The sequence below is a fragment of the Abramis brama genome (genome assembly GCF_963993115.1).
Source record: "Abramis brama genome assembly, chromosome: 6".
NCBI classification, from domain to species: Eukaryota; Metazoa; Chordata; class Actinopteri; order Cypriniformes; family Leuciscidae; genus Abramis; species Abramis brama.
The window spans coordinates 39,434,914-39,500,035 of record NC_139968.1 but is presented as its reverse complement, the minus strand read 5'-3'; the positions used below and the strand labels follow the sequence as shown (position 1 = coordinate 39,500,035).

The 65,122-nt window shown below is 40.7% G+C and overlaps 2 protein-coding genes across 2 annotated transcripts; both read right to left on the bottom strand.

The window, feature by feature from the left end:
* Positions 1-5,585: 5,585 nt before the first annotated feature.
* LOC311084217 (uncharacterized protein) lies at positions 5,586-29,958 on the bottom strand. Its single transcript, XM_084116132.1, has 6 exons — positions 29,833-29,958; positions 29,371-29,703; positions 16,412-16,744; positions 7,098-7,397; positions 6,936-6,996; positions 5,586-6,707 (listed from the first exon to the last, which is right to left on the bottom strand). The coding sequence occupies exons 1-6, from the start codon at positions 29,879-29,881 to the stop codon at positions 6,686-6,688; spliced, it is 1,098 nt and encodes a 365-aa protein (XP_083972258.1). The 5' UTR covers positions 29,882-29,958; the 3' UTR covers positions 5,586-6,685.
* Positions 29,959-34,400: 4,442 nt separating this feature from the next.
* Positions 34,401-55,768, bottom strand: LOC311085931 (CD48 antigen-like; the record flags this gene model as incomplete). Its single annotated transcript, XM_084118549.1, has 5 exons — positions 34,401-34,577; positions 38,618-38,941; positions 52,748-53,080; positions 53,983-54,081; positions 55,699-55,768. The coding sequence occupies 5 exons, from the start codon at positions 55,766-55,768 to the stop codon at positions 34,417-34,419; spliced, it is 987 nt and encodes a 328-aa protein (XP_083974675.1). The 3' UTR covers positions 34,401-34,416.
* Between the last annotated feature and the right edge of the window lie 9,354 nt (positions 55,769-65,122).

Here is a 65,122-nt window from a genome sequence, read left to right as displayed (position 1 = left end):
CTCAATGAGCACCACAACACTCAGTAAGTAAAGCCAGAAATGCAAAAGAAAGACCAAAGCAATAACCACATCAGTATCACCTTCACGCCGGTGCACATCCACAGCACAGCACAAGATAATCCACAAGGCAAGCCCCGCCCCTTTTTCTTTCTTTTTTTTGCTCTTGGACACTCAACCCCTAATGACATCAAACGACAAAACACGTACATAGAATAATTAAATACGAAACACTAATACAAAAAGGAAAATACAAAAGTTAGCTAAACAATTAACATTTGAAAGAAAACAATACAATTACCAAACAAGACACAACACTCTCCTTGTAAGCATACGCGCATACACACACGCACGTGGCCTACACACACACACACACACACACACACATTAAAACTGTTAAAACGGCGATATTCCTCCTGTCAACCTGCATACGCAATTAAAGCACTAACAGTTTCTTGTTCGGCCGCAGCCAGAGTGGAATGAAATTGACGCAAATCCTTTCGTTTTAATATCTAGTTGAGACAGCAGCAAAACAGCAGCGCTCCGTAATCAATGAGCGAACGTCGGGTAACCCCAGCAACGGAATCCTCCCCGCTACTCGGCAGAATACGCTGCACTTCTGAAACGACAACTTTAATTAAAAGACATATCAGAGCATGACGCACACATACAAATAACCTGCATACTTGGGGTGTGAGGAATCCCAGTCACGGCAGTCCAAAGTGACAAATCAACGCGCACGCTTTAACATGAAACACAAGGCATTTCAATTCACCCACTGCCAGGGAAGGATAGACGCTACAAACAACCGTGTTCCCGTGTTGAAGAGGCTGCAGACACATCAACCATGGGAAACAGTACTCGTTCTCCTGCATGCCATGGGACCACACAAACAATTTTCCTGCATTCCTCTTCACAGCTAGCCTGACTACGTCAGACTTCTTACTTCCGCTCAATTTCATTTCGCTCCTGTAGTCAGTCTGATACAGCGTAATAGCTTTCTGCTTGCCTCCGGCCTGAAAACAGCCGGGCCAATCAACGAACAGAGGGCGGGCTGAGAGCCGTGACGACATAGACACTGATTGTACCGTGGATGCGTAGATTTTTACTTCACATAATCTGCAAAAGTCGTTCACAGCCATGTTCACTCCGGTGTTTCGCTCGATGGTTTTGTTTTCGCATCATACATGTGTTTACAGTGGATCATACATGTGTTACAAGTTAGATGCGGCTGAGCATGCGCATAACACACGCCATAACCAAACGTTATGTGATTGGCTTATGGGTAACCAATGATTTTAAACTTCAGACAAGCGCCCCCCCCCCGCGAGAGAGAAAACACTTCTCTATTATGCCATTCCAGACTCTGTCTACAAAGCAAAGCGAAGTAGCAGAGTTTGGTATTACCAGGCTACTTCACAGCATGCGGAACCGGAAAAGCAAGGAAGAAGCTCCGTGACGTGACTCAATACTGGGCAGGTATGCTCCGCCTTTAGCTGTGATTAATAAAAAGACCTGAAGCAACCAATAGTAGCCTGAAGCCAAAAATCTATACTGCCACATCTTGGTTGTTCTTAAATTCGATCAAATAAACCTGTTTCTTTTAAGTATCTCATGAGAGTTGGCCATGCTGATGGTTTTGATGTAGAAAAAGAAAGTAAAACCTCTACTGATAATTGTGTAGGGCAGGCTATAACCTAATTCTTTGACTTGTTCTAACAATATGGTTCTCTCTGTGCTGTATGCTTCACACTCTAGTAATACATGCTCTACAGTTTCTCTCTTGTCACAGTTAATGCATAGTCCTGTTGCGTTTTTCCCTAAATGACTGAGATTATGATTGAGACCTGTATGTCCAATTCTTAGCCTTGTGATCACCGTTTCTCCCCTTCGCTTCCAACCACCCTGCCTCCTTGTTGTCACTTGTTTCTGTACTTTATATAAAAAACGACCTTTGGTCTCCTTTTCCCATTGTCCTTTCCATAACCGATTGATTCCTGTTTTAATGACACTTTTCATTTCCATTTTACTCAATGGAACTGTCCATTGCAGGTCTGACTTAAGAGTCTTTTTAGCCAAACGATACGCTGCTTCATTACCCTCTATTTCAACGTGAGATGGGACCCACATAAAACACTGTAATATTAAGATTTTGTAATCTATATAGACTATGAAAGATTTTATAAATCAAATTAGGGCTTACAAACAGATTTGCAATAAGCTTATTAATGATTGAGTCTGAACAGATGATATATTGATTAGGCCCAACCTCCTCTATCCACGTGAGTGCTAGTAAAATAGCTAAAAGTTTCACAGTGTAAACTGCTAAATGGTCTGAAGTTCTTTTTAAAATTGATATCTGAAAATGTGGTATTTATACTGCTGCTCCCGTCTTTCCTGTATTTGGGTCTTTTGAGCCGTCTGTAAATATTTGAATACTATTATTATACTTGAGACCTAGATATTGTTTTACCAGATCGTTCATCCCACCATATTGCTTGCATTGTTTTAATATCTTTGTGATTTCAAGATCCACAACTGGTAATGGAAATATCCAAGTAGGAATAGCAGGTAACGCCACTGTACAGCTGTTATTTAATTTAACTAGTCCCAGTTTCTCAGCTTGACTGTTTCCCACCCATCCAAAACTGCTAAATTGCTTCCTTCCATGTTCCCAACATGCGTTCAACACTGGTTTGGTTAGATGACCCTGCTTATGCCCCTGCTAATTTACCCAATATACCATGACAAGCTGAAGACGTCTCAGAGATAAAGGCATCTCCCCAACCTCCACCTGGAGAGCTGGGATTGAAGAAGTCTTGAATGCACCACTAAATAGGTGGAGGGCTTGTGTTTGGACCAGGTCAAGCTTTTGCAAATGAGATTTTGCAGCTGAACTAAATGCAATGCATGCATAATCCAATTTTGATCTAATTAAGGCAATATAAATATGTTAAAGAGAGTTCATACTAGCACCCCAACCTCTTCACATTGACTGCCTTCTTACATTTGGTAACATTTTTCTGTATATGATCTCCAAATGTCAGCTTGTGGCCCATCCACATACCTAAAAACCTTATATTTTGAACCTGCTTGACTGATTGCCCATAAAGAGTAACTTGTATTGCAGGATAATTAAGCCTCTTAGAGAAACAACTAACCTGTGTCTTGTCCACAGAAAACCGAAAACCCAACCTGTTTCCCCAGTTCTCGACAGTGCTGACTGCTGCCTGTAGCTTCTTTCCAACAAATGCTGCATTACGACCCCTTACCCGTATTGCCCCATCATCTGCATATAAAGACCTCCCAAGGCTACCATCGACCTCTGAAAAAAACTCATTAATCATGATATTAAATAAAATAGGACTACATACACTTCCTTGTGGTACCCCATTTTCTATAGAGTAAACATTGGAGTAATATATTCTTACCTCTATAGTCCTATCCTTCAGAAAATTCATAATCCAATTGAACATTCTTCCACCAATTCCCATGGATTCTAATTTAATAAGAAGACCCTCTTTCCATAACATATCATAGGCCTTCTCCACATCAAAGAAGACAGCAGCTACCAGTTCCTTTTTAGCCTGAGCCTTCCTAATTTCATCCTCCAAACATATCAGCGGATCCATAGTTGACCTCCCTCTACGGAAACCACTCTGTTGTGATATTATCAAATTCCTACTCTCTAATATGTAAGTTAACCTGTCAGTGACCATACGTTACATTATTTTACATAAATTAGATGTTAGTGCGATAGGTCTATAGCTAGTTGTTTCACCTTTATCTTTCCCTGGTTTCCCAATTGGGATAACAACAGAGTGTTTCAATGCTGACGGCACTACCCCTAACTCCCATACCTTATTATATAGCTTCAGGATCACCATCTGCGCTTGATGGTTTAAGTTTTCAACCATTTTATAACATATTTCATCCTTACCAGGGGACGTTGCTCTGGCTCCTACCAACACTCTTTTCAACTCAAATAAAGAAAACATTTAGTGTTCCATTAAAGTCCTCCTTTTCCATTAGGATGTTAGAGTATTCTCTCATTACTTCATCTCTACCTTTCCTTGCATCAGGTGTCAGATTTGTAGAGCTATGAACTTTTACAAATGTTTTTGCCAGAGCCTCCGCTTTATCTTTATTTGTTATCATAATTTCGTTATTATATTTAATAGCTGGCAATGTAAACTCCCTCCTAATTCCTCCCATCCTTCTTATCATGCCCCACACTCGACTAATATGCGTTTCTCTCCCTATGTTATTGCAACACACGCCCTCTCTCCAAGCCCTGTCTCAAATGTTGTGTTGTGTATGTCTGTGCATCTTTTTTTTTTTTAAATTTAACATTGTCATGAAATTGCATACAAATACATAGACATATAATGAGACAAAGAAAAAAAAAAGATTAATGATAACATCAGATAATATGAAGGATTTTAGTAACATGCTATATGCACAAAAGTAGGATCAGCGGATGAATCTCAACAATGTTGTGGTTCTTCTAGGAACTGGTTTACAACTCTTTGTGATTTTTTTTATGGAGTTTTTATGGAGAAAATGAATGTGAAAAATTGCTCTGTCACTGTTTCACTCTTTTCCCTCAATTAACGTTTTTGTGATATGACCATTCTTTACACTGTCTGTGTGCAAATAAACTGTTTAAATGCTATTAATGATCATTATTTGAGCAAATTATACCCTATCATTCCCCCAGAACACTTGTGATATACAGCATGTGTTTATTCTGTGATACTTGTGCATCTTTAAAAAAAGCTTGATACTTTTGCAAGTGGGACTTTTTTTTTTTTTTTTTGTGGTCCATAAACAGAAAGAAGTGCACACAGCATTAGAAGAACACCAGGGTGAGTAATATATGACTTCATTTTCACTTCAGGGTGATTTTTATTTCGGACAATAGATGGCGCTCTATGCTGTGGTGTGCACAGTTTGTTTAAAGGAACACTCCATCGTTTTTTGAAATAGGGCTTATTCACTGTCTTTCCTACATTTAGATAGGTGGGCAAACGCATTTTTGTCTCAGTGCATGCATTGTTTTAGTTTGGCAGCACCGCCGCTAGCTTAGCTTAGCAAAATGAATGCAATCCTTTGTTGCCAGCTTGCATGTCATGATTAAAAGTGAGAAAAAAATGAGAAAAAAAAATTCTTCTTGTGGCCTGCGTATTCACAACGAGTACAAATAGCTATGCAGATTAAGACGAGGCGATTTCCTAGGCAGATATTGACTTGGAACTATATTGGGGGGAAGCACAGGCGAAGCACTGCTACTTGGGCGCAGAGATAGGCCACAAGCGTTTTTTTTTTTTTTTTTTTTCACTTTTACTCATGACATGCTAGCTGGCAACAAAGGATTCCATTCATTATGCTAAGCTAAGCTAGCGGTGGCGCTTCTTAACTAAAACAGTACATGCACTGAGAAAAAAATGTGTTTGCCCACCTATCTAAATGTAGGAAAGACGGTGAATAAGCCCTATGTCAAGCCCTTTGAAACTGCATTGATTTGGACTTCAACATTTTGGTTGCATTTGAAGTCTATCGTGTGGAGAAAAATCCTGAAATGTTTTCCTCAAAAAACTTTATTTTCCAATGAAGAAAGAAAGACATTTACATCTTGGATGGCATTGGGGTGAGTAAATTATCAGGAAATTTTCATTTTGAGGTGAACTAATCCTTTAATAGTATATTGCTTGTATGTTTCGAAGACACTCAATACATTTGTAATGTACTTGTAACACAAATAAAGTACACTTTAATATCACTATAAGCATGTAATTAGTCCCTACACAGGTATATACTTAAAGTATACTAAGTATACTTAAAGTTATTCCAATTTAGTACACTAAATACACTTAAAGTTATGCTTTACTACAATTTAATTACTATTAAAATATACTTGTGAAAGTGAAAGTGAAGTGAAAGTGAAAGTCTCAAAGCTAAAGACTTACCTTTCAATAAAGCATAAAAATAAACCAGCGATCTTCATTTTGTTGTTTATGTGAGTCAAACACGATTTAATAAAGACTTCTTGCGTTCTTGAATTTGTTAGCTTTCAGCGCTCTGTTTAGCAACAGGTCTACGATCTGACTGCGACACAGTTTTCTTACTATTATTATTTTTTATATCTAACCGACTGAACAACAATTAAGATACTTTATACTAAGTAAGAATCATTAGTTGATTATATTCTCTTTGGGAATCATGTTGACGCCCTGAATCCAGTAGTTCCGCCTTTCGAGTAAAGTAAGACAGTTAAATGATCGGGAGTTGAATTTCCTCCCGTGGGATTTACCAGCTTTCAATCTCATCCACCTAATGGACATGATGAATTGAAATATACTGTAAGGGAAAACCAATGTTTTAATGATTAAATAGCCTAATAATATGATGACTATATTTTTGGTAAGTTTATAATGTAATTTTAATTTTAATGTAACATTTCTCATAAAGTAATAATTGTTATTACATTATGAGCATTTTATTACAATAAATACTTATTACATTATGTGCAGTTATTACATAATGATTGCTACAATGTGCAAACCAACGAAATGTAAAATAAGAAACTGTGTAACTGACAAAGAAATATAAAAATGGATGGAAATTAAATGAAATATTGATGAAAATTCTAGTTGTGTCCACCAATCGCAGCACAGCTTCAACTGAATCACAACAGGGGGCGTGGCCTTCTGGAGAAACAAATTATAAATTAAATTAAGATTTTCAACAAGTTGACTTTAGTCTTTCATGAATTTAAAAATATCTAATTTTATGCTTCACACAAGAAATAAAAATAAAAAAACAGTTTTAAAAACATGAGAAGCTCATTCATCATGTCTGCCATCTTAAGTAATAAGTCTCAATAAAATCCACACATTAGTGAATGAATGTGAATAATATCATCAGCACTGCCATACCTGCACATGTGGCCGAGTTGAGTTGAGTGTGGTTGTGAAGTGATGAACTGACCGTCCAGTGCTGTAATGATAAAGAAAGAAGTGAATGCATCAGTCTGATCTACAACAGAAGACAGAGATCAGGTCAGTAAATACACACATATATCATCAGCGCTGTCGTACCTGCACATGTGTGACAGAGTGTATTGATGTCCAGATGTGTGGTCTGGTTGCTGATGGGATTGTTCAGCACACAGTTGTAGGTGTTTTTATCCTGATATTCCACCTCCAGAGGTAGAGAGAGACTGATGCTGAGATCAGACACACTGATGCTGGACAATACACTGATTCCTTTGTACCAGGAGAGAGTCGCATGCCTCACATTCAACACTGATGAACACACCAATGAACATGATGATGATGATGATGATGAAGAACAGTGTGAAGAATCTCTGATGATGATGACAGGAACAGGCAGACGAGCTGGAAAACATGAGAGTTTCATGCCAAATTTAAACCAGAACAGATTTCACACAGAAGGAAACTGCAGCCTTTAGCTTTAAAGCCCTTGACGTTACTGTGTACTTGACCGTATGCTGAGACGATCCTTGGTATCTGTTTCGTGTGGGTTGTTGTATTGTATATGTGTACAGGGATTGGCTGCCGTCGGAGGAGCCTGATTGGCAGATCTATTGAGGCGCTAACGAAGTGTCACGGGACGAAGAAATCAAAAACGGCAGGCAGAGATGAGGGATCCAAATGCAGGGAGATTTTAATGAAAATAAACAATCGTAACATAATTCAGGAACAAAATAACACTGAGAAAAACAAAGAAAACACGGGGAACTGGAGATACCTGCATGACATCAAACAACGACCGACAGAGAACCAGAGAAAACAAGGCCTATTTAAACAAAGGTAAACAAGCTTAACAAGGGGAAATGACACACCTGTAACAGACTAATGAAAATTGAAAAAAAAAACTACAAAACTACAACCTGGCTACAGGAAACAGGACACAGGGAAGAACACAGAAACTAGACACAGAGAAACTACAACATAAAAGTCCCACAGAGCATAAGACACAGAAGCAGATCTGACATTACCCCCTCTCAAAGGAGCGGCTTCCAGACACAACCTCGGAGGGAGGTGAAGTGGCGGAGGAACAGGGGGAGGGATGGCGGGTCAGGAACGCAGAGTGGAAGCAGGATGGGGACTGGGGCGGGTTGAGGGACCAAGGCGGAGATGGCAGCTTGGGGGAACAGGGCGGAGCCGACTGTGTAGGCGGCCAGGGCGGAAATGTCTGTCCATCGGGTGGCCAGAGTGGAGACGACAGTCCATCTGGCGGCCAGGGCGGAGACTTTCCCTCGGGCGGCCAGGGTGAAAACCTTCCCTCGGGCGGCCAGGTCGGATCAGGTGGTCCATCGGGCGGCCAAGGTGGAGACGACCCCTCGGGCGGCCACGGCAGAGACTTTCCCTCGGGCTGCCAGGGCGGAGACCTTCCCTTGGGTGGCCAGGTCGGATCAGGTGGTCCATCGGGCAGCCAAGGTGGAGACTTTCCCTCGGGCGGCCAGGGCGGATCAGTTGGTCCATCGGGCGGCCACGGCGGAGACAACCCCTCGGGCAGCCACGGCGGAGACGACCCCTCGGACGGCCACGGCACAGTAACCGACACCGGCTCAGGAACAGGAACAGACACCGGCTCAGGAAAAGGAACAGACACCGGCTCAGGAAAAGGAACAGACTCCGGCTTAGGAAAAGGAACACACTCCGGCTCAGGAAAAGGAACAGACACCGGCTCATGAACAGGAACAGACACCAGCTCAGGAACAGCCACAGACTCTGCGGCGGCCATCTTGTCCAGAGACACAGGCTCGGCGGCAGCCATCTTGTCCGGAGACACTGGATCGGCAGACATGACGTGAACAGTCTCTGGATCGGCAGACGTGACACGAAGCGTCTCTGGATCGGCACAGGTGACGTGAAGCGTCTCTGGATCGGCAGACGTGACCAGTCTCTGGATCGGCAGACGTGACGTGAACAGTCTCTGGATTGGCAGACGTGACACGAAGCGTCTCTGGATCGGCAGACGTGACGTGAAGCGTCTCTGGATCGGCAGACGTGACATGAACGGTCTCGGGATCGGCAGACGTGACATGAACAGTCTCTGGATCGGCAGACGTGACGTGAACAGTCTCTGGATCGGCAGACGTGACGTGAACAGTCTCTGGATCGGCAGACGTGACGTGAACAGTCTCTGGATCGGCAGACGTGACGTGAACAGTCTCTGGATCGGCAGACGTGACGTGAACAGTCTCTAGTAGGACAGTCTCGACATGACGAGACCCTGGAAGGGTGGTCCTGATGGAACGAAAACCTGGAGCTGGCTTGTAGGCTGAAACAGGCTCTGGGAAGGCCTCCTGGCCAGCGTGGGACTCAGGGAAGGCCTCCGGGCCAGCAGCGGACTCATAAGTGGCGGCAGCCATTTTGATTGAGGGCTCAGGCGTGGCGGCCATCCTGGCTTAAACGCTCAGGCGTGGCGGCCATCCTGGCTGAAACCCCCAGACTTGACCCCACCGCAGAGAAGCCAGCTGCTCGCACCGAACAAAGCGGCGTGTCTTCCAGACTCGACCCCAGTCTCAAATATCTATGGACCGCCCCAATGTCTTTATCGGCAACGATCATGGCTACTGGGAACTCTGACTTGGCGGCCATGACAGCTGGAAGCTCTGGCCTGGCTGCCATGATGGGACAAGATTTTGGTCTGAGAGCTACTGTGGGAGTGCCACATTCCTCCTCTGCAACTCCCACAGTAAGTGCAGAGCCGCTCAACTGCAGTGCAAGATAGATGTAATACTCAAGTGTCCAGTTAAGGTCCCAAAATGGCATGAGTGAGCAGAGCGATTTAGACAGCCCTCCCCAAAAGAATATCATCAGGCATTCCTTGCTCATGTTGCTCAAATTAGCCAACTCAATAAAATCCAGAGCATATTCCTCAATACAACGATCTCCTTGATGGAGACGCGTAATTCTCCCTGCTGGATCCATTTTCTGGTCGGCCGTTCTGTCACGGGACGAAGAAATCAAAAATGGCAGGCAGAGATGAGGGATCCAAATGCAGAGAGATTTTAATGAAAATAAACAATCGTAACATAAGTCAGGAACAAAATAACACTGAGAAAAACAAAGAAAACACGGGGAACTGGAGATACATACCTGAATGACATCAAACAACGACCGACAGAGAACCAGAGAAAACAAGGCCTATTTAAACGGAGAGGTAAACGAGCTTAACAAGGGGAAATGACACACCTGTAACAGACTAATGAAAATGGAAAAAAAAACTACAAAACTACAACCTGGCTACAGGAAACAGGACACAGGGAAGAACACAGAAACTAGACACAGAGAAACTACAACATAAAAGTCCCACAGAGCATAAGACACAGAAGCAGATCTGACACGAAGATGAGGAGCTCATTCTGGCGTGAGGAGCTCCGGATTCCAGATCCCAAAACCTGCTGTTGATCATGTTCATTTGTTTGTGATGATTTAATTAGTTTCTTTCTTATGTTGTAGGAGCGTAGGGGTGTCCTGACATTTATTTTGACTTTGTTTGTGATTTGTTTATTTATAGGGAGTTAGGGAAGTTTCTTTGCAATTTTGATTAGGTAATTTATACATGTTTTATTTATAAGTCTATTTAGTTTATTATTTTGGCCTTGGGGCGTCCTGAAGCCATTGCTCCTTAATTTAATTACTTTTTCCACCTTAAATAAACTATAGTTTCTGTTGAGTAGTTGTGCGTCCCTAAGCTTCAAGGTGCAAAGCATGTGCCACACCCCTCTTAGCTTGTTAATTTTCCTATTAACTTCTAGCTCCACCCACCTGATCTCAAGCCAATTAGGACACTATCAGGCTTTATAAATTGCACCTGTGCCCACAGCACCTTCATTCTGGTGCACATGGATGCACTGTGCAGAGGACGGAGTTCTTTCTCCTTTGTTTTTTTCCTGCGTGTGCGTATTTGACCATGTAAGTGCTTTTGTTTGACACTTAACTATTATTCTGTATTTCTTAAGTTTGTCCTAAATGTGTTTATTTTGCTGTATTTCCTGCTTAGGCATGTTCTTTAGTTATTTAGATATGTATTTGAGATTATAGTATGAGTAGATGGCCTCATGTATTGTTTCAATTACTTTATTTCCGTGAATTCAATGTTATGTTTATTGTAAACTAAAACATTGTATTTCTGTTCTTTGTAGAAACCACACGCACACACACATACACCTCTACATACACACACATATCCAATACCTGATTTGGAAGGAAAATAAAGACCTTAACACCAGAGAGACTAGACTGGATCTGTTCTTACTGACAGCCCCATTGGCTTCAAGCTAGCTACCTAAGCATCCTCTTACTCCTTTTCTGTTTCTGTGGAACTTAGTATTGTGTCTTTGGTGATCTGTCGGCTGGGGTTTCCTTTTTACCAACTGTAAAAGTTCACGTCAAGCTCGTCCTTATTGCACGTAACACGTAATGCCAGTTGTGCATGTTACTAATACTCCATATACTGATCAACAACCTGATGCGCTTGCACACCATTTCCCAAATGTGTTTGCTTCTAGTGCGGTTACGACACGCACTCAGGCGAAAAGTCTCGCTAAGGAGAATAAAGTGAATTTGGGTGAGTCTATTTTTTTTTCAGAGATGTTTAAGAAAAATAAATTTTCTGAAAATTCGGATGTTAACCCTATCCAAAAGTGTGTTTGTCCAGATCCTGACATATTTTTGCCTATTTCGTGCGATGTTCTTATTGAGGCTCAGAAAAGTGATCTTACGTTAGAGAAGTGTCGTCTCAGTGCTGACAGTGAAATATCACCGTCGCATAGCCATCTGTTCTATTGGAACAACACTGTGTTAATTCGTAAATGGAATGCTCGATTATCGACTGATGAAAATTCAGATGATTGGAATGTGGTCCATCAGATTGTGGTACCCTCGAAATTTCGGCAGCATATTTTGAGTCTGGCACATAATCATCCTTGGTCAGGGCACCTTGGTATAAACAAAACGTACAATCGGGTGCTCCAACACTTCTTTTGGCCTGGGTTGAAAGCTGATGTGTCTCGATATTGTAAAACTTGCCATACATGTTAGGTAGTAGGAAAGCCCAATCAGATTGTGCCACCTGCTCCACTTCGTCCTATTCCGGCTGTAGGTGAACCTTTTGAACGTGTCCTTGTAGATTGTGTTGGTCCACTTCCACGAACTAAATCTGGTTTTCAGTATATTCTAACAATTATGTGCGCTGTCACCCGATTCCCGGAAGCAATACCGTTACGGAATATAACTGCCAGATCAGTCACCAAAGCTCTAACAATTTTGTTTACAACATTCGGATTGCCGAAAACTGTTCAAACGGATCAAGGTACTAATTTCTTGTCTAAATTATTCCGAAATGTGTTGAAAGCTTTGAGAGTGTCACGTTACATCCAGTGCCTATCATCCAGAGTCGCAGGGGGCTCTGGAGTGGTGGCATCAGACACTGAAATCTAGTTTGCGAAAATATTTCCTGGAGGCGGGGAATGAGTGGGATGGATGATGGAGTCCCTTTGGTTTTATTTGCTCTGTGTGAAGCGCGACAAGAGTCACTTGGTTTTAGTCCGTCTGAGTTGGTCTTTGGACATGATGTACGGGGTCCTTTAAAAGTGCTGAAAGACGAATTTTTTGCTACAGGGAATTTTTTGCTCGACTGAGAAACGTAATGTGCTCGATTTTGTTTCTCGTACTCGTGAACGATTGCGAAATGCTTGTGCTGTTGCAAGAGAAGCTCTTTCTCTCTCGCAAAAGAAAATGAAGCGTTGTTTTGACAAGCGTGCGGTTGTGCGGAGTTTTACGCCTGGAGAAAGCGTATTAGTGTTGCTTCCTTCACCTGGTTCTGCACGATTTGCAGGTCCTTATGTGATTAAGAGTAAGCTGAGTGACACTGATTATATAGTCAATACTCCGGAACGACGACGAAAGACACATTTGTGTCATGTAAATATGCTGAAACCATATGTAGCCCGAACTGAGAAAACTGATGAGGTGAGTTTGTCTAAGTGTGAGATGCCGACGGTGTCAAACATGGAACGAGTGTCTTTGCTGTCCCATTCTATGGATGCTGAGGATGTAGATGATGGGTTGAAAATGTCCACGGAAATGTTAAATGGTGGTCATTTAAAGAATTCAGAGGTTTTAAGAGTTTTATCATCTCAATTGTCTTATTTATCTAGCGACCAGCGTCAGGATGTGATTGACTTGATAGACAGTTATCCTAACCTGTTTGGTGATGTGATATTGAGGTGGGTGATGCAGTCCCAATAAAACAGCATGCGTATCGCTGTCCAGCAGGTAAGAGGGAGATCATGAAATGTGAAGTGAATTATCTGGTCCAGAATGGTTCTGCCAAAAAGAGTAGTAGCCCGTGGAGTTCACCGTGCATTTTGGTACCTAAAGCTGATGGTTCATTACGTTTTTGTACTGATTTTCGCAAGGTGAATTCTGTGACCGTACCAGATGCATTTCCTTTGCCTCGCATAGAGGATTGTATCGATAATCTTGGTACTGCTCGGTACATTACGAAATTAGACCATTTAAAAGGGTATTGGCAGGTGCCATTGACTGAACGTGCTTCTGACATTTCCGCCTTTGTGACTCCCGATTCTTTCTTTCAGTATACGCGGATGGCGTTCGGACTACGAAATGCACCGGCAACCTTTCAAAGATTAATGTCTACGGTTTTGGGTGTTCCAAATTGTAATATTTATCTTTATGACATAGTTATTTATTCTTCTACGTGGAATGAGCACATTTCTTCCTTGCACAATGTTTTTAGTCAATTGACAGCTGCCTCCTTAACGTTAAATTTGATGAAATGTGATTTTGCAAAAGCCTTTGTCACATATTTAGGAAAATGTGTTAGAAACGGTCAAGTACGTCCGGTAGATGCAAAAGTGACCGCTATTCTTGAATATCCTGTACCCACTACGAGGCGAGAGTTGCGTCGATTTTTAGGGATGGCTTGCTATTACAGGTGTTTCTGTAAAAATTTCTCGACCATGGTCACTCCCTTGACAAAGATGTGCAGTCCTAAAGTTGTTTTTAATTGGACTGATGAATGTCAAAGTGCTTTTCTTTGTGCAAAGTCTCTCTTTTGCAGTGCCCCGGTGTTGTCTGCTCCTGACCTGGCTTGTCCGTTCAAGCTCGAGGTAGACGCCAGCGCGACCGGAGTTGGAGCTGTCCTGCTTCAGAGTGGTGCTCATGGCATATCCCATCCAGTGTCCTATTTTTCATCTAAATTCAATTGTCACCAGTTGAATTATTCTACTATCAAGAAAGAGACTCTGGCTATGTTGCTTGCTTTAATTGCAGCACTTCGATGTGTATGTTGGATACAGCTCTACTCCCGTCATCGCCTACACCAGGGATGGGCAACTTCGGTCCTGGAGGGCCACTGTCCAACAGAGTTTAGCTTCAACCCTAATCAAACACACCTGAACAAGCTAATCAAGGTCCTCAGGATTACTAGACAATAACAGGCAGCTGCTTTTTTCAGGGTTGGAGCTAACTCTGTAGGACAGTGGCCCTCCAGGACCGAAGTTGCCCATCCCTGGTCTACACGGATCACAATCCAAATCCAAACAAAATGTACAATCACAACCAACGTTTGATGCGTTGGGCGCTAATGGCTCAATGTTTTCATCTTGAGATTCATCACAAGAAAGGGAGTGAAAATGTCGTGGCAGATGCCCTTTCCCGGGGCTAGGTAAATGTGTAATTTTATTTATATATTTTTTTTTTTCGTTATGACTTTGTGTAATTCCTGTTTGCTATTACTGTAAGCTTCACTCAGAACCTGTCTCTTTTCTAAAAAGGAGACTGGTTCTTCTTTTAATTGGGGGAGTGTTACGGCCTGGGCTTTGAGTTCTTCTCCTGATGTACAACATCCTGACTCTGTTTTTTTGTTTCTGTGTCTGAGTTTGATTGCTAGGTCCGCCCCGTGCACCTGCGCGTTGTTGTACACCTGCATCTCATTGTACGCATTGGTGATTGACGCTATTAAAGACGCTGAAGCGGAGCATGCATGATAAGGGAGAGGAGATTCACCAGCAAACAGCTTAATTGTTTTTCTTTCTGTTTTGATTAATTTTCTAATTGTAATTTTTGGTTTATTCGTTACCTTTATATTTTTGAAGTGTCTTGTTGTTCGTTTGTTTATCATAGTTTGGTCATTATTTTAGAAATATCTTTGTTTTCATTTCGTTATGATACGTGTTTCATAATTTCATTTGTTTAAATAAATGTTCTAGCATTTCATTTAGGTCTCACGTGTCCTTTGTTATGCAACCCTTTTCTCTGCTAGTTCTAAAGAGGGGTGCATAACACCACCTCTGATGAATTAAATGTGTGCTGCCATTCTGCAGATTTTGTTGCTTAAAGTGCCCTATTATGCTATTTTAAAGGTTCCTAATTTTGTTTTGGAGTCTCTGACTTAGATTTACATGCATCCATTGTCAAAACCACTTTAATTTTCTCATAATATACATTGAACATCACCTCATTTCTCAAAGAGGCTGAAAGATCCTGAGCTCAACAAGGGGAATAGACACACGAGAACAGCCACTGAGTCTCAAGTGAAGGCATTTGTCTTCAGCTGATTTCTTAAAGTTGTGATGGTCTCACTCTCAGCAGATCGGGTGAAGATTGTCAACTAAACATTCGTTTCACATACATTTTGTTTTATCACACTGAGTAGATTGGGTTTAATTGTCATCCATATGTTATCCATATGAACACCACACATGACATGTTTACATGCATCCTTATATATTGCTGACTGTAATATCAAATTTATAATGAATGTACTTTTCAGACTATAAAGGTAAGAATGAAATCGTCTCTTGACCTCGCTGTGTTTCCATGAGTGCCCAAAACATGTGAATATGAAGCACGTGATTGGTTGTCGTTTGCTGAGTATCTAGCCGTAACATCCTAACACCACACACTGCACACGTTTGGACCCGGGTTAACAGCGGCTCTTTCATAACCCCGGGTACAATGCAGTGCTAAACCTGGGGTTTAGACCTGGGTTAGCCTGGGTTAAGTGCAGCGTGAAAAATACTAACGTGGAGGCAGTAGAGAACCAGTATTTGTTGCAAAAACTTTTCCGTCTTCAGTACATCGTTGTCATGTAAACGTACACTCAGTATGCAAAAATAAAAAGCTTTTGCGTGGAGAGGTTTCATCATATCTGCATCTGGCCATTGCTTGCATGACAAATTATTCATGACACTACAGAAGTAAGAGGCTTTTCTCATGGTCAGTTTTCAATGTCTTTGGATTAATATAATATAATTTTTAATAATAATAAATACATTTACAGTATTAGGGATAATAATGACAAAAAAATGCCTAATATATAACAGTGTGAGCTGTAATTCTCTACTCACCGTAGACAGTAACAGTGAATCTGTATGTGGTCTCTGTGCTGCTGCTGATCTTCACTTCATATTCTCCAGATTCTTCAGTTCTGGTATTCATGATGGTCAGAGATCCAGTCTGATGATCCAGCTTCAGTCTGTCTCTGAATCTCCCATCAGGACCATCAGATGTGGAGAACATTTCTATGTCTTTATTGATTCTAGCTATTTGAGTCTTTTGAGGTCCAAACCTCCATGTTATCAGATCATCTCTCTGTATTTCAGTAACACCAGATTCTAGAGTGACTGAATCTCCCTCCGTCACTGAAACGATCTTCACTGCATCTGAATCAACAAACACTCCTGAAGAACACACATAGGAACAGTTTATCAGTCGCACAAGTTAATAATCTTCATTTATTAATGATGCAACTGAAGTTCATTAGAGCTCCACACAAATAACACACAACTGTTGAAACAACATAAACTTACCAAACAGACAGCAACAGCACAAACAGAAAAAAGCAAATGTGTGAAACATTTTCTTCAATAGTTCAGAAGTCTGATAAAGTATCAGTCAAGTCTGAGAACTTGTGAGCGTCTGCAGTGAAGATGTGAATAGAACAAGTGTGAACTATTTGCTAACTTCCTCCAGACTGAATTAGGCCACGCCCCCTTTCTCCAAACACACGCCCTCTCTCCAAACCCTGGGCCCGTTCAAAGAGCGCGCTCAGTTTTTCTCCTCAGCAGAGCAAGAACTAATAGTCGAAGTTATATTAGGAATTTTAATGTTTAATCAAAACGCCAGGGAACACCTCAAAGTCAGCAAAAGCCAGGAGCGAGGGCTGGCAAAAAGTAGCAGACAATTTAAATCCGTTAGAAGTGGCCATGTTAGATGTTTTTATCACTTATTAGCCTATATTTTTGTATTTTAATAATTGCATAATTACTTTGTTCATTGTAATGTCAGAGTCACCACACTAGAACATGGGAACTAATAAAAGTGAAGTACAAAAATATTCTACATAATGGTAATTTTTAGTTATATTATAGTCTCTTTTATAAAAGGCACTGTTAAATAAATGGTTGTCTGTTTATAAAAGCAACCAAGAAAAAGGCTGAGAAAAAAAAGAAAAGATCTTAGTAGCCTACACTGTAAAATAACTTTTGCTGCATTAAATTAAGGCCGTATAGTCATTTCAACTGTTAAATCTTGAGTAACGATGAATTGCTTTGACTTGTGAAAGTGAAAACTGATAAACTTATGTTAATGTAAAAATATTTTGCCATGAGTTATTGATCACATTTTTCCCGAGTGTAGTTCATTGTAATGACATTGTGTTTTCCTCTTTTGTGCACTTTTACATAATACACCAACACTTGTATCTGTTCCCAAGAAAGTGTTGGCTGAAATATGTGCAGTAAGTGGACATTTTCTAACTTTCCAAAGGAAAGAAAGTATAAGACTTTGTAATGTCTATTTGTTTCCATTGCACTGGACAGTGAATAAACCCTCTCAGATAACTGTCATATGGAGGAACTAGCCTACCTGCAAGTGCATAAATAACTTTACTTAATTTATACTTGTATGATTTATGTCTGCAATATAAGTTGCAGGATTCCACATCTACAGAAAGGCCTACAGAAGAGTCTGCACACACAGAGGAGACATAGGCCTACAGGTGGGCAGTGTATAGCCAACTTTTCCTTTTTATTTGTTGCATGAGGCATGTGTCTAATATCTCTTGTTGCAGGCACTTGACCACTGGCTTTTCTTTACAAAGAACAATTGAAATAAAACTCAAGGAACTAAGCATATTTGTCTTTTATTAAACATTTAATGAAAAGTGTTTTTTTGGCAATGTTGTGTAATATGGCACATGCAACAATGTCACAGGCCCTGTCAGGTGTGCAACCCTCAGACTTTTCAGACACTGAAATCTTCCCTTTAGTTAGCTGAAGTTCATTTCATTGTGTGCCCTTGTCCTGGCTAGAGCTGCATTGTAACTGGTTTGGGTCAGGGAATGGGTCATAAAACACCTGTCTGCAGGAACATGTCATAATCACCTATGAAAAAATGCAGTTCTGTTAGGATCAGTATAAGTGTATGTAATACAGTGAGCTTGATATTTAATTGTGGAACTTTCCTTACCACTTTCAATTAATGTGCATAAATGTGAATCTCTGAAAATTCTTAAGTCATGCACAGATCCTGGCCATTTTGCTTTCACATTTGAGGCTATAAAGCGCTTTGGTGGCCATAGGTCTGTGAAAGCGCTATATAAATATCCATTACCAGTCCATTTACCATTTTACCATTTACAGTCGTGTTACACTATTCATCGTTGGTACAGTCGTGTTAGACTATTCATCGTTGGTACAGTCGTGTTACACTATTCATCGGTGGTACAGTCGTGTTACACTCTTCATCACTGGTACAGTCGTGCTACACTATTCATCGCTGGTACAGTCGTGTTACACTATTCATCGCTGGTACAGTCGTGTTACACTATTCATCGCTGGTACAGTCGTGTTACACTATTCATCGCTGGTACAGTCGTGTTACACTATTCATCGCTGGTACAGTCCTGCTACACTATTCATTGTTGGTACAGTCCTGCTACACTATTCATTGTTGGTACAGTCGTGTTACACTATTCATCGCTGGTACAGTCGTGTTACACTATTCATCGCTGGTACAGTCCTGCTACACTATTCATCGCTGGTACAGTCCTGCTACACTATTCATTGTTGGTACAGTCGTGTTACACTATTCATCGCTGGTACAGTCGTGTTACACTATTCATCGCTGGTACAGTCCTGCTACACTATTCATTGTTGGTACAGTCCTGCTACACTATTCATTGTTGGTACAGTCCTGCTACACTATTCATTGTTGGTACAGTCGTGTTACACTATTCATCGCTGGTACAGTCCTGCTACACTATTCATTGTTGGTACAGTCCTGCTACACTATTCATTGTTGGTACAGTCCTGCTACACTATTCATTGTTGGTACAGTCGTGTTACACTATTCATCGCTGGTACAGTCCTGCTACACTATTCATTGTTGGTACAGTCCTGCTACACTATTCATTGTTGGTACAGTCCTGCTACACTATTCATTGTTGGTACAGTCGTGTTACACTATTCATCACTGGTACAGTCCTGCTACACTATTCATCGCTGGTACAGTCGTGTTACACTATTCATCGCTGGTACAGTCCTGCTACACTATTCATCGCTGGTACAGTTGTGTTACACTATTCATCGCTGGTACAGTCGTGTTACACTATTCATCGCTGGTACAGTCGTGTTACACTATTCATCACTGGTACAGTCCTGCTACACTATTCATCGCTGGTACAGTCGTGTTACACTCTTCATCACTGGTACAGTCCTGCTACACTATTCATCGCTGGTACAGTCGTGTTACACTATTCATCGCTGGTACAGTCGTGTTACACTATTCATCGCTGGTACAGTCGTGTTACACTATTCATTGTTGGTACAGTCCTGCTACACTATTCATTGTTGGTACAGTCCTGCTACACTATTCATTGTTGGTACAGTCCTGCTACACTATTCATTGTTGGTACAGTCGTGTTACACTATTCATCGCTGGTACAGTCGTGTTACACTATTCATCGCTGGTACAGTCGTGTTACACTATTCATCGCTGGTACAGTCCTGCTACACTATTCATCGTTGGTACAGTCCTGCTACACTATTCATTGTTGGTACAGTCGTGTTACACTATTCATCACTGGTACAGTCCTGCTACACTATTCATCGCTGGTACAGTCGTGTTACACTATTCATCGCTGGTACAGTCCTGCTACACTATTCATCGCTGGTACAGTCGTGTTACACTATTCATCGCTGGTACAGTCGTGTTACACTATTCATCGCTGGTACAGTCGTGTTACACTATTCATCACTGGTACAGTCCTGCTACACTATTCATCGCTGGTACAGTCGTGTTACACTCTTCATCACTGGTACAGTCCTGCTACACTATTCATCGCTGGTACAGTCGTGTTACACTATTCATCGCTGGTACAGTCGTGTTACACTATTCATTGTTGGTACAGTCCTGCTACACTATTCATTGTTGGTACAGTCCTGCTACACTATTCATTGTTGGTACAGTCCTGCTACACTATTCATTGTTGGTACAGTCGTGTTACACTATTCATCGCTGGTACAGTCGTGTTACACTATTCATCGCTGGTACAGTCGTGTTACACTATTCATCGCTGGTACAGTCCTGCTACACTATTCATTGTTGGTACAGTCCTGCTACACTATTCATTGTTGGTACAGTCGTGTTACACTATTCATCGCTGGTACAGTCCTGCTACACTATTCATCGCTGGTACAGTCGTGTTAGACTATTCATCGCTGGTACAGTCGTGTTACACTCTTCATCACTGGTACAGTCGTGCTACACTATTCATCGCTGGTACAGTCGTGTTACACTATTCATCGCTGGTACAGTCGTGTTACACTATTCATCGCTGGTACAGTCGTGTTACACTATTCATCGCTGGTACAGTCGTGTTACACTATTCATCGCTGGTACAGTCCTGCTACACTATTCATTGTTGGTACAGTCCTGCTACACTATTCATTGTTGGTACAGTCCTGCTACACTATTCATTGTTGGTACAGTCGTGTTACACTATTCATCGCTGGTACAGTCCTGCTACACTATTCATTGTTGGTACAGTCCTGCTACACTATTCATTGTTGGTACAGTCGTGTTACACTCTTCATCACTGGTACAGTCCTGCTACACTATTCATCGCTGGTACAGTCCTGCTACACTATTCATTGTTGGTACAGTCCTGCTACACTATTCATTGTTGGTACAGTCGTGTTACACTATTCATCACTGGTACAGTCCTGCTACACTATTCATTGTTGGTACAGTCGTGTTAGACTATTCATCGTTGGTACAGTCGTGTTACACTATTCATCGCTGGTACAGTCGTGTTAGACTATTCATCGCTGGTACAGTCGTGTTACACTACTCATCGCTGGTACAGTCGTGTTACACTCTTCATCGCTGGTACAGTCGTGTTACACTATTCATCGCTGGTACAGTCGTGTTACACTATTCATTGTTGGTACAGTCCTGCTACACTATTCATTGTTGGTACAGTCCTGCTACACTATTCATTGTTGGTACAGTCGTGTTACACTACTCATCGCTGGTACAGTCGTGTTATACTCTTCATCGCTGGTACAGTCGTGTTACACTATTCATCGCTGGTACAGTCGTGTTACACTATTCATCGCTGGTACAGTCCTGCTACACTATTCATTGTTGGTACAGTCCTGCTACACTATTCATTGTTGGTACAGTCCTGCTACACTATTCATTGTTGGTACAGTCGTGTTAGACTATTCATCGTTGGTACAGTCGTGTTACACTATTCATCGCTGGTACAGTCGTGTTACACTATTCATCGCTGGTACAGTCGTGTTACACTATTCATTGTTGGTACAGTCCTGCTACACTATTCATTGTTGGTACAGTCCTGCTACACTATTCATTGTTGGTACAGTCGTGTTACACTATTCATCGCTGGTACAGTCGTGTTACACTATTCATCGCTGGTACAGTCGTGTTACACTATTCATCGCTGGTACAGTCCTGCTACACTATTCATTGTTGGTACAGTCCTGCTACACTATTCATTGTTGGTACAGTCGTGTTACACTATTCATCACTGGTACAGTCCTGCTACACTATTCATCGCTGGTACAGTCGTGTTACACTATTCATCGCTGGTACAGTCCTGCTACACTATTCATCGCTGGTACAGTCGTGTTACACTATTCATCGCTGGTACAGTCGTGTTACACTATTCATCGCTGGTACAGTCGTGTTACACTATTCATCACTGGTACAGTCCTGCTACACTATTCATCGCTGGTACAGTCGTGTTACACTCTTCATCACTGGTACAGTCCTGCTACACTATTCATCGCTGGTACAGTCGTGTTACACTATTCATCGCTGGTACAGTCGTGTTACACTATTCATCGCTGGTACAGTCGTGTTACACTATTCATTGTTGGTACAGTCCTGCTACACTATTCATTGTTGGTACAGTCCTGCTACACTATTCATTGTTGGTACAGTCCTGCTACACTATTCATTGTTGGTACAGTCGTGTTACACTATTCATCGCTGGTACAGTCGTGTTACACTATTCATCGCTGGTACAGTCGTGTTACACTATTCATCGCTGGTACAGTCCTGCTACACTATTCATTGTTGGTACAGTCCTGCTACACTATTCATTGTTGGTACAGTCGTGTTACACTATTCATCGCTGGTACAGTCCTGCTACACTATTCATCGCTGGTACAGTCGTGTTAGACTATTCATCGCTGGTACAGTCGTGTTACACTCTTCATCACTGGTACAGTCGTGCTACACTATTCATCGCTGGTACAGTCGTGTTAGACTATTCATCGCTGGTACAGTCGTGTTACACTCTTCATCACTGGTACAGTCGTGCTACACTATTCATCGCTGGTACAGTCGTGTTACACAATTCATCGCTGGTACAGTCGTGTTACACTATTCATTGTTGGTACAGTCCTGCTACACTATTCATTGTTGGTACAGTCCTGCTACACTATTCATTGTTGGTACAGTCGTGTTACACTATTCATCGCTGGTACAGTCCTGCTACACTATTCATTGTTGGTACAGTCCTGCTACACTATTCATTGTTGGTACAGTCGTGTTACACTCTTCATCACTGGTACAGTCCTGCTACACTATTCATCGCTGGTACAGTCCTGCTACACTATTCATTGTTGGTACAGTCCTGCTACACTATTCATTGTTGGTACAGTCGTGTTACACTATTCATCACTGGTACAGTCCTGCTACACTATTCATTGTTGGTACAGTCGTGTTAGACTATTCATCGTTGGTACAGTCGTGTTACACTATTCATCGCTGGTACAGTCGTGTTAGACTATTCATCGCTGGTACAGTCGTGTTACACTACTCATCGCTGGTACAGTCGTGTTACACTCTTCATCGCTGGTACAGTCGTGTTACACTATTCATCGCTGGTACAGTCGTGTTACACTATTCATCGCTGGTACAGTCCTGCTACACTATTCATTGTTGGTACAGTCCTGCTACACTATTCATTGTTGGTACAGTCCTGCTACACTATTCATTGTTGGTACAGTCGTGTTAGACTATTCATCGTTGGTACAGTCGTGTTACACTATTCATCGCTGGTACAGTCGTGTTACACTCTTCATCACTGGTACAGTCGTGTTACACTATTCATCGCTGGTACAGTCGTGTTACACTATTCATCGCTGGTACAGTCGTGTTAGACTATTCATCGCTGGTACAGTCGTGTTACACTATTCATCGCTGGCACAGTCGTGTTACACTATTCATCGCTGGTACAGTCCTGCTACACTATTCATTGTTGGTACAGTCCTGCTACACTATTCATCGCTGGTACAGTCGTGTTAGACTATTCATCGCTGGTACAGTCGTGTTACACTCTTCATCACTGGTACAGTCGTGTTACACTATTCATCGCTGGTACAGTCGTGTTACACTATTCATCGCTGGTACAGTCCTGCTACACTATTCATTGTTGGTACAGTCCTGCTACACTATTCATTGTTGGTACAGTCGTGTTACACTATTCATCGCTGGTACAGTCCTGCTACACTATTCATTGTTGGTACAGTCCTGCTACACTATTCATTGTTGGTACAGTCCTGCTACACTATTCATTGTTGGTACAGTCCTGCTACACTATTCATTGTTGGTACAGTCCTGCTACACTATTCATTGTTGGTACAGTCGTGTTACACTCTTCATCACTGGTACAGTCCTGCTACACTATTCATTGTTGGTACAGTCCTGCTACACTATTCATTGTTGGTACAGTCCTGCTACACTATTCATTGTTGGTACAGTCATGTTACACTATTCATCGCTGGTACAGTCCTGCTACACTATTCATTGTTGGTACAGTCGTGTTAGACTATTCATCGTTGGTACAGTCGTGTTACACTATTCATCGCTGGTACAGTCGTGTTAGACTATTCATCGCTGGTACAGTCGTGTTACACTATTCATCGCTGGTACAGTCGTGTTACACTCTTTATCGCTGGTACAGTCGTGTTACACTATTCATCGCTGGTACAGTCCTGCTACACTATTCATTGTTGGTACAGTCGTGTTAGACTATTCATCGTTGGTACAGTCGTGTTACACTATTCATCGCTGGTACAGTCGTGTTAGACTATTCATCGTTGGTACAGTCCTGCTACACTATTCATCGCTGGTACAGTCGTGTTACACTCTTCATCACTGATACAGTCGTGTTACACTCTTCATCGTTGGTACAGTCCTGCTACACTATTCATCGTTGGTACAGTCGTGTTAGACTATTCATCGCTGGTACAGTCGTGTTACACTATTCATCGTTGGTACAGTCGTGTTACACTATTCATCGGTGGTACAGTCGTGTTACACTATTCATCGGTGGTACAGTCGTGTTAGACTATTCATCGGTGGTACAGTCGTGTTACACTATTCATCGCTGGTACAGTCGTGTTACACTCTTCATCACTGGTACAGTCGTGTTACACTCTTCATCGTTGGTACAGTCCTGCTACACTATTCATCGGTGGTACAGTCGTGTTACACTATTCATCGGTGGTACAGTCGTGTTAGACTATTCATCGCTGGTACAGTCCTGCTACACTATTCATCGGTGGTACAGTCGTGTTAGACTATTCATCGCTGGTACAGTCCTGCTACACTATTCATCGGTGGTACAGTCCTGCTACACTATTCATCGGTGGTACAGTCGTGTTAGACTATTCATCGCTGGTACAGTCCTGCTACACTATTCATCGGTGGTACAGTCGTGTTAGACTATTCATCGCTGGTACAGTCCTGCTACACTATTCATCGGTGGTACAGTCGTGTTAGACTATTCATCGCTGGTACAGTCCTGCTACACTATTCATCGTTGGTACAGTCCTGCTACACTATTCATCGTTGGTACAGTCGTGTTAGACTATTCATCGTTGGTACAGTCCTGCTACACTATTCATCGTTGGTACAGTCGTGTTACACTCTTCATCACTGGTACAGTCGTGTTACACTATTCATCGTTGGTACAGTCGTGTTACACTATTCATCGTTGGTACAGTCGTGTTACACTATTCATCGGTGGTACAGTCGTGTTACACTATTCATCGTTGGTACAGTCGTGTTACACTATTCATCGGTGGTACAGTCGTGTTACACTATTCAACGGTGGTACAGTCGTGTTACACTATTCATCGCTGGTACAGTCGTGTTACACTCTTCATCACTGGTACAGTCGTGTTACACTCTTCATCGTTGGTACAGTCCTGCTACACTATTCATCGGTGGTACAGTCGTGTTAGACTATTCATCGCTGGTACAGTCCTGCTACACTATTCATCGTTGGTACAGTCGTGTTACACTATTCATCGGTGGTACAGTCGTGTTACACTATTCATCACTGGTACAGTCCTGCTACACTATTCATCGCTGGTACAGTCGTGTTACACTCTTCATCACTGGTACAGTCGTGTTACACTCTTCATCGTTGGTACAGTCCTGCTACACTATTCATCGTTGGTACAGTCGTGTTAGACTATTCATCGCTGGTACAGTCGTGTTACACTATTCATTGGTGGTACAGTCGTATTACACTCTTCATCACTGGTACAGTCCTGCTACACTATTCATCGCTGGTACAGTCGTGTTACACTATTCATCGCTGGTACAGTCGTGTTACACTATTCATCGCTGGTACAGTCCTGCTACACTATAGGGGATGAAAAAAGTTTGCTACTGGAAAAGCATCACTGTTTTGTTGTTGTTGTTGTTGTTGTTTTTAAAAAGGCATTATGCTAGATTTTTTTAATTACTTTAAGTTAGAAACTCCCTAAATTTGGATGACAGTATTACATTTACAATGCTTTTATTTGGAAAATTATTCACTTGTTTTTTTTCCTTGACATTGACAGACCAACAAGAAATGTTCTTTATAAAAAAGATACATGGAACTATGTGTGATAATAAGAATAGAGCTGGAAATAACTTCTACTGAAACTTGCTTATCTGCAAGGTCATAGCATTAATATGCAAATCATGGAAATATATAGAGATGCATATGCAGCTGAACATCAATCTTATATTTAATGGGGTGGTATAATGCCCTTTTCACAAGATGTCAAATAAATCTCTGATGTCCCCAGAGTGTGTGTGTGTGTGTGTGTGTGTGTGTGTGTGTGTGTGTGTGTGTGTGTGTGTGTGTGTGTGTGTGTGTGTGTGTGTGTGTGTGAGTGTGTGTGAAGTTTTAGCTTAAAATCCCCCAAAAATATTTTTATATAGCATGTTAAAGTTGTCACTTTTTGAGGGTGAGCAAAAATGCACCGTTTTGTGTCTGGCCCTTTAAATGCAAATGAGCTGCTGCTCCCGGCACAGAGGGCAGGGTTTCAAGAGCTCGTGTGTTAGCAGCTCCGATTACCTCATGCAGACACACACTAAAATGTCAGAAACTGTTCTGCCTTTTATATTTAAACAGAGTCAGACAAAGATGGAGAGACTCAAGAAGAAGTGACAACACGTAGAATGCAACAGGACGTCTCTGAATGGTTAGTTGATGAATTTATGTTGCTGATGTGGAGTTAACTATCTTCAATTAGCATATTCTGTCATGAAAATCTATACATCGCTCGTATAGGAACTGTTGTGAGATGCACACAGAGTGACCATGAAAAGACGGATGCTACAGTTGGAGCTGACTCACAAATTTGCTCGACTATAACAACTTCCTCTTCTCAACATGAACTGCGTGTTCTGGGGGCGGGGTTTATGTAAATTTTAGGGTTGGTGATGTCACTAACCCGTGGGGAATGTTGTGTAGTCCATACCAGCCGTTTGTTGTAGTCCTTAAAAAATGATTTCTTTAAAAGCAAATATCTCCCTTTGCTTTGAACTTTGAGCGTTGTAACTTTGCAGATGTTGTTTATGCTCAAACAGCAACATTACACACTAACTAAAGTTAGAAAAGTGAAATCATAATCAACCACCCCTTTAACATAGTAATATAGTATATTACCATCTCACATACAGTGTTTTATTTGTCAAACATTAGCATTCACTGATTCTGTACTTTTTCAAAGTAAAACTGTTTCTCAAACAGATTAAATTGTGGAAGTCTGTTCAGCCCCACGTGATTCACAGAAACACACACTCACACTATTCACTCCTCAAGACATGCAAACACAAAAGCACATTAACCACAAATGTCCAGTGATAAAACACATTCTCATGCACACACTCTCTAACCAACAGATGAAACTACATTCATATTCCATATCTGAAAATGAGGCAGTTAGAAATGAAGAATTCCAAGACGATTATAGTGCCTTTTTGTCTCCGTCTTTATTAGGCGTAATAAAACAAGAGGAAGACCAGCACCGGGAAGCTAGAAGAATAGCTCAGCTCCCGAAACTCTGAATATGAAATATAAAGTAAGAATATACAGGGAGTATCCCGTTATTCAACCAATAAGATCATACATGACATCATAGTATCATAATGTTGTATAACATATCTATAAATGGTAAATATCCGGTAAAATTTCCTTCTGTGCCTTGCGGTCCAAAAGGCTTGCACAATGCATAAAGAACAGAACTCTCTCTCTTCTTCAGAATCTTTGGGTCCTTCTTAATATAAAACAGATGTGCATTACATACGTGCAAAAGGATTGTGCAAGCAAAGATACTTTTTCTCTGGACAGAGCTGGAGATAAGAAAACTATACTTCTAACAGAGGCCTTCTGCAGTTTGAGCTGTAGAATACAATACTGTAAAATACATTAAAAATGTCATAAAATTAAATGTGCTGCCATTTTGCAGATTGTGTTGCTTAAAGTGCCCTATTATGCTTTAAAGGTTCCTCATTTTGTTTTGGAGTCTCTGACTCTCACTTTAATTTTCTCATAATATACATTGAACATCAGCTCATTTCTCAAAGAGGCTGAAAGATCCTGAGCTCAACAAGGGGAATAGACACACGAGAACAGCCACTGAGTCTCAAGTGAAGGCATTTGTCTTCAGCTGATTTCTTAAAGTTGTGATGGTCTCACTCTCAGCAGATCGGGTGAAGATTGTCAACTAAACATTCGTTTCACACATTTTATTTTATCACACTGGGTGGATTGGGTTTAATTGTCATGTTATCCATATGAACACTGCACATGATATGTTTACATGCATCCTCATGTATTGCTGACTGTAATATCAAATGAATAATGAATGTACTTTTCAGACTATAAAGGTAAGAATGAAATCGTCTCTTGACCTCGCTGTGTTTCCATGAGTGCCCAAAACATGTGAATATGAAGCACGTGATTGGCTGTCGTTTGCTGAGTATCTAGCCGTAACATCCTAACACCACACACTGCACACGTTTGGACCCGGGTTAACAGCGGCTCTTTCATAACCCCGGGTACAATGCAGTGCTAAACCTGGGGTTTAGACCTGGGTTAGCCTGGGTTAAGTGCAGCGTGAAAAATACTAACGTGGAGGCAGTAGAGAACCAGTATTTGTTGCAAAAACTTTTCTGTCTTTAGTACATCGTTGTCATGTAAACGTACACTCAGTATGCAAAAGTAAAAAGCTTTTGCGTGGAGAGGTTTCATCATATCTGCATCTGGACATTGCTTGCATGACATATTCTCATATTCATATGATAGGGACAACATTATCCATGACACTACAGAAGTTAGAGGCTTTTCTCATGGTCAGTTTTCAATGTCTTTGGATTAATATAATATAATTTATAATAATAAATACATTTACTGTATAAGGGATAATTATGACAAAAAATGCCTAATATATAACAGTGTGAGCTGTAATTCTCTACTCACCGTAGACAGTAACAGTGAATTTGTATATGGTCAATGTGCTGCTCATCATGGTCACTTCATATTCTCCAGATTCTTCTGTTCTGGTATTCATGATGGTCAGAGATCCAGTCTGATGATCCAGCTTCAGTCTGCCTCTGAATCTCCCATCAGGACCATCATATGTGGAGAACATTTCTATGTCTTTATTGATTCTAGCTATTTGAGTCTTTTGAGGTCCAAACCTCCATGTTATCAGATCATCTCTCTGTATTTCAGTAACACCAGATTCTAGAGTGACTGAATCTCCCTCCGTCACTGAAACGATCTTCACTGCATCTGAATCAACAAACACTCCTGAAGAACACACATAGGAACAGTTTATCAGTCGCACAAGTTAATAATCTTAATTTATTAATGATGCAACTGAAGTTCATTAGAGCTCCACACAAATAACACACAACTGTTAAAACAACATAAACTTACCAAACAGACAGCAACAGCACAAACAGAAAAAAACAAATGTGTGAAACATTTTCTTCAATAGTTCAGTGTCTGATATAGTATCAGTCAAGTCTGAGAACTTGTGAGCGTCTGCAGTGAAGATGTGAATAGAACAAGTGGGAACTATTTGCTAACTTCCTCCAGACTGAATTAGGCCACACCCCCTTTCTCCAAACACACGCCCTCTCTCCAAACCCTGTCTCAAATGTTGTGTTGTGTATGTCTGTGCATCATTTTTTTTTTTTAATGCTCAATAACATAAGACCAATTTCATGGAATTACATACAAATACATATACATATAATGAAACAAAGAAAAAAAAAATAATGATAACATCAGATAATATGAAGGATTTTAGTAACACATTGTGCACAAAAATAGGATCAGCGGATGATTCTCAACAGTGTTGTGGTTCTTCTAGGAACTGGTTTACAACTCTTTGTGATTTTTCTTTCTGGAGTCCTTATGGAGAAAATGAATGTGAAAAATTGTTCTGTCACTGTTTCACTCTTTTCCCTCAATGAACGTTTGTGTGATATGACCATTCTTTACACTGTCTGTGTGCAAATAAACTGTTTAAATGCTATTAATGGTCATTATTTGATCAAATGATACCCTATCATTCCCCCAGAACACTTGTGATATACAGCATGTGTCGCATGGGATCATTTTGTGATAACAAAAAGCTTGATACTGATCACTATTCACTGCCAGCATGGACGAGTGCGAGCGGGATATTTTTTTCAATAAAATATCTATTTTGTGGTCCATAAGAAAGAAGTGCACACAGCATTAGAAGAACACCAGGGTGAGTAATATATGACTTCATTTTCACTTCAGGGTGATTCAGGGTGATTGGACTTTTATTTCGGACAGAAGATGGCGCTCTATGCTGTGTGTGCACAATTTGTTTAAAGACGACAGATTTATTTCATTTTAATTTGAGATTTAGATCTGTCTGAGTGTATGCCTCTGTAGATCCTCTGCCCTGGGCATAAAGCCATGATGTCTATATATAATTCATAGATGTCAGTTGTCTATGTGTACAGCACTTTGGTCGGCCAGTGGTCGTTTTTAAATGTGCTCTGTATAAATAAACTGATCTGAACTCTATTCAGTAGATGCTATTCAGTTTCATCTTAAGATGCTTTATTGGCAAGACATTTTTAGATTTATATTACCAAAGCATTTGCAGCATTGCTGCGTACAAGTAAAACACTGCAAAAGTAAGAACCATAAAGACATAAAGAAAACTTTAACTGACAAAAATACAAAATAGACACCAGTAGAGAATAAAGTGGGGAAAATGAAGAAATTAATCTTTTTGTACACATCGTAGGCCTACACACTATTGAACATTTTTGAGTAATGAACCATTGGAAATTGTTGGTAAGCATCAGTGATTTGCAAATCTGCGCCAAAAATATATTTTTATGTGTGTGTAATAATAAACGCCATTAAACAGATCTGATTCACTCATAACGGCTGTTTATCAAAATGCATAAATCGAGTGTATTATTGGATGGTGAAGTCAATCTTGGGAAGGCTAATTCCTGGTAATGAACACTAGATGGCGCTCTAGTGCAGTAAAAGCTGTCTGGAACTCACTTTATGAATAATAGTGCAGCAGATTAGTAAAAAAAATCGTTCACTTTGGTATACAAGCATGAAATTTGGCACAGATACTCTCTAAGGGCCACTATTTTGGAAAAAGGCGTTGGCCACTCAAAAATTCAGGATGGCGACCATTTTCAAGATGGCCACCATTTCTGTCAAATAGTTATAATGTCTGCTTTGTCTGCCCTCCTCTCCTTTGAGCTGTCCGGCTTAGTTAAACTTGCCAGGGATATAAAATCCCCGCCGGCATAGCTCTCAGGTTCACTGGAGTACACAAGCCTCTCCACCACAGCAAGGTGCAGTCCACAGAGAGGAAGAGCCACTGTTAGAAAAAGGAAGTGGCCAGTAAAAATTCAGGATGGAAACCATTTTTCAAAATGGCTGCCATTCCCGTCCTATTTTCATTGCCAGTGTTCAAAATAGTGATACAGAAAATATGCCACAAATACTCTGTTAAGGCCACTTTTTGGAAAAATTGGATGGCCAATAAAAAAATCAAGATGGAGACCTTTTCCAAGATGGCCGTTATTTCGGTAGTATGTACACTGATGCACACATGCATGTTAGCAAAAATACTCTAACGGCCACACTTTTAGAAAAATGCAATCGCGAAAATTCAAGATTCATTTTTCAAGGTGGCTGTTGCTTTAATAGTGTACTCTGTTGGGACTGAGTTAAAAGTAAGGATTGAAAAAAAAACATAAGTTCTATTCATTTTTACAGCTCAAATGCCTTGTGGTTAGAGTGTCCAGCCTGAGATTGAGAGGTTGTGCCCTGCCGAGTCATAATAAAGACTGTTAAAAATGGCAGCCAATGCCTCCCTGCTTGGCAGTCAGCAAGTGTTGTATTGAGGGCAACATATCCAGGAAGGTGTACATATACATCACGGTCCAGAATCAGGAAACCGGCTCTCGGCCCACCGCAAGGCTACTTACTTTTTTATTCACATTTGCAATTGCAGTTCTGTGAAAGTGAAACCCAATCTAAAACATCTGCATCTTCCACGGCACTCTGATTTGCAGCCACACTTGGCTAGTTGTTCACAAGTTGTGCTTGATCGATCATCCAGCAGGACCACAAACTTCTCAAGGATCTCCAGGTCACTATCAGTCAGAACAGGAGGGTATTCGCTTAGTTTGCTGAAGATGAGAGAGGCCTCAGGGAAAATGTCCCAGGTTTGCTATAGGCAGTCTTTTTGCCTTTGTTGCGAAAGGCTGATACAATATCAACTTCCGCCTTTTGAGACATTAGTTAAATGATCGGAAGTTGAATTTCCTCCCGTGGGATTTACCAGCTTTCAATCTCATCCACCTCATGGAAAACGTTTTGACATGATGCATTGAGTTACAATGGGTCTTAAACCATAGATGTGTCTGCTATAACTGTTCCAGTGTTATTTATTTAGTGATTTTATCAGCAATAATAATAATGATAATAATAATTATTGCATGAATATTTAAATCTGGTGCATTTCGTAGGTAGTTTAAGAATAAGTCCAAAAATACACTGTAAGGGAAGACCAATGTTTTTATGATTAAAACGCCCCTTACAATTATGACAATATGACGATATTTTTGGTAAGTTTATAATGTAATACATTTCTCATAAAGCTAATAATTGTTATTACATTATGAGCTCAAGATTTTATTACATTTTGAGAAAATTATTACAATATGAGCATTTTATTACAATAATAATGTAATACTTATTACATTATGTGTACATTTTTACATTATGTGCAGTTATTACATTATGAATTGCTACAATGTGCAAACCAATGAAATGTAAAATAAGAAACTGTGTGACTGGCAAAGAAATATAAAATGGATGGAAATTAAATGAAATATTGATGAAAATTCTAGTTTTGGCCACCAGATGGACCCAACATACACAATACAGTCACTTTGGAGAAAAGCATCTAAAATTAATACATGTAAATCACTATTATAGATTAAAACTCACAATATGTATGATATCTGATGGAGTTTTTTTTATTCAATGCCACAAGATAACATGATCATATTATTTACATTAGCTGCCAGAAAGAGAGAGAAAAATACATAAAGCACATCAAATGCACACATTTCTATCATGGATATGAATATCATTAATGCAGATTTCTAAATCTTTCCAGGATAGTCTTATAGTAGACTAATAGACTTACAGTAGACAAAATAAAACAGATTCAAAATAACTGGACAAATTCAGTGTAATCTGCTGTTATTGATCATCATTGACCAGAAGAACAGCGGCTGGTTATCGCTCTGTTACTGCATGTTGATGTGATTTTGCAGGACAATGTGGGACACGTGTGAGAGAGATACATTTACTAATATTATACTATGTAAATATTAAAAAAAAAACGTCAAGCAGTCGTTATCCTTTTTTTTTTTTTTTTTGCTTTAGACCAAACCTGCACTGCTGTGATTCATACTGATGGTTGGTGGTTTGGTTAATGGCTTATAACTATTTTAGTGAAATCATTATGGAGAAAAAATAAAAAAATAAAAAAACTGCTTAATCCTTTAAATGTGTTTTCATTCAACCGTCATTCAATCTGAATCTGAATTCATGGTTTATTCTTATTATGACTCCCCTTCAGTTATAATATAAGCATTATGATCATAGCTGTATATCAGTTCGGTAGGTAATATTCTGTTAAACTCTACAGTGATTTATTGGTGTGACAAATATATTTACATTTGTATTTGTGGAGTTGCTGCATATACATTTATGAAAGGAAATTAAAATAGCAACATAACATACATTAAGAAAAAAATAAAACAATGTAATTAACAAAACAAAATTGAAATGGGATGCATTAAAGAATAAAATGAAATATTCAAGAATATTCATAGTTTTAGCCTCAGATGGAGAGAATAGGAAAGCAATAGACCACACATATTTTCATCTTTACCATTAAAAATACAATATATGCCACAATTTTTTTTATATCTCTTCTGTTTTCTCCGTTTTACCTCTTGAAGCTCTGACGTCATTGACCAGAAGCACAGCAGCGGCTGCAGAAGCCACGCCCATCAGCGCAGTGACGACCAATCGCAGCACAGCTTCAACTGAATCACAACAGGGGGCGTGGACTTCTGGAGAAACTAATGAAACAAATGATCAATGAAATTAAGATTTTCAACAAGTTGACTTTAGAGTTTCATGAGTTTAAAAATATCTAATTTTCTGCTTTACACAAGAAATAAAATTTTTACAATTTTTAAAAACCTGAGATGACAGAAGCTCATTCATCATGTTTGACATCTTAATTTATAGAATAAATTAAGACATCTTAATTCTTGATAGAATCCACACATTAGTGAATGAATGTGAATAATATCAGTGCTGTCGTACCTGTACATGTGTGACCGAGTTGAGTTGAGTCTGGTTGTGAAGTGATGAACTGACCATCCAGTTCTGTAATGATAATGAAAGAAGTGAACGCATCAGTCTGATCTACAACAGAAGACAGAGATCAGTAGCCTGGCAAGCCAGACGTACATCAAGATGTTTAGTCTGGCAACTCACCATAGACACGGTCAATCTGATGGGCGGGATAAACGGCTGTCTTTCAAATTCCCTCTGCACGCAATAGGACAGCGCTTCAACCAACCAGAGCGTTTTCCCAACAGCGGAGCTTAGTTGATAGATTCAACTTTTAAATCTGGCCGACAAAACTACGAACACATCTTCCTTTTTTTAAGAATGACTTAAGTGCCGTTCTTTGTTCTTTTCTCAAAGAAAAACTTAACTCCAACTCCTCCAGAGTTTCGGCCAAAGCCGATTCGAAAGACCGTTGTTCTCCATCCGCAGCCGCCATTCTTTGTTTTCAAGTGGCAGGTAACCGTCGCAACTCTGTCGTCATATGTTAAGCCCGCCCCCGCCTACTCTATACACGACGTGATTGGCCTGATCCAATTTAGGTTTTTGCAGCAAAAAGGTCTATTGAGAGTGTCTAGACCCACCCTGGCTGCAAAATAATTTTGCTGCCGCTAGGGTGCGTCTAGATTTCTAGGCTAAGAGATCAGAGGCCTCATGTATCAATCTTGCGTACGCACAAAAACTTTGCGTACGCCAGCTTTCACGCTCACGGTCGTATGTACTAACAGTGAAATTAACGCGAGAATGTGCGTTCCTCCACGCCAATTTCATGTCTGGCATACGTACATTTCTCATTGTTTTTGTCCGTTGGCGACTCTTACAGGCAATGAAGTGAAGTTGCAAACATTACACAACGAATTGTTCTACAAGTCTATCGCACCACCACCTGTGGGAAGCATTGCTATTAATTTGCAATTTATAAAATAATTGACATATATTGTCACACGAGCCTTATGGAAATATTCTATCAATTATGCAATTAAGTAAGAACATATAAAAGCATATGAAAATTGATACAACCCTTAGTCTATGGCAAACAGCTTGGTGTAATGTCCACCTTTATAGCAAGCACAAGTTGTGATTTTTGCTGTGCACGTGCGTATTATTGTCCTCTTTGATCGTGGAAAATTTGAACAACGGACGCATCTCCGATCCGAAGATATCGGAAAAAGATTTTTTTTTTCTAAGGTAGGACGTTCACTTCACCATGCACTCTCCACAATGAATAGCTTATTATCCTTGTGTGACTGTTAAAGGAGTCATGACCTAGTATTACCTTGGATACCTACTGCTGTATTATAGTCTTTCAGGCCCTTCTAAAAAAGAAAAGTGGAAAAAAAATAAACACAGAGCTCCTCAGACCCTTATTTCTGAAGGCATTATTGTCTCGCGAGATCTGATGCGATATTTTGGCTGTCGTGGACAGTCATTTTAATAATGCAAATGAGGGGCGCGTTGATTGGTGGCAGGAAGGAGGGGGTTGACACCGCAGGTGACGCTTTAGCATATCATTACAAAATGACATCATGGCGCCAATTATGAATGAACCCGACCTGGCCGCGACCGGCTTCCCGGCCAGTGTATAAGTATGAGGCGCCGATTAGGGCTTAAATCAAACTTCATTCACGCACACATATATGAAACACGCTTGCATACATACTAAGTAGTCACACATACATGTATATGAACTCTCCACGCACATACTCATATGAGACGCGAGCAGTTTTTAGCAGTTAGCTGCTGTTTGTTACACAGAGTAGAGCAATAAAAACACATTCTTACTGTTTCAATTGCAGGCAAGTGTCTGATTGTTGAAAATGGCCCCTTTTTCCCGAGCTTCGATGCCAACTTCGCCTGATATTGCCTCAAATTTGTGAAGGATTCCGGCGTAAAATGTTTAGTTAGCACACATAACGTTAAGCCAGTGGGAAGGGTTGTCGGAACCGCGTCATTAAAAATGAATTTAATCCACTGGTCCCTGACAGCTTGGTCCGTTCTTGGGAGAGAAAACACATTTACATGTTGATTCTGGCAGTCAACCACAGAGCAACTCAGGTGTGTACTCGTTTCTCCATCTTTCTCGACTGAACTGAATATGAGGGGGAGAGGGGCGGGCTTCCTGCGGCATAGGTTTGCGGTGTCCATATATGGTATATCCTGCCCCGTCATGACGTCAAGACGGGGCTGAAATCAAAATCTCGTATTTGAGTGCGCGTGCACGCGCGCTGGTTTATTTATCCTGAGGTAAACGAACGCTTCACTTTTAAATATCGGCTTCCCGGCCAGTGTATAATCGTTAGGCAATCATAACATACATTGATTCTCGTGGAAAAGTGAAAATTGCAGGTCATGACTCCTTTAAACGTAACTGGTATCACCACAAACGTTATTCTGTGCCCTAAAAACGGGTATATTTCAAGGTACTGTGTCATGCAAGGTAATTGCAAAATCTAGAGAAATGTGCGAGGTGGCCAGTGGGGGATAGTTGAGACACACATGTACCAACTGTACCCCCGATAGAGCTCTATTAGGAAACACACTGTTTAGTTGTTCAGCCAGCAATCACTTTTATGTAGCCAGCATAGGACGCAAATGAAAATAAAATTTGATATTTGTGATATTTAAACTGTGTATTATTAATGAATATTGTTACATATCTTGTTCCTGCTTTATACATTTTAACCAGTGCTAATTTAAATAAAATGAATGAATATAAATGGATGAATAAACATGTTGCCCAATTGTTATTTTCTTTATTTGTCTTTATTTTTTGTATTTTACAATGAATGGTTAGTTACCTTCACATCATTAGAAATGGGTGTCTCAACTGTACCATGCACTGTCTCAACTGTACCACATATAGGTACAGTTGAGACAAAGTTCAGATAAAAAGCACCTTATTTTTATGAGCTAATTGTGGAAAATATAAACTACTTGTGGGTATTATTGATTGATAATATCTTAGTCTACAAGCTAATGAAATGTCATGTGGCGTGTCATGTGGAAATTCACTTCTTTTCAGTATCTATCTTTGTGTGAAAAATCAAAACGCAAAAAGTGTCTCAACTGTACTCAGTCTACTTTCAGATCCCACCGCATTGACGGCATCAGCCGAACTCTACCACTTATATTTTTTCCTTTTGTTATTAATTCCGGAGGACAAAGTTCCAAATACATTTTTTTTTCGTTTCCACCTCCAATTCACTTTCTGTAAAGTTTCGTTTCTTGCCGCCATTCTCTTACTGCTTTCTTTTGCCAAAATGGACTCATTACCATATTTAAATTAATTTAATTAAGGGAGGAGACTGGGTGGGGTGTTGTGCTCGTGCATTTGCGCTCAAATTTACGTTAACTGGGACGTACAAAGAGAATATACGTGGGATCCTTCGTACGCAGAGATTCATACATCTGGGTTTTTTGTGCATACGCACATTTACAGCTTTGTCCGTATGCAATGTTTTAGTATGAATTCAATGCAAGTCTTTGTACATGAGGCCCCAGGTCAGTAAATAAACACATATATATATATATATATATATATATATATATATATATATATATATATATATATATATATATATATATATATATCATCAGTGCTGTGGTACCTGCACATGTGGGACAGTGGCAGAGTTGAGTTGAGTCTGGTTGTGAAGTAGGCTCTGTAATGATAAAGAAAGAAGTGAATGCATCAGTCTGATCTAAAACAGAAGACAGAGATCAGGTCAGTAAATACACACATACATCATCAGTGCTGTGGTACCTGCACATGTGTGACAGAGTGTGTTGATGTCCAGATGTGTGGTCTGGCTGCTGATGGGATTGTTCAGCACACAGCTGTAGGTGTTTTTATCCTGATATTCCACCTCCAGAGGTAGAGAGAGACTGATGCTGAGATCAGACACACTGATGCTGGACAATACACTGATTCCTTTGTACCAGGAGAGAGTCACATGACTCACATTCAACACTGATGAACACACCAATGAACATGATGATGATGAAGAACAGTGTGGAGAGTTACTGATGATGAAATGATGAGTTACTGATGATGAAATGAGAATGATGACAGGAACAGGCAGACGAGCTGGAAAACATGAGAGTTTCATACAAATTTAAACCAGAACAGATTTCACACAGAAGGAAACTGCAGCCTTTAGCTTTAAAGCTCTTGACGTTACTGTATACTTGACTGTATGCTGAGACGATCCTCGGTATCTGTTTTGTGTGGGTTGTTGTTTTGTATATGTGTGCAGGGATTGGCTGCCGTCGGAGGAGCCTGATTGGTGGATCTACTGAGGCGCTAACCGAAGATGTGGAGCTCATTCTGGCGTGAGGAGCTCCGGATTCCAGATCCCAAAACCTTCTGTTGATCATGTTCGTTTGTTTGTGATGATTTAATTCGGTTCTTTCGTATGTTTTAGGAGCGTAGGGGTGTCCAGACATTTATTTTGACTTTGTTTGTGATTTATAGGGAGTTAGGGAAGTTTCTTTGTAATTTTGTTTATTCCCTGATTAGGTAATTTATGCATGTTTTATTTATAAGTCTATTTAGTTTAATATTTTGGCCTTGGGGCGTCCTGATCCCATTGCTCCTTAAAGTTAATGAAGGGAGAACGAAAAAACGGTACCTCTCCTTGCTTTCAAACGGATTACATAAGATGAGAATATTTGTTTTTTATATAAATTACTTAATTTAAAAGAAGAGCATCCAAGCTTCGTAAAGACATATCTCACGTGTCTGTGTGAGAAGTATTCGCTGAGTTACAGTTCATTTTCGGACGCGTTTCAGAATGGACTGCACTGACAGAGAGGAGGCAGAACTCGCGTCATGTTTATTTTTCTTTATTTGGCGAAAAGCACAACAGTTTGTTTTTATTGTGAGTATACACAAAAAAAAATACACACTTAACAGGATCGATTGATGTATAACACAAGTATGTAAAATCAAAATCAACAGATTATTTTGGAGGTTTTTTTGCACTGATAAGGAATAAGCGAGCAGATCACGCCGGCGTGATTGCCGACCTCAGAGGGTTAATTTAATTACTTTTCCACCTTAAATAAATTATAGTTTTTGTGGAACTTGTGAATTGTGTCTTTGGTGATCTGTCAGCTGGGTTTCACGTCGAGTCCGTCCTTATTGCACGGGTCGTAACAGCAGAGACACACATTACTGGATCAGACACCCACCAGATCAAAGGCTCCTCATGCTCACATGCTTCGTTGTATTTAAACCATTCTGCAGGTATAAATCTACTTTTTCCATTGATTGATGATATTGAAAAATGGGAGATATTTTAATATAGAGCGATCAGTCACATGACACAAAGACTGTTGTGCTACACTATTCATCGCTGGTACAGTCGTGCTACACTATTCATCACTGGTACAGTCCTGCTACACTATAGGGGATGAACAAAGTTTGCTACTGGAAAAACATCACTTTTTTATTGTTGTTGTTTTTAAGAAGACATTACACTAGAATTTTAAAAAATACTTTTAGTTCGAAACTCCCTAAATTACGATGACAGTACAATTACATTTACAATGCTTTAATTTGCCCCTCCTTGAACTGCCACCTTAACGTGGTGGAGGGGTTTGAGTACCCGAATGACCCTAGGAGCTATGTTGTCAGGGGCTATATGCCCCTGGTAGGGTCTCCCAAGGCAAACAGGTCCTAGATGACGGGTCAGACTAAGAGTGGTTCAAAAAACCCTTATGAGTGATGTTAAATCGAGGACCGTGACGTCGCCCGGTATGGCGCAGCCGGGGCCCCACCCTGGAGCCAGGCCCGGGGTTGGGGCTCGTATGCGAGCGCCTGGTGGCCAGGCCTCTCCCCACGGGGTTATTATAACCTTCAGCCCGAAGGAGCGACGTGGGGCCACCTTCCTGTGGGCTCACCACTTGCAGGAGGGACCGTAAGGGGCCGGTGCTGAGAGGATCGGGCGGCAGTCGAAGGCGGAGGCCTCAACAACCCGATCCCTGGAGACGGAAACTAGCTCTAGGGACGTGGAACGTCACCTCGCTGGCGGGGAAGGAGCCTGAGATTGTGCGTGAGGTTGAGAGGTTCTGACTAGAGATAGTCGGGATCACCTCTACGCATGGCTTGGGCTCTGTAACCACAATCCTTGAGAGAGGATGGACTCTTCACCACTCTGGAGTTGCCCATGGTGAGAGGCGGCGGGCTGGTGTGGGTTTGCTTATAGCCCCCCAGCTCAGCCGCCAAGTGTTGGAGTTTACCCCGGTGAACGAGAGGGTCGTTTCCCTGCGCCTACAGGTCGGGGATAGGTCTCTTACTGTCGTGTGCCTACGGGCCAAACGGCAGTGCAGAGTACCCGGCCTTCTTGGGGTCTCTGGGAGGGGAGCTGGAAAGTGCTCTGAATGGGGACTCCATCGTTCTACTGAGGGACTTCAATGCCCACGTGGGCAACGACAGTGACACCTGGAGGGGCGTGATTGGGAGGAACGGCCCCCCTGATCTGAACCCGAGTGGTGTTCTGTTATTGGACTTCTGTGCTAGTTACAGTTTGTCCATAATGAACACCATGTTCAAGCATAAGGGCCCTAGACCGTAGGTCGATGATCGACTTTGTGGTCGTTTCATCTGACCTGCGGCCGTATGTCTTGGACACTTGGTTAAAGAGAGGGGCGGAGCTGTCAACTGATCACCACCTGGTGGTGAGTTGGATCCGATGGCAGGGGAGGAAGCTGGACAGACTCGGCAGACCCAAACGTACTGTGATGGTCTGTTGGGAACGCTTGGCCGAGTCTCCTGTCAGAGAGATCTTCAACTCCCACCTCCGGCAGAGCTTCGACCAGATCCCGAGGGAGGCTGGAGATATTGAGTTTGAGTGGACCATGTTCTCCACCTCCATTGTCGAAGCGGCTGCTCAGAGCTGTGGCCGTAAGGCGGCAATCCCCGAACCCGGTGGTGGACATCGGAAGTAAAGGATGACGTCAAGCTGAAAAAGGAGTCCTATCGGGCCTGGTTGGCTTGTGGGACTCCTGAGGCAGCTGACGGGTACCGGCTACAGCCCGGGTGGTTGTGGAGGCAAAAACTCGGGCCTGGGAGGAGTTCGGTGAGGCCATGGAGAAGGACCCTAACCCTAACCCTAACCCTAACCCTTGAAGAGATTCTGGCAAACCGTCCGGCACCTCAGGAGAGGGAAGCAGTGCCCTACCAACGCTACCTACATTGGAGGTGGAGAGCTGTTGACCTCAACTGGGGATGTCGTTGGACGGTGGAAGGAATACTTCGAGGATCTCCTCAATCCCGCTGTCACGTCTTCATTGAGGAAGCAGAGGCTGAGGGCTCAGAGGTGGACTCGTCCATCACTCAAGCTGAAGGTAGTCAAGAAACTCCTCGGTGGCAAGGCACCGGGGGTGGATGAGATCCGCCCTGAGTACCTCAAGTCTCTGGATGTTGTGGGGCTGTCTTGGCTGACACGCCTCTGCAGCATCACGTGGCGGTCGGGGACAGTGCCTCTGGGATGGCAGACCGGGGTGGTGGTCCCTCTTTTTAAATAAGGGGGACCGGAGGGTGTGTTCCAACTACAGGGGATCACACTTCTCAGCCTCCCTGGGAAAGTCTAAAACCTGGGATTCAGGAGGAACAGTGTGGTTTTCGTCCAGGCCGTGGAACACTGGACTAGGGCTGCCCCCGACTAAAGATATTCCTAGTTGACTAACGCTCCTGCATTTTAGCGATTAGTCGAATAATCGTTCATTTATGATATTAATATAAAAACTTGCGTATATACAAGGAAAGGTATAGTCCAAGTTGAAGTTTAACGCTTCCATATGACAGAAAATGCTAAAGCATGATATTAGCGCGTTCAACTTATGACACAAAAATCAGTGGCCGGAATGTTAGGCTAATTATAACATAAAAACAGCAATCAGACTGCCTGTGCATTTTAATAATTTATTATCAAAAATACAAACTGTAACAGTTACATGTCAAAAAAAAAAAAAAACAGTTTTGAATAAAATAAAATAAAATTCGTTCTTTAAAATAAATTAAATAAACTTATTAGTAACTTAGGCCTAGTACAAAACAAGTCAAAAAAAACAAAAACAAATAAATACTGTAGCAAAAACGCTGTTTGGTATAAAAATACAGTGGAAAATTAATATAATTTTTATATTGTTCAAAAGGAAAATTAACAAAAACGAACAATTTAATAAATGCACATGGCACATCGCACAACGCCAAAACTTAGAATAAAAAAGAAGGCGGCAAACAAATCAACAGCCTAAGTATTTGATTAAATTGTTTAGAACAACTATATTTAAGACAAAATGTGGAACAAATAATTTAAAGAACACAAATACAAATCAAAAATATCAGAGCAAAGCCGCAAACTGCCATTAAGACGACGGATGAGTCTTGACCTGAAACAACAAATTGCAAACATCAGACTAATTTTTCTTACAGAATAAAAAACAACTTCTGCATTATATAAAAACGAATAAATAAAAATAATATGTATTTATTTATTTGTATAGCCTACCCATTATAAAAACCCGTTTTTTTTTTTTTTTTTTTAATATAGGCTAGCCTAACGGATAGCAAACAGAAACACTACAAAAAGGAAATTAAGCATTCTTACCTAAGCTTTCAATTCGATTTTATTTTTTTCCTATTATGTGAGAGGAACACCAGCTTGTCCACATTGTTGGGAAGAAGGGAGCTTCTTGACTTGATCACAATGAAGCCGGCATTTGAAAAGATGCACTCTGATGGAGTGGATGTGGAAGGGATGTGGAGGCGTTTAGCCGTTTACATATCGCGCCTAAAAACCAAACGCGTTGAAAACGCTAGGCGCGCCGCATTCTCCTTTTTCGAAAGTGCTAGGGCGGTTGCGCTCTGGAGGCGAATGTCGTTGCTAAGCAACCATCAGCTGCACTCTCCGTTACAGTTGTACCTACCTACTTGCCGCATTCTGAAAAGTTGAGATGTTTTTATCTCGATGTTAAGCGGACGCGCTTGGAAAAAAAAAGGGGTCTGTGCATATTGAATTCATTGAATTTCAAGATGGTGCACGGTTGGTTGGGCTCCGTGCTCCTCTTGCTTTTGCCTTTTAAAACTGGCAATTTTATCTCTGATAGACTTTCTACTGACGCCAAGATTAATAAGCAGCAAATACGTGAATATGCCAATAAACCCGAAGCCATAAGTAAGAAGGATAAACAACACCAGCAACAAATGAAATGTCGGTGTGGAGCAAACAAACAGTGTCAGCGTTCAGACATGCCGTTCACCTGTTTGGTGTGGCTTCTTCTGCTGCTAATACTTGGATCACTTGTCCTAAGGATTCCACAAAACGAGCCTGACAGTCTGCTGTGCCACACGCCATACCTGAACAACGTTGGATATGGCCGTTTCACCATCTACTATTCCCTCCTGAAGTTTGGAAACGCACGCGTTATAGGCTTGCGCACCAAAGTGGAGCTGGGTGGCAGGAAGAAAGATAGTGGGCGCGCTATAATGTATCTCTCCTTTCTGGTCCTGTTGGCGGGAGACATCCAGCTTAATCCCGGCCCAGACGCTGACTGTGCGATTGGCGAGCGGGCGGGAGCCTCCGCGGCGGAGCTAGTGCGTCATCTGCGATGGCCGGCGGACCCGGAGGTGGTTGGAGGATTTCCAGTGGGAGACAGCTGTGGGTGCTCTGTGCGGACGACTGTTCGGGTGCCGGCACTGGAGGACCTGGAGGCAGTGGCGGCTCCGTGTGCCTGCGTCGACCGGGCTGCGGCGGGGGTTGCACCCGCGGATGGTCCGGCGGACTGCGGGGGGGATGGGGGGGGGTGACCTGGCCCAGAGTCAGGGCCGTTTGAAGGAATTTGGGGGCCCCAAGCAAAATGGACATGGAGGCCCCCCCAATAAAAAACATATTATAATATGTAACCATATTCCGTCCGTTCGAAAAAAAAAAGTTGCACTAACTGTTTGTTACAAGCAGCATTTGCCGTCAGGCAGGTAGCTAACATAAACATATTTTTTCTAGCCTACCTGCTGCAAAATTACACCATTTGTAAAAGACAACTGAAGCTATTTTATCCAGTGTAATTTATCACTTACCACTAGGGGTGTAACAAAATTCACGGTTTGGTTCAATACGATACACGTGTTACGGTTTGGTATGTTTTCGATACAGCAAAAAGAAAGAAATGCCAATTTCCTTGATTTTTTTTTTTTTTTTTTTTTATCATAAAATATGATTTCTTTTTACTTTGAGCAATTCTGGAGCTATAATTGACTCTTCTTAGGAGCATATAAAACAAAACAGCTCCTTGGAAAAAAATTAAATGTAATATTGTAGTAGTTATAAACAAATGTTTATTTTAGTTAAGATTAACATTTGCATTGTATTCATAATGTCAAAATAAAACCGACGTAATGTTACTTGAAGGCATTATAGCCTACTATTCCTGCCAAACTATGTGAATGTTTCTCGCAGCGATGTTATTACTTCTGTGGCGAATTCAAATGCTTTCTTTACTGGATCTCTTATTAGCGCTGTGTAGTAACAGTGTCGCATGATCACGATCGGCTCGCGCTGCACTGGTCCAAACTGATAAACGTTCCTTCAACCACACAATAACGAGTAGCTCAGTTTCGTTCCGCTTACATTACGTTTGCCATTTGATGTTGGGCAATGTTGTGGTCGTGCCGGCGTCTCTACATTATGAGCGCGCTTGCCACGCGCAACGCGCCTACATTTGAAATAATGAAATTTTGGTCGGCAGGAAAAATTATCCAACGAAGCGTTCGGTTTGAAAATGCGTACCGAACACCGAACCGAAAGCCTCGTACCGAACGGTTCAATACGAATACGTGTATCGTTACACCCCTACTTACCACTATCTTGTTTTTTCTTATCCTCCTCTTCCTTTCTCTTCATTCTTTTCTGGCTTCCTGAAGCATAATTCCGCTTCATGATCACTGCCGAGGAGTTTTTGTATTTTGCCGGCAGAGCAGAGATCACGTGGTTGGCTGGCTGCTGTCAGCGACTACTGAGGGGGGCCCCCTTGAGGGGGATCCCGATAACAGTGTCATTGCACTTTAATGCATTGACTATTAAAGGGGCGCTCACAGTTTGTCGTTGCATTTTATTCTTAACCAGTCGTTGTCTTGGGGCCCCAGGCCAGCGCGGGGCCCCAAGCAATTGCTTGGTTTGCCTGCCTTGTCGCGACGGGCCTGCCCAGAGTTGCGCCCTTCTTTTCGCGGATTCTTCTGTCGACGAGGCGGAGGAGGCCATACTGGACACGGATTTAAAATCACTATGTGTGCAAGGATCCAGAGGCGCTCCTAACCGTAAGACTGATTATACTAAGAGTAACGTTAATACAACTCATAAAGTCAAGTATAAACGAACAAACAGGGACACTATTGATAATATAAAAACTTTGCAGTCACAAGCAATAATAAAGCAGAGACAATATTTATTTTTCCAGACAGTAAATCATGCGAAAATAATCTGGGATCCTACAGTAAAGCCTAAGGGTATTTTGGGAGGGCATTTAAATATTAGAAGCCTGTATCCAAAATGTGATGAAATTAGAATTTTGCTAATTGGTTCCAATCTTGATTATTTGTGCATAGGTGAAACATGGATGCATGATAAAATTCCCACCTCAATGATAGATGTGCCTGGATATAAGTGCTATAGAAAGGATAGGGTTACTGGTAGAGGAGGAGGAGTTCTGGTTTACATTAAAGACTCCTTTAAGACCAAGGAAGTCCAATTAGATGAATCTCTATCAATTGAAAGTTTATGTGTAAATGTGGCTCTATCCTCACGCATGATGTTTAACATCCTTGTAGTGTATAATCCACCATCTAGCTGCCTACAAACCTTTTATCACAATTTGGAAAAAATTCTTAAATCTTTTAAACCGAACAGTGAGGTGCTTATTTATGGAGATACTAATGTTAATTGGTTAAATAAATCCAGTAGGAAACAACTCAAAGAACTAACATCAAAATATGACTTTCATCAATTTGTAAATGGACCCACTCGCTTGACAAAAACATCACAAACAGCAATAGATTTAGCTTTCTCAAATAAGCCGGAAAGAGTCTTAAAAACATACAATTTGGTGTGTGGCTTATCAGATCATAACATGATATTAATTTCCAGAAAACTCTCAAAAAACGTCTAAATGAATATAAATATGACCGAAAGGCAACCAAGTTAGTAATCCCCCGCAAGGATCTTATTAAATTTGAGAATGAGTTAGCAAACACTAGTTGGGATGAAGTCTCACAACATAGTCAAGTGAACGAGTGTTGTGATATATTTACTTCTACAATGAGTAACATTTTAAATAAGTCCTTAAAACAATGTAAAAGGCCACAAAGAAAAGTACAGCTTCCATGGGTAAGTGATGCAGTACGACAGTTAATAAAAAAAAGAGATTTTGCTTTAAAAACCTATCTTAAAACCAGATATGACACAGATCTGATGTTATTTAAAGGTTTACGAAATCAAGTAGTGAAAGAATTGCGCAACTTAAAAGCAAACTATTATATGAAAATTCTAACTGAAGCTAAAGGAAATTGTAAAGCAATGTGGAAACAAATGAATAGTCTAATTAAACCTAATGCAAATACAAATAACTCATATGAACTAAAATGTGAAGAAAAAAACATATCAGACCCTGTCCAAGTTGCTAATGTTTTTAATCAATTTTTTATTAAATCAGTACAAGATCTTGCTTCTAATTTTTTAGATGACGAGCCCAATAGTGTCAACTTAAACATATTGTCATCAGCAAATGAGAATTCCTTTAAAATTAGAGAAGTGGATCAGGCAGTGGTACTGAAAGCTATCTCAGACCTGAATACTAATTTATCCAAAGACAACTATAACATAGATGCAACTTTCCTCAAAAAATATTCTCAAATTATCATTCAACCTTTGACCCACATTATAAATGTCTCGATTAAAACTGGAATATTTCCAGATGCGTGGAAAAAGGCACTAGTTAAACCCATCTTTAAGTCCGGGAATACCACAGACGTTAGTAACTATCGACCAATAAGTCTAGTTCCGGTAATGTCAAAAATACTAGAAAAAATTGTTTCCGAACAGCTAACTCAATATTTAGAAATACATCAGTATATACACCCTCAACAGTATGGTTTCAGACAGAACCATTCTACTGAATCAGCCATCTGCGCATTATTGGAAAATATTGTGCAGCCGCTTGATAGAGGAAACATCGTGGGTGCAGTATTCCTAGACTTAAAGAGGGCATTCGATACAGTAAACCACAGCCGTCTTATTTCAAAACTGTCATCATATAATATGTCACACCAGGCATTATCATGGTTCGAGTCATACTTACAGGGCCGAGAACAATGTGTAGTCATTGATCATGTAAAATTAAGACCGGAATCCCTCAGGGAACCATACTAGGGCCTGTTCTCTTCAGCCTGTATGTGAACGAGCTACCTGAAGTGTGTCCTGAAGTTGGCCTTCAGATGTATGCCGATGACACTGTGGTTTATGTGTCTGGCAAAAGCCCTGTTGTTATCGGCAGTACATTGACCGAAAGTCTTGAGAAAGTGTCTAATTGGCTAAATAAATCATGTCTAACACTTAATCTGAGGAAAACTAAATCAATGTGTTTTTCTATAAAAAGAACGAGGGTAATAAATGACCTTAACGTTAAAATGAATGGTGAACTCATCGATCAGGTAGAACAAGAAAAATATTTAGGAGTGATTTTAGATTCTCAGCTAAATTTAAAAGTCATATTAAAAATATCTCAAGAAAAATGAAGGCCAGTATGAACTGTTTCAGAATGATCAGGAGCAGTCTAACATTTGAATGTGCTCATGTCTTTCTGAACACTATGATCCTGTCCCACCTGTCGTACTGCACCACTGTTTGGTCCCAGACTAGCCAAACTACCCTAAAGCCTATTGAGAGGCTTTATAACCGTGCCTTAAAAATTTTAGATAAAAAGCCCATTCGATTCCATCACTGTTACATTTTAAGTAAGCATAAAATCTTAAATTTTGTTAATTTTGTTAATCTTAGACACATTAAGTTGTTTTTTAAATGTTTGACTGGACTTGCACCTGAGCCACTTTGTAAATTTGTGAACAGGCTGGATACCTCCAGATCAACAAGAGCGGCTACATGTGGAGACTGTAAAGTTCCATTTTGTAAAACATCTTTTGCCCAAAATGTTTTTTCTGTGAAAGGAGCCAATTTGTGGAAGTGGCTTCCTACAAATATAAAGACTTTAACTAAACTGTCCACCTTTAAAAAACTAACAAAAGCCTGGTTCATACAGCAGCAGCAGTGTGATCATGCCATATGAGATGTGTAGCTGGGTGTATGTGAGGTGTGCATCTGTGTGAGTTCGAGTGAATGTGTTTATTTATTATACTTATCTTTATTGGTGCTAACTGGTTTCTGGACATTTCATTGTATTTGCTGTAATTTTTTTTTATTTTTATTTTTAATTCTTCATTATCTTGACTGTTAAAAGCTCTTCTAGGGACAGGTGTTGCGAATTAGCCATGGCTATAAACACTGTGATACATGCATCGGATTGTTCTTTATGTAATAATCTATGTTTATTTTGTATCTGTCCCTATTCAAATAAACAACAAATAAATAAATAAACAAATAAAATATATAAAGTGCGCTTTGGTATACCGCGAGGCACGAGATCTCTTGATCTCTTGTTGCTTTGATGTCATGTCATACACTGACTGCGCAGCCCCTGATTGCGTAATTTTTTCACTTGATTTTTTTTGCGACTAACCGACTAATGAAAATGTATTCGACCAAGCCCTCTTCATATCGACTAACGTTTAGTCGACTATTTGGGGGCAGCCCTACACTGGACCAGCTCTATACCCTCTACAGGGTGCTGGAGGGTTCATGGGAGTTTGCCCAACCAGTCCACATGTGCTTTGTGGATTTGGAGAAGGCATTGGACTGTGTCCCTCGCAGCGGCCTGTGGAGGGTGCTCCGGGAGTATGGGGTCCTTTGCTAAGGGCTGTCCGGTCCCTGTACGACCGAAGCAGGAGCTTGGTTCGCATTGCCGGCAGTAAGTCAGACTTGTTCCCGGTGCATGTTGAACTCCGGCAGGGCTGCCCTTTGTCGCCGGGTTCTGTTCATAATTTTTATGGACAGAATTTCTACGTGCAGCCAGGGGCCGGAGGGTGTCAGGTTTGGTGACAACACGATTTCGTCTCTGCTCTTTGCGGATGATGTTGTCGTGTTGGCCTCATCAAACCAGGACCTACAGCATGCACTGGGACGGTTTGCAGCCGAGTGTGAAGCGGCTGGGATGAGAATCAGCACCTCCAAATCCAAGGCCATGGTCCTCAGTCGGAAAAGGGTGGCTTGCCCACCAGGTTGGTGTCTGGCCCTTTAAATGCAAATGAGCTGCTGCTCCCAGCACAGAGGGCGGGGTTTCAAGAGCTTGTGTGTATTAGAGGATGGATACCCGACCCGAGCCCGACGGGAGCCGGGCCGGGCTGGGTTCGGACAGATATTTAGAAATTATGTTCGGGTTCGGGTTGGGTTTGGTCACATCAGCGCGATTAGGCATTGAACATTTTAAATTTAAAACAGCTTATTATGTAGGTAGGCAATGTGCCTGATGCTTTCACTTGATGCAAATGTAAAATATTACCATAACATCTGTCTTCCTGTGTGCGGAAATTTGTTTATGTAGCCGTGACAATGAAACACGTGCATGCGCGCCTGTGTTAAGTGTGCTTGCTGCTCCGTGCGCGCTGATGCACTGAATGCCTTCCTACAGTTGCTTAATAAAAGCGGGCTTTCCACACAAACAAACGTACATGTGTCATTAGTATGAGAAAAAAATGGGATTTTAACTGTCGGTCTCGGACATAAATATCTTTATGCCTGTCGGGATCGGGTCGGGTTCGGTTACTGCTCTGTCGGACGCGGGCCGGGCTCGGACAGAAAAATTCGTCCCGATCCGCACTCTAGTGTGTAATAGCAGCTCCATTTACCTCACGCAGACACACACTAAAATGACAGAAACTGTTCTGCCTTTCATATTTAAACGGAGTCAGACAAAGATGGAGAGACTCAAGAAGAAGTGACAACACGTAGACTGCAACAGGACGTCTCTGAATGGTTAGTTGATGAATTTATGTTGCTGATGTATAGTTAACTATCTTCAATTAGCATATTCTGTCATGATAATCTATACATCGCTCTTTAGGAACTGTAATGAGATGCACACAGAGTTACTTTCTATTGCATGTGAAAAGACGGATGCTAAAGTTTGAGCAACAACTCTTCCTCTTCACATCATGGACTGCATGTTCTGGGGGCAGGGTTTATCTAAATTTTAGGGTTGGTGATGTCACTAACACATGAGGAATGTTGTGTAGTCCATACCAGCCGTTTGTTGTAGTACTTAAAAAACGATTTCTTTAATAGCAAATATCTCCCTTTGCTTTGAACTTTGTAACTTTGCAGATGTTGTTTATGCTCAAACAGCAACATTACACACTAACTAAAGTTAGAAAAGTGAAATCATATTCAACCACTCCTTTAACATAGTAATATAGTATATTAACATCTCACATACAGTAAATTTTATTTGTCAAACATTAGCATTCACTGATTCTGATCTTTTTCACAGTAAAACTGTTATTAAAAAGATGAAGTTAAATTGTGGAAGTCCTTTCAACCCCACACGATTCACAGAAACACACACTCACACTATTCATGCCTCAAGACATGCAAACACAAAAGCACATTAACCACAAACGTCCAGTAATGAAACACATTCTCATGCACACACTCTCTAACCAACAGATGAAACTACATTCATATTCCAGATCTGAAAATGAGGCCTTCTGCAGTTTGAGCTGTAGAATACAATACTGTAAAAATACATAAAAAAATGCCATGAAATTAAATGTGTGCTGCCATTCTGCAGATTTTGTTGCTTAAAGTGCCCTATTATGCTATTTTAAAGGTTCATAATTTTGTTTTGGAGTCTCTGACTTAGATTTACATGCATCCAATGTCAAAACCACTTTAATTTTCTCATAATATACATTGAACATCACCTCATTTCTCAAAGAGGCTGAAAGATCCTGAGCTCAACAAGGGGAATAGACACACGAGAACAGCCACTGAGTCTCCAGTGAAGGCATTTGTCTTCAGCTGATTTCTTAAAGTTGTGATGGTCTCACTCTCAGCAGATCGGGTGAAGATTGTCAACTAAACATTCGTTTCACATACATTTTGTTTTATCACTCTGGGTGGATTGGGTTTAATTGTCATCCATATGTTATCCATATGAACACCTCACATGACACGTTTACATGCATCCTCATATATTGCTGACGCTAATATAAAATTTATAATGAATGTACTTTTCAGACTATAAAGGTAAGTATGAAACAGTCTCTTGACCTCGCTGTGTTTCCATGAGTGCCCAAAACGCATGAATATGAAGCACGTGATTGGTTGTCATTTGCGTTTAGAATGACGATAACCTGAGTTAAGTGCAGTGTGAAAAATACTAACGTGGAGGTAGTAGAGAACCAGATTTTGTTGCAAAAACCTTTCCGTTTTTAGTACATCGTTGTCATGTAAACGTACTCTCAGAATGCAAATATAAAAAGCGTGGAGATGATTCATCATATCTGCACCTGTCCATTGCTTGCATGACATATTCACATATTCATATGACAGGGACAACATTATTCATGCACTACAGAAGTTAGAGGCTTTTCTCATGGTCAGTTTTCAATGTCTTAGGATTAATATAATAAAATTTGAATAATAAATAAATTTACAGTATTAGGGATAATAATGACAACAAAATGCCTAATATATAACAGAGTGAGCTGTAATTCTCTACTCACCGTAGACAGTAACAGTGAATCTGTAAGTGGTCACTGTGCTGGTGCCAATGGTCACTTCATATTCTCCAGAGTCTTCAGTTCTGGTGTTTGTGATGGTCAGAGATCCAGTCTGATGATCCAGCTTCAGTCTGTCTCTGAATCTCCCATCAGGACCATCAGATGTGGAGAACATTTCTATGTCTTTATTGATTCTAGCTATTTGAGTCTTTTGAGGTCCAAACCTCCATGTTATCAGATCATCTCTCTGTATTTCAGTAACACCAGATTCTAGAGTGACTGAATCTCCCTCCGTCACTGAAACGATCTTCACTGTATCTGAATCAACAAACACTCCTGAAGAACAAACATAGAACAGTTTATCAGTCGCACAAGTTAATAATTTTTATTTATGAATGATGCAACTGACGTTCATTAGAGCTCCACACAAATAACACACAACTGTTAAAACAACATAAACTTACCAAACAGACAGCAACAGCACAAACATAGAAAAGCAAATGTGTGAAACATTTTCTTCAATAGTTCAGTGTCTGATATAGTATCAGTCAAGTCTGAGAACTTGTGAGCGTCTGCAGTGAACTATTTGCTAACTTCCTCCTCAATTAACAATTAGGCCACGCCCCCTTTCTCCAAACCCTGTCTCAAATGTTGTATTGTGTATGTCTGTGCATCATTTTTTATTTTATTTTTATGCTCAATAACATAAGAACATTTTCATGGAATTACATACAAATACATATATATTACGCCCCGACTAGGGGAATATAAAACACAAAAGAGGCGTAATAAATAATTGTTGGGTTGTGGAAATGTAATCCCAGCACGCATCACTCCGGTCGATAATCAAAAACAAATGCACAAAATTTAAGCAAAAAGTAATACATTTATTAAAGAACAACAAGTGAAATAAAGAGCAACTCTTCAGGGTGTCCAAAAGGCCAAATTAACAAACAAAACGAATATAAAAAAGAAAAGATGGGAAAATTAATGACCTAATCAAATAACAAAAGAAAATGCATTTAGCTTACCTAACTCCCTGCCCAAAAAACAGAGATCAAACAATTTAAAAATAAACAAGGCAGGACACCCCTACACTTCACACTGTTAAGATGGTTTAGACATAGGAGAACGGTTCAGAGGTTACCACAAGATGCACATTCACTTGAACTAATTAAAATCTCTAATACACAATTTGATCATCAGCCGGAGAAGGGATTCCGGAGCTCTCAACCCACGTGCGACCGAACCAACGAGCTCCTCAATGAGTGCCAGCAGCGTCCTTATAAAGACCGACTGGGCAACCAATGGCTTCTTACAACCCATGATTGGATAACCTGTTTGAAATCAGAGAAAACAAGAAAGAGAAAAGGAACACAGAGCAATAGAAAACAATAAGCTAAACACAGGTCGTAACAATATACAAATAATGAAACAAAGATAAAAAAAGATTAATGATAACATCAGACAATATTAAGGATTTTAGTAACACGTTGTGCACAAAAAAAAGGATCAGCGGATGATTCTCAACAATGTCTAGGAACTGGTTTAGAACTCTTTGTGATTTTTTTTATGGAGTTTTTATGGAGAAAATGAATGGGGAAAATTGCTCTGTCACTGTTTCACTCTTTTCCCTCAATGAACGTTTGTGTGATATGACCATTCTTTACACTGTCTGTGTGCAAATAAACTGTTTAAATGCTATTAATGGTCATTATTTGAGCAAATTATACCCTATTATTCCCCCAGAACACTTGTGATATACAGCATGTGTCGCATGAGATCATCCAGTGATACTTGTGCATCTTTAAAGAAAGCTTGATACTGATCATATTCACTGCCATCATGGACGAGTGCGAGCGGGACATTTTTTTTAAATTTCTCTTTTGTGGTCCATAAACAGAAAGAAGTGCACGCAGCATTAGAACAACACCAGGGTGAGTAATATATGACTTCATTTTCACTTCAGGGTGATTCAGGGTGGTTGGACTTTTATTTCAGACAGTAGATGGCGCTCTATACTGTGGTGTGCACAGTTTGTTTAAAGAAGAAAGATTTATTTCATTTTAATTAGAGATTTAGACCTGTCTGAGTGTATGCCCCTGTATATCCTCTGCCCTGGGCATAAAGCGATGATGCCTATATATAATTCATAGATGTAAATGCTCTATGTGTACAGCACTTTGGTTGGCCAGTGGCCGTTTTTAAATGTGCTTTATATAAATAAACTGAACTGAACTGAAATCAATTCAGTAGATGCTATTCAGTTTCATCTTAAGATGCTTTATTGGCAAGCCATTTTTAGATACATTACCAAAGCTTTTGCAGCATTGCTGTGTACAATTAAAACAGTGCAAAATTAAGAACCATAAAGACATAAAGAAAACTTTAACTGACAAAAATACAAAATAGACACCAGTAGAGAATAAAGTGGGGAAAAAATGGAAGAAATGTCTCTTTTTGTACACATCGTAGGCCTACACCCTACTGAACATTTTCGAGTAATGAACCATTGGAAGTTGTTGGTAAGCATCAGTGATTTGCAAATCTGAGCCAAAAAGATCTTTTTATGTCCGTGTAATAATAAACGCCATTAAACAGATCCGATTCACTCATAACGGCTGTTTATCAAAATGCATAAATCGAGTGTATTATTGGATGGTGAAGTCAATCTTGGGAAGGCTAATTCCTGGTAATGAACACTAGATGGCGCTCTAGTGCAGTAAAAGCTGTTTGGAACTCTCTTTATGAATAATAGTGCAGCAGATTAGTAAAAAAAATCGTTCACTTTGGTATACAAGAATGAAATTTGGCACAGATACTCTCTAAGGGCCACTGTTTTGGAAAAAGGTATGTGCCACTCAAAAATTCAGGATGGCGACCATTTCTGTCAAATAGTCATAATGTCTGCTTTGTCTGCCTCCTCTCCTTTGACCTGTCCGGCTTAGTTAAACTTGCCATGGATATAAAATCCCCGCCGGCATAGCTCTCAGGTTCACTGGAGTACACAAGCCTCTCCACCATGGCAAGGTGCAGTCCACAGAGAGGAAGAGCCACTGTTAGAAAAAGGAAGTGGCCAGTAAAAATTCAGGATGGAAACCATTTTTCAAGATGGCTGCCATTCCTGTCCTATGTTCATTGCTGTTTCCAAAATAGTGATACAGAAAATATGCCACAAATAATCTGTTAAGGCCACTTTTTGGAAAAATTGGATGGCCAATAAAAAATTCAAGATGGAGACCTTTTCCAAGATGGCCGTCATTTCGGTAGTATGTACACTGATGCACACATGCATGTTAGCAAAAATACTCTAACGGCCACACTTTTAGAAAAATGCAATCGCAAAAATTCAAGATTCATTTTTCAAGGTGGGTGTTGCTTTAATAGTGTAATCTGTTGGGACTGAGTTAAAAGTAAGGATTGAAAAAAAAAACATAAGTTCTATTCACATTTTGACCAGCTCAAAGGCCTTGTGGTTAGATTGTCCAGCCTGAGATTGAGAGGTTGTGCCCTGCCGAGTCATAATAAAGACTGTTAAAAATGGTAGCCAATGCCTCCCTGCTTGGCAGTCAGCAAGTGTTGTATTGGGGGCAACATATCCAGGAAGGTGTACATATACATCACGGTCCAGAATCAGGAAACCGGCTCTCGGCCCACCGCAAGGCTACTTACTTTTTTATTCACATTTGCAATTGCACAGTTCTGTGCAAGTGAAACCCAATCTAAAACATCTGCATCTTCCACGGCACTCTGATTTGCAGCCACACTTGGCTAGTTGTTCACAACTTATATGGCCTCTGCTTTCGGGCAAACATGTCAAGTCTAGCCTCATCTACACTAACAGCTGTGCTTGATCGATCATCCAGCAGGACCACAAACTTCTCAAGGATCTCCAGGTCACTATCAGTCAGAACAGGAGGGTATTGACTTAGTTTGCTGAAGATGAGAGAGACCTCAGGGAAAATGTCCCAGGTTTGCCAGGCAGTCTTTTTGCCTTTGTTGCGAAAGGCTGATACAGTTTCACTTCCGCCTTTCGAGACATTAGTTAAATAATCAGAAGTTGAATTTCCTCCCGTGAGATTTACCAGCTTTCAATCTCATCCACCTCATGGAAAACGTTTTGACATGATGCATTGAGTTACTATGGGTCTTAACCCTCCTATTACCTTTGGGGTCAATTTGACCCCATTCAGTGTTTAACGTCTCTAAATACATACTTTAAAAAAAATTTTTTGCCTCATATTTAAAGACTTTTCCTAATTTAATGGGGACAACTGGGTAAACATAAAATTAACATGATGATAGGTTTTCAATGTTCTGTACGTACTTTTGTAGCATCGGTGTTCTTTGGGGTCAATTTGACCCCAGGCTCATTTTGCTGTATAAAACATATAAGAAATATCAAATTTTTTGTTGTTCACATTGGTGATTAGGCACAAATCCCACATTTATTTTGGATGATATTGAGGTCATTATAAGTTGAGATTTTATGATCTTCAAAAACCTTCACTCTGCTTTAGGGCCCTAACCTGACATTACCATATAGGCCTACTTGAAGTATTGCGAGAACCACTGATAGTTCACACGATATTGTGGAGGGGGGAATCATAATTCTCACAAGAAATTAGATATTTCCAGTGCCAATTATATATTTCCAGGGAATGGAAAACATAATTCTTGCAAGAACTTTGATATTTTGTTCCGTGGGGGAGGGGAAAACATCATATAGGGGAGGAGCAAATGTATGAAAGCTTCCACAGAAGCCTTATAAACTATTTCTCTTTGTGCTTTGTGAGCTCTCTCTTTATGCTCTTTCTCAATTGAAAATTACCTCTTAGCAAAGTTTTTTGGGGGGGTTTTTGGGTTCTATACGGACTTGTTCGCCAGCAAGACACCAGTCGACCCGCCCAAAATGCAGGACGACGCCATACCAGCCATCCCGTCAGTGTTGACCAGTGAGGTCAGGCATGCGATCCAGAACATCCAGAAAGACCGGCGCCAGGGCTGGACGGAATTGAGGCCGAGCTGCTCAAAGAGGGTGGACCGATGCTTTAGGCAGCATTGGCCAGCCATTTCAGCCGCTACATGGCGCAGAGAAGAACACCAGATCAATGGAAGATGGCCAAGACAGTGCTGTTGTACAAGAAGGGTGACCGCGAACAGCTGAGGAATTATCGGCCAATCTGGCTCCTGCCGACCGTGTTTTCACCAAGGTGCTGTACAACCGACTAGCCAGGCAGTTGGACGAACAACAGCCACCCGAACAGGCCGGCTTCCGGTCTGGCTACAGCACAATGGACCACATCCACGTGCTGAACCAACTGTTCGAACACTGCCGGAAGTACAAGATGCCCTTGGTACTGGCCTTCATAGACTACGAGAAAGCCTTCGACAGCATAGAGATCAATGCCGTACTGCTCGCCCTACAACAACAGGGCATCTCCTACGAGTACGTGGACCTTTTGCAGGAGCTGAACAGCGGATGCGCCACCAACATCACCCTGTTCGACCGGACACTTCCCACTTGAATGACAGGGTACAGCTGTGGCCAAATTTGAAATTTGTGCTGCTTCAGTTGTTATGATGTTGATTCACATTTTTCTAGATTATTGTGCAGAGTGATCAGATGCATTTTACATCATTTCAAAAAGCTTTATCACAAAACCCCACATTTCACTGTTTTTGTCATTGGCACCAAATTACCAGCTAACATCATTTTACTAATCATATCATTAGCACATAATTGCTATAAGGAAGGAAGAAGTGCTTCCAGTCATTGTGTTCTTCTGTTAGCAATGGTTTCCTCCAAAGAAAGATGGAGGATCATCTTTGCATCAAAATGGCCTCCATTTACCAGATCATCAAGAGCTTCAAGGATAGAGGTTCGGCTGCAGTGAAGAAGGCTTTAGGATGTCCCAGAGTGTCCAGCAAGTACCAGGAATTTCTCCTCCTGAGGAATCAGCTAGGGAATCGTGTCACCACCAGTGCAGAACTGCTCAATATTGGCAGCAGGTGGGTGTGAGAGCATCTGCACACACAGCGAGGACAGGACTTTTGGACAACCACTTCTCTCCAATAAAAACATCAAATATTGTCTGAAATTCTGCAGGAAGTACAAAGAATTGGACAGCAAAAGACTTAAGTTAATGTATCTGATTAGAACATCTGGAAAATCGATTGTCCAGAGAAGAAAAGGTGAACGCTACCATGAGTCCTGTGTCGTGCCAACAGTGAGGCATCCTGAGACTATCAATGGGAGTGTCATATTGACCCCAAACCCATCCTTGATAAAATATATTGTATAATATAATAAATAAAAATCTATTAAAACACCAAAAATATATATAATTTTTTAATTTTAGATAAATCAGTGACATTTTATAGTGATTTGCTAATTTGTCCATAGTCGTGCAATAGGTATTCTGGATGTAAAAGGGGTGGGGGTGGGGATGGGGGGTTGGTGGTGTTTTATTTAAAGGGCCATTTAAGTAGTCAACAAAGAAACATAAAGTACCTGACTTAAACCTTTGGGGAAAAAATCAAATTGTGGGGTTTTAAATTGCTGGGGTCAAATTGACCCCAGTGGGTAAAAGATGTTGGTAGATTTGAGGGTAACAGGAGGGTTAAACCATAGATGCGGCTGCTTTAACTGTTCCAGTGTTATTTATTTAGTGATTTTATAAGCATTTTTTTTTAAGTTTTGGACTGTTTTTTTTTAAAGATTTTTTTTCTTTTGTTATATTAAAACTGTGAGTTATTTTTTACAACATAAGCTATACTTTGTATACAGTGTTGTTAGTGTACACTTTTTGTGTCGAATTAAAATATATATATATATATAAGTATTGTACCATGATAATAATATCAACATCAATGATGATAATAATGATAATAATAATGATTGCATGAATATTTAAATCTGGTGCATTTTGTAGGTAGTTTAAGAATAAGTCCAAAAATACACTGTAAGGGAAGACCAATGTTTTTATGATTAAAACGCCCCTTACAATTATGACAATATTTTTGGTAAGTTTATAATGTAATACATTTCTCATAAAGCTAATAATTGTTATTACAATATGAGCTCAAGATTTTATTACATTTGAGAAAATTACTACAATATGAGCATTTTATTACAATAATAATGTAATAATTATTATATTATGTGTAGATTCTACATTATGTGCAGCAGTTATTACATTATGAATTGCTACAATGTGCAAACCAATAAAACATACTGGCAAAGAAATATAAAAACGGATGACATGGCAATTAAATGAAATATTGATAAATTCTAGTTTTGTCCACCAGATGGACCGAACATACACAATACAGTCACTTTGGAGAAAAACATCTAAAATTAATACATGTAAATCACTATTAAAGATTAAAACTCACAATATTTATGAAATCTGAATGTTTTTTTATTTTTTTATTCAATGCCACAAGATAACATAATCACATTATTTACATTAGATGCCAGAAAGAGAGAAAAATACATAAAGCTCATCAAATGCACACATTTCTATCATGAATATGAATATCATTAATGCAGATTTCTAAATCTTTCCAGGATAGTCTTATAGTAGACTAATAGACTTACAGTAGACAATAAAACAGATTCAAAATAACTGGACAAATTCAGTGTTATCTGCTGTTATTGATCATCATTGACCAGAAGAACAGCGGCTGGTTATCGCTCTGTTACTGCATGTTGATGTGATTTTGCAGGACAATGTGGGACACGTGTGAGAGAGATACATTTACTAATATTATACTATGTAAATATTGAAAAAATACGTCAAGTATTTTCACAAATACGTTCTTTTTTTTTGTTGCTTTTAGACCAAACCTGCACTGCTGTGATTTATACTGAAGGTTGGTGGTTTGGTTAATGGCTTGTATTTTATACTATTGTGATGGAGAGGCAGAGACGGTCGGATCCATGTGCAGATATTTATTAAAGATGATGACAAACTCAAAAGATGACAGGGGCAATCCAGAATCGTAGTCAAACAAGCAATGGTCAGAGGCAGGCAACAAAGGTTCACAAACGAGTTCAGAGTCAGAGTTCAAGTCAAAATACTGAGTAGCAAGAGAAACAAACTGAGACAGAGGTTTGGTAAAACAAGACTTCACAAATGAGAACAGAACAGTCCAGATAAAGGGGAGCTGAGGGTGCACAGGTGAAACGGATGAAATCATAATGAGGTGAATTGCAGTCCTAGTATGCAGGAGAGAGGGACCTAGTGAAACCAGGAGGAGGCGCTGTCGTGCGTTCCGTGACAGAGCCCCCCCCCCTGTGAGCGGCTCCGGAAGCGAGGACCTGGCCGACGACGGGGTCTTCCACGGGGTCTTGGAGCAGGTTGGTCTGGGTGGTCCCGGTGAAATGCAGCAGTTAATGTGGGATCCAGGATATCTTGAGACCTGACCCAGGAGCGTTCTTCGGGACCGTAACCTTCCCAGTCAATGAGATATTGCAAAACCCCACCGCGGCGTCTGGAGTTCAGGATCTCTCGCACCCGGAAAGCCTCCGCGCCGTCCACTTCAATCGGGGGGAGTCTGAACAGCAGCGACCTCCTCCCGGCTCCTCTCTCTCCTGGGAGCAACAGCGGGTCGTAGCAGAATTCTTGAGGGCTGGATTAAGCGGACAGGTGTCCTTTACAGGGTATCTGCACATTTTTGATCAACAAATTTAATGACTTTTAAGACCTTTTTAAGACCTTCAAGAATAAAAATTAAGACCATTACCATGGAAAAAAATATATATATAAAAATGACACTCTAGGGTGTTCAGGTTAACAAAGCACATTTGTATTTGAGCAACAGTGCAAATAGTCTTAATAGCCTTTGGTGGTCCAATTCATGCTTTCGTCAAACATGACAACGAAGCTGCCTTGATTCACACTTGACAGAAGTCCCCTTTTTATGTACTGAACAAGTCCAAATCGAGTAAGAGAAGAGGTTCTGTCCCTGCCACAACTAAATGTTTTTGCACATTCCTCAGGGAACATTACCCACAGCATTTCAGCCTTCAGTGTATTAGTTGGGGAGAATGTAAAATGGTGCCCCAAAGACACCAACGCGGCTGTAATGTTAGCCTCAGGGCCGTAGCCTAGCCATCATTTCAAAAGTGAGGGGGACAGAATAACTACCAATTCTTTTTTCAGGCTTGTTGACAGGTTTTTCCTTAAAGGTGCTGTATGTAGTTTTTAGCAGCCTCTAGCTGTGATGTTTCAGATTGCAACCAATAAGTTTACAAGCGCGTGCTCGAATTTATGAGCGAGCACTATGGGTACCGGCCAGACTGAGACGCAACCGGACGTAACACACAAAGCATCCCACAACATGCTGGAAACTCAGGTAAACTCCCACTGCAACGTTAAAATAATAGGCTACTTTTATCAGCTTGACGTTGAACTAATGCTCCATGCTCGTACCATGATAAGTATGGATCCTATCAACCGTGCCGAATTTTGCCACTGGGCAATTCCACGCAAAACTGTCACATCCATAACGCCAACTCAATGCCATGGTATTGAGTTGGCGTTATGGATGTGACAGTTTTGCGTGGAATTGCCACACTGCAAGCACTACTTCACATTTTCTTCAGGAAATGTACATTCTAGGTTTGTAGATAAGGTTTCTCCATTATTCAAATGCCCTGCCGATGTTGATCCGTGTTTTTTACCCGAAGTTCATCCGATTCACGTCTGGCCTTACGAGCTTCAGCAGAAAAAAACGTTTTTTTGTTGTTTTTTATCAATATGTGGAGTTTGTGTTGGAGTCTGTGTTTTGCTGGGCGCAGGTCGTTTCTTAGTGTTATCAGACATGTCATAAGTTGCATAAGTCATAAGTCCATGTCATAAGTTGCAGTGTCGTCACTGTTGAGTGCAAAGTCAGTAGGCTAGACGAGTCGAGAGGCTCGGGAGCACGCATGCAGGTGACGTCACTGGCGGTAAATCCGACCCGGGACCTTCACATAAAAATAAGAATACTTGCTTTCAGAGGTAATAGCAAAACCCGCAAAGTGGATAATTTTAATGTGAGATTACAACCCCTTCACACACAGGCAATAAAAAAATGATTCGTTTTGGTTGAAAAGCTACATACAGCACCTTTAATTGGCTTAAAATGCTATTTATTTTTAAAGCAATACAACAGAAAGAAAGAAATGCAGATGTTCAGTATACCGTATACTTTATAGGCTATAAAAAAAGTATAGCCTACTTATACTTTATATACTTATGGTAAAATCCTGATCATGTATTTTACTAGTTAATAAAGTAAGCTAATAAAAAGAAAATTTTGTACATTTTAAAGATAAATTCATTAATCTGGTGCACTTAGTCACTCGAATCCACTGTTAAAAATAAATAATCCACCGGCCAACCGCCCAAACCTAACGTTATATTCTCTGATTTAGATATCTGCATCTGATCATTGCATTACAATTATTCAAATGATCAGTGTTAAGCATGATAATATGGTAAAATCACACTGAATTAAGCTGATTTAAAAAATAACATTTACTTAAAATAAAAGTTGTTATTTTGGCAAAATTACATTTCCTTAATAGCCTAGCAGAGTCTTACTAAAACTTTCCAATTGCAAACCTTTTAAAACTACTTCAAACTTTCTAGTTAGGCTTTTTCAAGAGAACTTAGTTTGTAGACAACTTTTAGACAAACGTAGACAAATTTTATCTAATTGTAAAGTGTTAACAAATTATGGTAAACATAATCTAACCTAATGTTACTGCCTGATTCAAGCAGATAGTGGCTGTTAATGCATGAAAATACAAATTCAGCATTAACAATCACCATGTTTATTCTAATTTGAAGGGCTTCGATAATATATCTGTGAAAATAAAAGATATTACGAATAAAAACAGTTAGTGAATATTTTAAATTTACAACAAAACTTGTTAATTATTCAACAAGAGAAATAGGCTGAGTTATCTGCATTGTGCAACACAATTCGAATACCACATGAATTATAGATGACAACTTACTTGCAGTGCTTGACTTTTTGTGAATAAGGAGTGAAGAGTTTTTTTTTTTTTGCCGTTTTGAACTCATTGCGACCTCTATGAAAATTATTTGGCGCGGCCGCGCGGTTGCGTGCATTTGGGCGTGATGCACGAGTGACTGATTACCATGGAAACGTGAAAGTCACGTAGCCTATGTAGATAGACTATCCTTGACTTTTTGGATAAAAAAATCTCGATGTAGGCAAACAGCTGAATGGGGACAGTTGTTGCCTGACTGTCGCGCTTGTGCTTCTCCCCTTTCATATGCGCGTCAAGGGCTTTGCAGCCCACCGCACTTCGTATACCGTCGTTTTTTTGTAACCAGCCGCTATATTTCTCATCATTGAGCCAGTTATCATTAAATTTGCACTTCCCTATCTTAGCCTCGCGTCTGCCACTACACTTCTTCGTCTGTTTCTATGACAGGCCTACGGAAAACACGTACTGCCCCCTAAATGGTGTGTGATGCCTGTGCAATAGGCACACGCTACTTTTTACTGTATTTAGACAGGGACGTTCGCTGGTGAAATGGAAAATACCGGTAGTTTCTCCCGACAAAAGGAGAAACTCCGCCAGATGAAATTTAATGCCGCCCAGATGAAATTTAATGCCACTCTTCAAAAATTAGTGAAATTTAATACATTTTAAGACCTTAAAAAACGTATATTTTATTTAAGACGTTTTAAGACTTTTTAAGGACCCGCGGGGACCCTGCTTTAGATGTCCTGCTTCTCCACAGTACATACAGAGATGATTACGGCGTCTCCTCTCCCGCTCCGCTGTGGAAAGGCGTGTGTAGCCAATCTGCATGGGTTCCGACTCCACGCTGGGGAGAGTATACTCAAGAGGACTAGATCTGAGAGGTGTGCGTCGGGAGCGTAACAAATTGTCAAGGCGGATAGCAAGCTCCATAATTTGATTTAAAGTTTTACCATCGTCGCGACACGCCAGCTCTCCTTGGAGGTTCGGGTTAAGTCCCTTGCGATAAATGAGCGTAAGAGGTTCCTCCTTCCATCCAGTTTGAGCAGCAAGGGTACGGAAAGAGAGCGTGTAGTCCGCTGCGGTCGAATTTCCCTGGCGTAACATGAGCAGTAGTTCACCTGGATCCTTTCCTCCCGCTAAGTGTTCGAACACCTCTCTAAATTGAATCAGAAATTCGTTATAAGAAGGGAAAGAGAGCTGACCTCCATACCAGAGTGCAGTGGCCCATTCCAGAGCTCGACCAGTGAGTAGGGAACAAATGAAGGACACGCGGCTCTCATCAGTGGAGTAGGACTGTGTCTGCTGGTCAAAATACAGACTGCACTGCAACAGAAATCCCTTACAAGCAGACGGTGAGCCATCAA

What these genes read in the sequence shown, in the direction of transcription:
- LOC311084217 (XM_084116132.1), bottom strand. Translation starts at nt 29,881, where the DNA reads ATGTTTCACACATTTGTTTTTTTCTGTTTGTGCTGTTGCTGTCTGTTT. An exon ending in GTGCTGTTGCTGTCTGTTTG is followed by an intron (nt 29,704 to 29,832) that starts GTAAGTTTATGT and finishes TGTGTTCTTCAG; the next exon opens with GAGTGTTTGTTGATTCAGAT. An exon ending in ATTCACTGTTACTGTCTACG is followed by an intron (nt 7,398 to 16,411) that starts GTGAGTAGAGAA and finishes CATGTTTTCCAG; the next exon opens with CTCGTCTGCCTGTTCCTGTC.